Source organism: Strix uralensis, chromosome 3 (genome assembly GCF_047716275.1).
Source record: "Strix uralensis isolate ZFMK-TIS-50842 chromosome 3, bStrUra1, whole genome shotgun sequence".
NCBI classification, from domain to species: domain Eukaryota; kingdom Metazoa; phylum Chordata; class Aves; order Strigiformes; family Strigidae; genus Strix; species Strix uralensis.
The window spans coordinates 58,484,066-58,555,016 of NC_133974.1; the positions used below are offsets into that span (position 1 = coordinate 58,484,066).

Here is a 70,951-nt window from a genome sequence, read left to right on the forward strand (position 1 = left end):
TCTGAGATGCCAGGTGTTAACTTTTGTGTTTCCACTGAAACACAGCAATTAAGACAGAGAACTTGCAATATTCTTCACAAGGCAACATTTTAAGAGGAAAAAAGCAAAGACTGCTGATTTCAGGCCCAGGTTGGATTTTTTCAAGCTCCTGCGTAAAGGCACGTCCCAGAGGCCAGAAGTCTTCGGACAGACTCCTGCAGCTGCACCACAGCCTCTCCCTGTGCGGTGTAACAAAGCTTGTAGCCAAATGGGGTCACATATGGCTACGTCCAGGTGCCAACTTTTCGCATTGTTTTCACACCAGAATTTGTCAGACACTGGCTGTTTGCGTTGGGCAAGGAGCGGGAGGATGTCCTGTGTCATTTTGCTGGTGCAGTTTGAGGGACTGCAGACAAAAAAAAATGTGTAACACGAAGAACTGAGACTAAAAAGAGCAAGGCTCCGGGTAAGAGCTGTATTTTTCCCCCGCTATTTTTGAGTGACCGGGCACCGGCATCTGCTCCCCTCGCCGCCACCGGACAGCCCTGTGCCTCTGGGAGGGCCACGGGGGGACAGGGACCCTCGGGAGGGGCATGTCCGTCCCCGCTTGTTGGAGGTGTGGGGAGGGCCCGGCCAGGTCCCCTCTCCCGGCTGCAGAGGCAAGTGGGGGGTCGGGTGGGGGGCCAAGCTGGGCCGCCCCACACTCGGCGTTCTGGGGAGCGGTGCCCCGTGCCCGCGCCGGGGGTCAGCTCACGCAGACGGTCCGTCCCCTCCAGCCCCTCGGGGTGCCGCGCTGCGGCCCCCTCCCGCGCTCCGGGGGAGGCCCTGGCCGCGGCCCCCCCGCGCCGCTCCCTGCCGGGACGGGCGCGCCGGCGGGGGGGCGGTGCGGCCGCAGGGCGGGCACGGCAGCCCCGCCGCCTCCCGGCGCGGCCGCGGCTCCCGGCGCAGCGCGGGCCGAGGGCAGGGACCCGCCGGCCGCGGGAGCGGCACCTCCGGCGCCGGGTGAGTGCGGCGGCGGCGGGGGGGGACCAGGGGGGCGGCCGCGGGGCAAGTTGGATGTCGGGCGGAGGGGAGCGGCGCAGGGCGGCGACCCGCTCCCCTCCGCGTCGAGGCCGCCGGGGGTGGCTCGGCCGCCCGGCCCGGGTGCGGGCAGGGGGCACCCCCGCGGAAGCGGCGGCGGTGCCGGGGGCCCGGCGGAGCGTCCCCGGCCGGCCGACCCCCGGGCAGGCGGCGTGAGCGGGTACCGTGCGCGTCCCTGCCCGCCCCAGCCCCGGCCCCGCAGCGAGCCCGGCCCCCGCGGCCGCCGCCGCGTTCGGGCAGCCCTTGGACCGGCACCCGGGCTCCGGGGCGAGGGCCGGGGGGCAGTTACAGCAGAGGACGCGCACCCCGGTGCTGCGGAGAGGAGAGATGAAGTAGCTGCCGAGGGTGCTCCGGGGGACGTGGGGTCCAGTGTCCGACCGTGTCCCGGGTGTTCTGCGTGCCCGTGGATAAATCACGGATAATCTGCCTGTGCCTCCCCGTCCTAGATGCTTCCGTACGATTGAGCGACCAGGTTAAATGTTTATTAACGTTAGGTGTTATAAATAGACTGCCTCTCATCAGGAAGAAAACTAAAATGACTTTTTCTCCAGCAGAAAAGCAATCAGAAGTGCTCCAGGTGCAATTTTTATCTACAGCTCCTCTCTGAAATCGTGTTTGGTCAAATTAATCAGCGGTAAGAACATGAAGAGCAGAGAGTGAAAATACCAGCTTTATTTACAGAATGACACCGCTTAGTTATATTAAAATACATCTGAAAAATAACCGTTGTGCACAAAGTCCATAATTAAAGTTGCGTGGACAAGATAGTGTACAACTAACATGGAGTTTGTTGATGCAAAAGATGTTCCTAGAAAATCAGTTAAAATACGTCGTTGACTTTCATCTTTTTGTGATTGAAAAGAGTGTCCTTGTACTTTGATCACTCACAGGACAGGAATTTCTTTCTGATTGCAAAAAAACGTTGGCACTAAGAGAATTTTTTCTTAATTCAGTTATGAATGATGCTCCTCTGCATTTGTTAAAAGTTACTTGTGGTCTCTGAAGAGCAGGCAAGTGCTTTTAGCAAAGGAGGAAGTAAAAGAGTATTCAAAATATTCCTGAAGCAGTAGATAAAATTATCTACAGCATGCTGTTTGTCTCATTGGTACAGATACACCCAATTCTTAAAGATTTGAATTTGAAATGTAATGAGACTTTGGTCATTCTAAGAAAATCCTAGCCAGTTTTGGGGGCACTGTGGTTAGGATTGATAAATACGAAAATATATAGGGCATGTTGCCTTACCTAAGTATAAATTCATCACTTTTTGTAGCTAGAAAAAACAGTTTGGGTGAAATATTTGATCAGAACAGAGACCTTGAAAACAACTGAAGGAAAGCCCATGACACTTTGTTCTCCTTTCCTCCCTGAAGAACTCATGGCGATGAGAATGGTCTGGGCTGGTTTTTTTTTTTTGCTTCAATTGTTAATATTCTCTTTGAACCGATGAACTTGAATGTTTGTGCTGTGATGTTTATGAAATGTTACATTATGGTCGATTGATAAAAAATATTTATATGGAAGTAAGATAAATTGAAGCTTCACTAGAAATACCCAAAAAGCTTCTAAAAGCAAATACTTTATCACGAGAGTGACAGTTTAGTTCTGTACATTGGTTTTGAAATGCCCTCTGTTGGAATAGAGACCAGCCTACTTTATTTTGTCTTAGACGTGTCATGACAATAACAAATTTAAGCAAAGCAGCATAACACATCAGTATGCTATAAAAATACACACAAGCTTCAAAATCATGACAAATTTAAAAAATATTGATGCAAATCGTGAAATGCAGCAAGAGAAACTCAGGTCGTGTTGTTTATCTGTCTGAAGTGCAAAATTGTTCCCTTGTGTCCATTTATTGATCTATGCTGTTCAAATAATATTTTCTGTTAGTATAATGAGTGTTTTAGATGAATTATTCAGAATGTACCTACTTCCTTTCATTTCTAAAACCTGGGATGAAAATCTGTGAGGAATTATATGTGTAGTTTTCTCCATCAGCTGAAGATCACTCTTGTGGGAGCTTGTATGTTCCCTGAAGTCGTGCCGGGTTTTCTGTTGGACTTTATTGATTTCTCTTTCTGGTGAAGTTGCTCCAGGACCTTGCTCACTTCTCTGGGCATGGCTTTGGGGGAAAAGTAAGGGAAATTTCTGTTCTCTCTCCATATCTTGGCCAAAGAGCCTCTGCTCACTGCAACGTCTCCGTAGTGTGCTCCTTGTTCTCCCAAACAGTTTTGCGAGCAGTGAAACAGTGCAGGTGCAGGATTTCGGATCGATGGCTTGATTTGTTCCAATCTTTGGCATCCAGACTGGCCACTCAGACCCATGGGATCGCCACCAGTGCTGAAGGGAAAGAATTGCAAAAGTAAATCCAAACGATCTTGTCTGCTAGAAGTATTTGGACAGTCAAACATCTGTGTTAGAATGGATTAAGATTCTGGCATTTACTTTTTTACAAAGGGATCATCCAGATTTTCACTGCAGCCTAAGAGTATGGCTTAGCAGAAATCCTAGAAAGTCAGGAATGGTGATCTGTTTGTGAAAAACTCCAAAATCTGGCTTTCCTCACATGAAGGAATGTCTTCTGCACTTGACTTAATAATTACGGTTTTAGAAGTTTTTCCCATTAGAGATTTCTGTTTGTTATTCCTTCCCCTCTGTCCTGACTGTATTCTTTTCAACATGATTTCCTAACATGATTTTCCAGCTTCAGCTAAACTAATAATGCCATCTTGACTGATAGTCCCCCTCATTGCCCCAGAGTAATTTTTTGCCCCTGCGGATCAATTTCAACCAATATAAGTAGAAGAGTAGAGATTTCAGTGTGATAAAATTCTTAGAAACCTCAAGACTGCTGGTGACCGGGGAGATGAGAGAAATGGGATTGATGCCCCCACTGAGGGAAGAGCTGTAGCAAGCATTCAGCTTATCAGGCATGCGAAAATTTGTGTGGGTGCTCCATAGGATGCTGAGCTTCATTGCTGCTGCCACTTACAGGGTTGGTGATATATTTTTCAATTTCTCTGCTCCTTGAGAGTGCACAATCTTGGAAGTTTTGATCATGCCTTTTCCTCCTCCATAGTCCCCTCAAAATAAGCTCCATTTGTCTGAGATGTTTCTGGTAATGTGATACATATAGATGCTGTTGTTCCTCAACTTTATAAACCAACTTGTTGCTTTCCTAGCCCATAATTTAATACTTCTGGATACAGGGTTGATAGCCGGCAGTGCAGTAATTTTCTTTTGTTACCCTGACTCAGTGCAAACACTCGATTACTGTGGTCGCAATAAAACCTTCTTTCTTCCGCAATCAGTTTCTCCAAATTGCTTACAAGTTTTTGATTAGATTTGAATTTGCTTCTTACTGCCACTGGTGTTTTGTCTGGTTACGACTGCATCCAAGCATCCTTTTTGGCTTTATCTGCATAGTGGGATGCTGTAGCACTCTCCCAGTGTCATGACAGGAGAAGGATAATGGAGGAGAAATGTGAAAAGTGAGTTTATCTAGCAAGACCTTTGTAAATACATGATGCTTTAATTGACTTTTAAGTGGTGGTTATTGTTCTGATTATTTGTTCTGTTACATAACTAAAGTTAAGAGCAGTGTTTATAGGTAATTGCCCATTTTCTCCTTCCTTGTCTTACCACCATTAATACCATCACTATACTTGTCTTTCTTCCCTCTTTCATTGCCTCCCTGAAAAATTGCTTTGGATGTTTTGTTTTGTTTTGTTTTATTGTTTTTTAGAAATCCTTAATAGTATAGTAAGTTGACTTGCTAGTTTTTTTCCTATTGTAGAAATCATCAACTGGACTTGCTGTCTAGGCATGAATGTACATATATAAATGAAACCAATTTAGTAAAGTGCTTAGTGAATAATGTTAATTTCTTTTTAAATATTCATCTGCATTCAAGTTGCACTAAGCTCTCCTTTACATCTTTTAGAAATCGTTTATACATTATTAAAGTCTGTGCTAAAGAGAGAGCACCGTGCTTGTATAGCAATTACATTTGACTTTATTCTCCTGGTTTATATTAGCAAGCGGAGGAACGAGGCACACAAGAACCTCTTTTTCTTTGGGAACAAGCACATATGCTGTTGTAACATCTTGCCCTGCCTCGTCTTCTTGCACTTCATTGAAGCCAAACACCCTTCCTTCTCCTCCGCCAGGACGTAGGCCCTCCCGGCACCCCCCCTGCACAGGTCCTGCTGCACCCCGGGGAGCTGCCACCAGGCACCCCACCGGGCTGGGTGCCTCCCAGATGGTTTAAGAGACAACTCCCACTGTGGTTTCTCACCCCCCACCCCTCACCACCAGTTGCATTGCTCCCAGAAACACAGGGTGTAGCAGTGTATGTAGTAGGTAGGTGCTACCCAGTCTGTTTCAGTTAAGGTGTATTCAAGGGATCTTAAAACCCTGCCAGGGGAAGTGTTTAACGTGAACTGCTGTGACAGATTGGGTGGGGTGCGCAAGCCCGTGCGCCCTTACCTTGGCAGGTGGGAGAAGGGCAGGGACACCCTGCAGGGAGGGGAGCGTTGCCCCTGCCCAGGGTCCAGGGGGGTGGGCTGGGGTGGGAAAGCCAGCAGCAGGCCTGAGAGCAGGAGCCCTCCACGTGGCTCAGCTGTGGCCGAGGCAGCATGTCGGTCCACAGCCGAAAACACCAGTGTTGGCGAAGGGGGATGATGATCTTACCAGCTGGGTCAGGTTTGCGCTGCCCACAGGAAATCATGTACGCAAAGGGAGCAGCCTTTGAGCATGGAGCTGTGTCAGGTGCATCCAGGCTGAGGCATTTGGAGAGGAGGTGTTCAGCTGGCTGGCCACAGCACGGTAATATATGCAGCAGAAGCTTTTCTGCATGTGCTTGCTTTGGTACGTAGCACACACCTTTCTGTGCAGCCCCCACAGGTGGGGGCAGTTCTGGGCTAGGTTGTGCTGCACGGACACAGCTCTTCATTAAAAACCTTCCGTTTTCTGTGGTGTCCTTAGGAAGATCCCAGAGAAGCAATTGCAGATCAGGGAGTACGTCTTGCTTTTTGGTTCTTTAATCCAGATTAACCGCTATTTGCTGCATATGTAATGATGGCAACGCATTATTTTCCTCTCTGTTGGCTTTCCCCATCCTGTCCACATATTCCGTCTGACAGAGAGAGGTGAAGTGGGTTTGTAGTACACAGTACTGTTTATGTTTGCAGATCTAAACACCTGCAGATGCAGAACAGAGGAATAATTTATGCTGCTTTCCAGCCTTCATGGGCAAATGAACAGCCTTTTATTTTAGCCTTTTTCAATTACCTTTGAAACTGGTTTACGAAAATTCTGTGGGAAACCCCCACGTTTGTCCATAGGCTTCTGAGTAACCTGGAACTGTTTTAGTTTATTGTGCTTAGTAATGCAGCTGCAGAGTTGTTGAAATGCCCTTGGAAGACATGCTGCATTCAACACCTCTTGGGTAGGTACAGCTTCCTCCTCTGCAATCAAAATCCCTCCTTTGGAGTCAGTCTTGGATCAGATCCACATCCTGCAACTCTGTGTGCATAAACAGAAGCCAGCAGGTCAATAAAAACAACTATTAAAGTGAACATCACTGGAGTATGCAAGCCATTTTTACAAGACAGAGCCTTCAGATCTCTGGGTTTGGTCTTTGTGATAATTATTCCTGATGGAGCAGGCCTACTTGTTGAAGGGTAATGTCGCTAGGATACTCTTCACAGTATTTTGTGTTAGATACAAATACTAAACAGTTAGCAGTACCTGTGTGATTAGGCCTTAAAAGAAAAGGAACTACTAAAAATGAAAATGAGAACCAGGGAGGAAGGAAGTTTCAGTTTGCGTGCCCAGAGCTTTTAATAGTGCTACTTCTTCATACTTTCATGACAATATTGCATTAGAGCGTGTACTTTTTCCCTGTGACATAATATACTCTGATTAGGAAACATCTTGGAGTTATCCTGTATCCTAGGGAGTGTTTATGTGGAAGCTCTGTGGCTGTGTACACTACAGAAAACACCTGGAAGTGTGGTATTTCATGATTTCTGTATGTTGTCTAGTGACTGAGGCTAAGATACCAGACAGGCATTAATAAAATTCATGCAAGTACATGTTCTGTCTGGATAAAGTATTCCCTTTTGCTCAGGCTTGACACCTTCTTTAAGTTTTGTTTTGCCTAGTTTCGAGTCTTGTGTCATTTGTATCCTCTAGCTGAGCACCTCACCCATCCATACTTATAATTTCTTCATTACAAGGTATCTTGCTTTTGCTCAGACAGAAGCAGAAGCGTTGGCAGCTGTTACATGTTTCATACTAACAAATGAAAGTGTTCTGTGACATATCACTGCGTGATGCCAAAGAGATTGTCATTAAGGTGAGTCTCTGCCTCATCAAAAATAGCTTTAATTCTTGGGCAATATGGGGTATGCTTTGTTCATAAGCAATTTGTATCTACAAAGGTGGATTTTACAGTCCTTAATTAAGAGAGTTTTCATTAAATAGTGTGTGTCCTGTAAGTATTTATATGGAGACCTTGAAAGATCTCTTCTGTCTGTTGTGGATGGGGTTTGGTTAGGTAGGAGGACTAAAGGAAGCAGAAGACAGGAAAATGATGTCTAGAAATTCTGTCTCTGAGTGGACAAGCAGTTCTGAAAATAGTATCTGAAATGTAACCAGAATTTCCCCCATGGTACCAAGTAGAAGATGGCACTTCATCTTAATTTAAATCCAGGATATAGTGAGAGTGGTGGAGCTTTTCTGCTGCTGTATGAATGAAAATTTGGAGGATTGGCTTTATAAACTGTTCTGCAAAGCAGAGAAGCCACTCTGGAACTGAGGAGCAGAGCTGAGCTCTGTGTTTTTATTGCCACTTCTTCCATAGCACAAATGGGATGCTCTTACAGAGACAACTTGTAATTAAAGGACGAGACACTGGTTTAGCTGTAATCCTGCCTGTAGCAGAGCTGGGCTTGGACACAGCAACGCTGCCTCAGCCCTGACAGAAGGAGCCAGATGGTGCTGTGGAGTTGATAGGGGCTGTCAGCGTGATTCACCTTACCTGTTTCCCTGTAAAATAGGATGCACTTTCCTCCGGGGAAGAAGCCATTTTCTAGTGTATCAAGAGTGCAATGGTCATGTCTGGAGCAGTTGCCCCGTGAGGAGAGGCTGAGGGATGGGGCTGGCTCAGCCTGGGGGGAGATGGATTGCGGGGGCTTACAGCAGCCCCAGTACCTGCGGGGAGGTGGTGGAGAAGAGGGAGCCGGAGAGACAAGGGTCGTTGGCTGGACCAAGCAAGCGAGAGAGGTTCACGTGGGACCTGAGGAAAAGGCTTTCTTTCCCCTGGGGCCAGGGCGGGGCAGAGACACAGGCTGCCCAGGGAGGCTTGGGGGGTATCCAGCCCCGAGGTGACACAGCCCTGAGCAGCCCCCTCTGTGACCTCGGTGCTGAGCCTGCTGTGGCAGGGCTGAGCCAGGGACCTCTCGAGCTCCTGTCCAGCCTGGGCTGTTCTGTGACCCTATCATTCCAAGTTCAAAGCTGAACCTCTGGAAAGTTGCTGCGAAGTCCTTGTTACCATCTATGCATGAAAAATATAACAGGGAAGAGGGAACCTTATTTCCCAGACTGAAAGAAGGCCAGTGACAGTACCTTTAATAAGAAATAAGAAGTAGTTGCTTACAACAGCATAGTGGTTTGCAGTCCCTGCCTTAAATATCTTGCCAATATAATCTGTCTTAAATATGGTTAAGTTCAGTGTTGTAAAATAATTTCCAAGTGTGCTGCACGTACTCTGTTTCAGGCTCCAAGTCTAATTCAGTTTGCTGCTGCTTTTGTTCACCTAAGAAAAGCTTTCTTCAAGGCACAATATGGTACCATAAATATGCAGGGATTTCTGTAAACATGTTCTGCTGAAGTGTTAATGTGATATTTATGTTCTGTGTTCAAAAATGAAACGCCGATCCTATGGCTTTCTTGGAAGTAGGCATCATGTGCAATCATATTTTGATGTTTTAAAGGTCCCTCAGTGTGGATGGGGTTCTTCTAATACGTCTCGCTTGGTTTTCTTCTTGGGAAGCTCAGGTATTAGAAATTCTATACTACCCTTCTTATGTTTCCTCTAAATGTTTTCTTAGGAGAAGTGGAGTGCAGTGAAACCTTGTGATAAAGAAGTCTCCAGAGAAGACAGCCACTCACTAATCTGTTATTAAGACTGTGGGTTGCTTCTGTTTAACAAAAAAATGTGAAGGACAGAAAAGTAAAATGAAAGCAATTGCTTCTAAAATAGATAGTTTCACTTAAACAAACATCAAGCAAAAAGGTCCGCTCCATGTTGTCAAAAGCTGTTTCATAAGCAGTGATTGAACATGTGTTCCCTGAGTAGTATAAAAGAGTTTACATTAAGAAGCCAGCGGTGCTTCCAGCCACCTCCTCACTGTTACCCATCATTACTCAGAAACTGTCACTAAAAGTGCTTGCTGTTTACCTCAGAGAGCTTAAAAAAGCTCAGGAAGATGAACGTGTGAGGATTGGAGGAATATTTATTTTTTTTTCCCCTTGAACTTGCATTTGTTTGCTGGAAAAGCTAGAATTGAGGAAGGAACTCAACTGAATAAAAATAAATCTCAGCTGATTACTAATGGAAACATCCTGTTACTGATGTGGTTGGGAGCTCCTTGCTTGAACATGCAAGGTGTATAGCATAGAGCCAGAGCACAATGCCTGTAGGAAGAAGGCTTACTGAAAAGGCAATGCTAGTTTTTTTTCTGTTCTGAATTTGTAGCTTTATTGTTTACAGCTTGAAGAGAGTGTACATGCTGTCCATGCAGTTTCTTTTATTAATGGGCTAACGCATTTTATGTTCCTTCTCTCCTTCCAGGTTGTCGTTACTTAAAGGTAGCTGGAAGTAGCACTTCAAGGTGAAACAGAATAAACAGGATGGTGTGTTTCTCAAACAGATTTCCCAATAGAGTCAGTATATTGTTTCTGTTCTAGCAAGTTTTGAAAGTAAAAGAAATAATATTCATTCATGATACTAATTCATTTATCTTTACTGATTATTAAAATTCCAAATGGAAACTTACTTGCTATAATCACATTTAGGTAGAGGGAATTTCTTGTTTTGAGTGAACTGTAACAACTCATGCATCTTACCATGGAAATTGAATGTTATTACAGAATATCCTGCTTTCAGCTGGGATAGAGTTAATTGTCTTCCTAGTAGCTGGTACAGCACTGTGTTTTTGATTTAGTATGAGAATAATGTTGATAACACACTGATGTTTTTAGCTGTTGCTAAATAGTGTTTGTACTAAGTCAAGGATTTTTCAGCTTCTCATGCCCTGCCAGCAGGAAGGCTGGAGGGGCACAAGAATCTGGGAGGGGACACAGCCAGGACAGCTGACCCAAACTGGCCAAAGGGATATTCCATATCATATGACATCATGTCCAATATATAAACTGGGGGGAGTTGGCTGGAAGGGGTGGATTGCTGCTTGGGGACTAGCTGAGCATTGGTCAGCAGGTGGTGAGCAATTACATTGTGCATCATTTGTCTTTCCTAGGTTTTGTTTCACTGTCTTTTTATCTTTCTTTTCATTACTATTGATATTTTTTATTTAAATTATAAAACTGTTCTTACCTCAACCCATGAGTTTTACTTGTTTTCGGTTCTCCTCTCCATCCCACTGGGGCTGGGGCGGGGGGAGGAGTGAGTGAGCAGCTGCATGGTGCTTAGTTGCTGGCTGGGATTAAACCATGACACAGAAATTTAGCTATCTTGAATGGATATAACCAGACATTCAGCTGTATATTCACTGTGTTAATTAAGTGGCTGGCTAACAAGCCATCCTTTGTAGAGTTAAATTATGTCGTATAAAGAGAGAACAAACACATTTGGATGCTACTTTAGAAAGAAGTAGTAATTGGTGAAGCATCTAAAGAGCGTGGAAGAAAGCTGAACAAATTTACCCAGCTGACCTATTTTGCAAGTCCACGTGGAGTGATATCTGCCTCTTGATTCTGACTACCAAAAAAATCAATTAAAACTTCGCACCATAATGATCTTAAAAGTTGCTTGTTCTTTAGATTTCTGTAAAGCCTAGAACTTGAAGTTCTATTGCTTAAAATTAAATAAAGATTTATACTTTGGAAGAACTGAAAGATGAGAGTCAGAGGTGTACTTTTTTTAAAAAGGGAACTTTTTAAGTATACTTAATCGCTTGATCAGCTCTTACTATAAGTATGTTAACTATGTAAGTTTTCTAAGCATACATTTTGAAAGGAAATGGTAATTTATTTTTTTAAATCTGTATCTTGGCCTCATTTCTGTACCTTTTCAGAATTTAGGAAAATGTGTGTAAGATTAGAGGTGAATCAAAGTAGATTAAAAAAAGGTCAAGTTAAATTTTGGATGGCGCAGCCCTTCCCTACCACCACTCCTCCCTTCTCCCAGTGCTGTTCCATTTGATTAAAGCCACCAAAAAGCTGGAATTTCCAGGCCAGACCTTACTGTAGAGCTACAATTCGGGGCAGGATTGAATGCATTTGTTCCTGCTCTATTCCTGGTTGAGAACTGGGGAACAGAGATGACAGCCGGCACTGCCGTCTCTGGAGCGAAGGATGTTTTTCATAATCTCAGTTTCCTCATTAAGACTTTCCAATGTCAGTATTTCACAGAGGAAGAAAAGCAAGGCTGACAGCCCAAGCTACCGCCTGACGAGAGTCACATTTCATGTATAGATGGCAGCGGATTGGTTAGTTGTGTCTGTTGACAAGTGAGGCAGTCCAGCAGTTTAGACTTAGAAAACCGGGAGCCCATTGAAGGTGAGATGTAATTACCATTTGAAATTAAACTTTTCCCAAAATGGGGATATTTGTTCAGATGTCTTACCAGGTGCTGGCAGGGGGATCTGGCTCCACTCCTCCCATGCCAGTCGGAACTGTTTCAGAAGACAACAAGCCAATCTAGATGGCTGAACAAAATACGTGCAGGGTAAGACCTGGTTCTGATTTTTCTAGCGTCAGTGTTGACCTATCCTATGTTTTGGGGCAAAGGCCTGGATAGAAGCGTACATAGTGACATGCTCTTGATGGAGACCTTTTTAAGGCTTGATTTCATAAGACAGAGTGTAGGGTTCATAGGCATGAGGATAGATGGCTCATCACTAAATGGGATGTGATGAGGGGGAAGATGCTCAGCTTCAGGCAGCATGGGAGCTAAAAACAGCTCAGTGGTGTTGGAGCTGCGCTTGCATGGTGCCAGCACTGCCAGTACCTAACTTGGGAGAGGCTGGAGCTGTTCTGCAGTTTGTTCAGAGGGGCGAGTCCTTGGAGGGGAAAAAAACCTGAAGCTGAGGAAGAAATATTACGACATGGTCATGTCTGGTATCAGTATGAGAGTTTCAAAAATTGTTAAGAAAATAAGCATAGAGGCTGTATAAAAGGCACATACGCTTATTTTGAGTGAGGAACATAGCAGACACTCTGTTCTTCATTTTATATCTCTTCAGAAAGTGTCTTCGCACGTTTTCCTGTAGATTTGTGTGTCTCGAGGGAGGGAGGGTGAGGAGGAAGGGAATCTGAGGAGAGAGTGATGCTGGGATCTGACAGAGATTAGCACCAGTTGGTTTGCAAGTGGAAGCTGCAGAGGAGCTGCAGTGATGTGTTATATTGTTAATTATGTTTCAGTGGAAAAGCTGCCTCTCCAGAAAAAAAGGCGTTTCCAGTAACAGCTCTGGAGTTGTAGATCCTAGGAGAAATGCCACCCTGCATGAACATGGTGCTCAGCATTTTATGGTGAACTGTGACATCTGAAAGATACTTCTTTACGTAAAAATAGAGCTTAACTGTTCTAAACATTCAACAAACACTTATTGAGACTCCAATTTGAACGTTTAAACTGTGAACAAAATACTGGGAAAAACCGACCACTAATTCTGTGGCATCTGTTTTCTGGAGGAAATTGCACCCTCATTTTCTAAATTAGAGGAACAAAAATAACAGTTACTATTTTTTTTTTTTTTCCTTCGAATCATGCTGCAATTTGGTAATAAATTGCCAGGAAATAGCTTGTGAACTGTCTGTACTTCTTGTCTGGGGTGCTGAGTTTGCAGGATGTTTGCTTGAGAGCCTTGGGAAGGGCAGCCACCCGTGGGAGGGGGCAGGGTGAGGGTGGCAGGCTGGCGGCAGCTTGGGGAACAAGGTCTGCAGCATGTGGAAAGGAGTTGAGGACCCCTTGCTGCATGCTGTTAGGCCTTGGGGCTGGGCACCGTGGCTTTGACGTTGGGCATCAATGATACTGGGCAGAGGAGTAAGGTAAAAGGTCGGGATGATTTGGTTTTATAACCAAAGTGTGCAGGATGACTCCCAAGGAGACCTTGCAAATACTTTTTTAGTCTATTGAGGAGAACAGTGGCTGACTAAATGAATGTGCCTTGGCAACAGCAGTTGTATCCAGTTGTCATCTCATGTTTCGGGAGCTGTGGCAGGTGTCCCGATGTAGGCTACTGCCCTTCTCCAAGGTAGAGGACACTTTGAATAGTCTTTGAAATCTTGGATCTCCCCCGCTCCATTCATTAAAAAACAAATGGATGCTATAAAAATACCAAGGCTAGAACATTTCCTCTGGTCATAAATTTCCCCCAGAAAGACTGCTGTATATTCAACAATTTAATACTAGGACTGGTACTGACGCTTGGGTTTAATAAGTTTTATTAAAGTATCTTCACTATTCAGAAGAATAAAATTGTACTGGTGGTTTTGGTTTTGCACTATTTTGCACTGTATCTGCAGTACTGGATTGCACTGTGTGAGGCTTCTGTTTTGGTGGTAAAGACAATCTTATTCTTGTCTCCACAATTCAGGAAGAGCTCTGATGTTACAGTGTACCAGTGGATCTATATGACCAGAGAAGATACCAGTAATCAAACATGGAAATCTGTAGGATAGGTCATTTTACTTATCAGATGCATCTGCCCTTTTCACATCCACTAACTTGCTATTTTAATGGCTCTGGGGTGGCACAGATTTGTTACTAATCCTTGCTTTGAATCAGCACTTTGAATCAGATAATGTAGGAATTGTACAGAACTTTAGATTGATGGATGGTTCAGATAAGAAAAAAAAAACCCCAAAACCCCAAAAAACCAAGCAGATCAAATGAGCTTTTCTATTACATCACCAAATTGATTACTTCCAATTCAGAAATTCATTTGAACAACTTGATTTTGGAAAGGCATTTTTACCATGTAACCCTGATTTTTTTATTTTTGTTTTGTTTCTCTGGGATTGAGTAGTGAGGGTAGCTATCTAATTAATCCAGATGATGTGCAGCGCAGCAGTACCTCCCAGCAGAGTAGCAAGTACCTCCTCCACATCCAAGAGTGGGACATGGGGAAGGAGAGAAAGGTCTGCAGCTGTTTGCTGCCTGTCATATTGCATCTGTTGAGCATTCACACCGTTGGCTTCAGCTTCATTCCCCCCACTCAGATTGGTGGTTTTGTGGCCATTTGTGGCCCAAATTGCTGCACTGCTCTTCAGTCTTTTCTCCAGCCTGCTGCTGAACCACATGTGGCTGTCAGAGCTGATCTGTGCCAGGGTCTGGATTGTGGCACCCCACAGATCCCTCTATGCTGTGATTTGGTGGTGAGTCTCCTCCCAGTTGGTTATGGGGCATCCTGCATTGGAAGTGTTCCCCTGTGGCTGGAGGCCATCCTTCAGCTGGGGATTTGTGACGTGGGCGTGGATTTTCTCATGACTCCCCAGCTTGTCCTCACTAAAATGGGAAAATGTTACCTTCTGAGTGTGAGATGAAGCCTTCAAAACGCAGAACAGACAACAGTGTCATCAGGGAAGTTTCCTGAAAGACTGAGGAGTTTATAGTCTTCTAATGAGGCAAATGAGTGACATACTTTGGATTCAGTTGTGCCAAGCGGGTGATAATGGACATTAATTGTGGAAAAGTTTATTATCCCAGAAACATTTACTGGCACGTATGTAAAACATGTTGCGCAATGCAAGCGTTCTGCTATCTGCACCGACTGGGTACAGTTGTTTCACTCCATTTTTCTCTACAGCCACTGAACTACTCCAGTTCCATTGAACTATTTCAGGTCACTTAGTAAGCAATCTGAAACAACACTTTACAGCTTTCCTGGTTACGTACATTCAGCATATTTTCTTGCTGCATGAAATCTTAGAAAGGCTATTGGTATATCCTGACTTCGATTTTTCTTTTTATAGTCATATAGAGTTTCAAAGAAAATTTCCACTTGCACTGGTAAAGGACTTAGTGTGAACTTGCAGCTCATTCTCCTTTGACTAAGTTATTTTGTCTGTGTTAGTTTTTCAGCCTCCAATTCTGTAGTTGAAAGACCACAGTTCCAGGAGAGTACTTTGTAGATGTTCCTCCCTCTTTCTTCATCCAGATGTAATTTTCATATATATATTGAGTATTTTGACCATCAACTCCCAGATGTGTTCAAAATGCACATCTCTGAATAATCAAATATTAGCCCATGAAATTCAGTGAGCATGAAAACTTGAGAGGACAGTGTAGGACTGGCTGACTGATGCATCCTAAGAACATGTTGGTAGGAAGAGCCTGGGTATTATGCACAAACCCCTGACCAATGGTATTTGTGGTAGGGTAGGTTTTGTGCTTTTAACAGACATGATACTACTGCTAAATACGTGCTGTCTCCTCTCCGTCATGCTGCCCTGAGGATTCTCTGAAGAAGCAAAAAATTACTAAGGACAAATAGTGAGAGAAAGCTCAAGAGCATTGTATGAGCAGTTGGCTGTACAGTGTGTTGGATGTTGGACATCCTTTAGTGGGAATGGGCATGCTTGAATTGTTATGCATGAATATTTTTCTGATGTTAAATAAAACCCTGAAAGGAACTTGGCTGAATACATGAAATCTTGACGTCTATGCCATGGTCTCTTCATTTCTGTAAGATGTAGCCTACCCTATTTCTATATCTGTTGGGGTTTTACGCATTTCTTTGGAAGCAGTACATCTTTAGAAGAACTTTTAGTAGCTCTTTCAAGAACAGTTTCCTGCTTCGAGGTACTTTTAGCCAGCTTAGACCCACAGCTCATCAAGGCCTAAGGAATGGACCACCCAGGCCTTGAAGGGTGGGTAGAGTCTTGTATTGGTGCCTGTCTGCCTTGTTGAGCTTGAGGGTCAATGAAGGCGAATTTGATTTCTGACATAATTCAGAGTATCTGTTATAAATCGTGCCTGCTACATTAACCTCTCAGATGGATCTCTGCAGCACAGTGGTACACTGGCTCTGCTTTTTCTTTGGTGATGTTCTCCATACCAAAGGCAATTAAAAAATCTGTAGATCTGCCTGCTTGTCACTGTAAGTAAAGCTGGATGGTTGATTGATGAGTGGCCAGAACATATCCTTATGTAGAGCATTGACATGTGAACTGTGGTCGGAATAAGCCAGCGCATTTGTCCTTTTCCTCAGTATGGGTAAAGGGAAGATTTAATTCCTGGAATGAACAGAGGGAATGCTGTTGCTGTGCATACCTGAGAGAGAGATGGATCAGGAATAATACCAGGTGAATTAACATCAGGATTACGTTCACTCACGGGCTGCTAAAAGCTGTGTAATACCATCATTTAAGTGGTATACATAGCAGAGAGAAGAGCAAGAACAGCACCAGATTGTCTGAGGTTTGGTATCACAGCACGCTGAATCCGAAGGTGACCTTCAGTTATCATCAACGTGATATTCTTGGGTACACAGTGTGCCAAGGCTTCCTTCCGTTGTTTTATTCCAGGTTTGATCTCAGTGATAGCAGACATGGATAACGTGTGGTCAGTCACAGCCGGTTAACGTTAAAAGAAACGTTAGCAAATGCGATTATGGAGCCTGCATGATGAAGACCCATGTGGCAACAAAGACAATAGTTGTGCAGAATGTTTTGGGGTAGGGGAGAAGGGAGGAGAAAGCGTAGTGATAAAGTGTGTTGTGGAATGTGGCAAAGCGGCGATACATGAAGGTGCTGACCACACTTGAGCCTGACAGCAGCAGCGGGTGGTGATAATGGGGTAAAGATTGTGAGGCTATAATAGCACAGGCATGTGTATAAGTCATAGAGGCTGTTAATATGTTTTGGAGGGTTTTAAGGACTTGGTTTAGCTGCTTAAAAGTAGTTCTTCATGATAAAGCAGAACTCAAAGCTTGCATAATGTTTTTGCTTAACATTGACCTATAAGAAGAATAAGAAGATTTGGAAAGCCCCAGAACCAGTTTGAGCCAGGAAAAGCAGACATGGTAACCACTAGCCTAAAAAACAAGAAAGAGAAAGAAGGCACCTAGAGATGAGAAAAAGGATTGAGTGAGAGAGAAGAGCGGGAATATTACTATTTACCAGTCTATGGTGTGAGGAGCAGGAACTGAGATTGTAAGGATATAATTGCCCAGGGATTTTGGTGTTTGGGGTCCCTCTCCAGAGGCACCTAGCTTGAGCCGTCTAAATTTGTGCACCATAGATAGAATAAATTACGCTTTTTATTTTGAAGGCCTTGATTGGAGATTCTGCTTTGGGGAACCTAGGGTAGAGCTTGAGGGAAGAAGACGTGCCTGAGGGTGAGTGTGTGTGTGAGGAGTCGGAAAGGGCACCTGTTGGTGGTGCCCTGGAGTCACCTGCTGTGAAGGGACCCTGGTCCTCGCAGTTGAAAGTCTTGGGTGGTGTGTCTGTGTGACTCCTTGATGGGTGTGCGAATGCTCGGACAGCGGCTTCTCCCTTAACAGTGACATGAAATTGGGGAGGGGAAAATGAGTGGTGGATTCAGAAGTGAATCTGGATGTAGGACAGTAGTTTTCAAACACATGTGTTTCTCTTCGGGTTTATCATCAAGCCTTCAGGCATATCATCCTTCTGCCATTGACATCAGTTATGCTTTTTTAAAAATTTTGTTTGCTACATGCAAATACTAATACTGTGTTTTCATGATGCGTAAAATTGCATTCCCCTACTGATAGCAACAAGGAGTCTTGTGGGGGGGATTGCAAAGCACTTGTAAAAATCCTGTTTGATGGATGAAGCTATAATGGAGAGGTTAGGGCTGGGGTTTAATGATTCCCACTTTTCCTCTCCTGCTCTTTGCAGAGATGCTCTTGTTCCAGGGAGAGCTAAGAGGTGCAGTCCTAACCCTCAGGGAACCCCTTGGGCTGCAGCTGTGTCTGGCCTGCACAGTGCAAGAACAAAGACTGAACAAAACCCTTTTCCACTTCTGCTGTCCCTCTCCACCTCTTTAGGGATCAGATATGATTTACTGTCTTCCCTGGGACCGCCTTCCCCTCACCTCCAAATGCTGTTCAACCTTTGGCAAGCCCTGGTGTGCCAGCAGATTGCTTCAGCTGAACATTGGCAGGTGACCACAACCTGCAGCTGGAGTGTGTCTCGGCTTCTGACATCCTTTTCCTTCTAATCGTAGGTTTTAAAGAGGGATTTAGCGTTGAAACTGCTGACTTCAGCTCTCACATCTATGCTGATGGCTTTATTTACAGCAGATACAGCACATAGATTGTCATCTCCTGACTGCCCAATGTCAGGGATGTCTCTGTAGGCAGGAGAGCAGGTGTTGATTCTTTGGGGTGTTTGACTTTTAAATTTCCTCTGCACCACCTTGCTTTAAAGAGCAGCACTTCAGGGATTGATTGTTCCTGTTGCTGCCCTTTCAGAAGGGCAACCTGCAACACTGCAGGGCTGCCTCTGCAGCCATCAGTGGAGAGTTGCTGGGCTTCAGGGGTGATCAATATGGAAAAACCTGTGTGTTCATCTCTATGCACTGTGAAACTTCCCATTTTACCATTCAAGCAGAGTTCAGCACAAGTGGAGGGGTCACAGAGTTTTGATAGGAAGACAAAATTGGTAATCTGACGTTCTTTTCTGATTGAGCTCTTTCAATCTTCAGAGTGCTTTTTCATTGTCTAATACTTCTTTGAAATAAAAGAATTAAACCGAATGAACAGTTAATAGGATCCTTCCCCATCTTCATCGGAAAGCTGTAATGTCTTATTAGCCCAAAATACCCATGTAATTTTCCACTTTCAGATTCTGCTTTCTGCCTCCCCAAAATCAGCAGCCACATTTGACTTCTCCTTGCCATAGGAGGGACTAGTTCTTCCCCTCTGCAGGGAATTGCTGTGGGGCTAGTTGAAGGTGGTCATCTCACACACCAGCTTCTGGGGGTGGAAATCAAAACTGAAAATCTTTTTTGTGGTCTTCTCTTCATTTAGAAACTTGGATGTTCTGCCTTGCCACAGCACCAGACAGTAAACACCAGACTAGAAACCTTGGTGTGCTGTGCTGTTCCACTGCTTGGGTGTCCAGAAAGGCATGGGTTTTCTTAAATCAGTGTTGACTAAATGACTTGGACAGCTTTTGGTATGGAAGGGGAGGGAAGTTTCCCATTTGCTTTGAACTGACATAATGGGGATTTAATTTGTGGGTGTTTTATTTTTATATTTTCCTCCAGAGCATAAGAACGGTTGAACTGGTTTAGATCAAATGGCTATCTAGTGCATAGTGTCTTGCTGCTGAGAGAGGTCAAAAGTATGTACCTAGGAAAAACGCTATGAACACGTGAAAGTAGTTCACCCTGTGTATTCTCCATGTGTCCAGTGCTCAGCAGCTCACAGGTTACTTGAGACAGATGTAGTATCTTTATGTTTAATTGCTGTTGATAGATTTTGCTTTCTTCAGTTTTTTTAATGACCTTCTCAACATTATTAATTACCTTGTGGACCTCTCTCTCAATCATCTCTTTAGATTGAACCTGGTTTTCAGATCCAGGATAGATTTGCCACAGACATCCAGAAATTGCTCCCCGAAGCCACCTGCGTGACATCAAGCAAGTTCTGTCTTGGAAACAATTGAGATTTGTTGCCCGTTGATTCTGTAGACATTTGAAATGCCAAGATCATGTGTTATGGAAAGCAAACCATAAATCCGTGAAGGTGTGGGAATTTGCAGAGTGCTGGTTTCTGACAGAGATTCTGCCCAAGGGACAGGACATCCAGAATGATAGCCACAGTCTTCTCAAAGCCAAGCCTCATTGCTGCCATAATTCATCTTTCTTTTGGATGTCACTGCTACCTCCTCATTGCCCTCTGCCAGCTGGTGTAATTGTCTCCTTGTCCCTACCCCAGCTGTAGCCATTGCTTTCTTGTCCCCTTTAGGTATATAGGGATGTTGCCAGTGCTTTGCAGGGTGAGCAGTTTTGAAGGCAGAAGCATTGCTCATGTGCCTTCTCAGCACACAAAAGAATACTGAGGTGAGAAAGGGTGTTCTGTGCAGTGAACACCCTTCAGATCATCTACCTACTCTTGCTTTCAGAAGGTATACACTGAGATGTCCCAGGAGAATGAAACAGGAACTAGGCACAGCTCTGGAAGAAACAGAAACAGTCCTGGTGATTTTTAAAATCCTGTTGAAAAGGATAGAAGAGCTTCTTAATATTGTATTTGAAGATCTGAGGAAAGTATATGTTAACAAAACATCTGAACTTGTGTAATTAAAACTGAAGCCTAATTACAGTAAGATGATTATTACACTGCATCATTTAACTTAAGTTCTTAGAGATCCCACATAAAAAGTGCATTCAGCCATTCTGCAAATCAGTAAGTAATTCAATAGGTACTTACAGCCAGGACTGTTAAGGGAAGGATGCTTAATTAGGCCTCATTAATACAGACAAACTTGTTTTTGAAAAATTGTTTTTCTGTTGCTGAAAACAGCCTTCTTTGGGGTGCTCATTCCTGAATGTTTAGAACAGATTTTGAGTTTGAAATGCTTATCAGTAAGTATTAACAGCACTGGGTATGGAAAAGTTTTCTCTCTGCATCTGTGAAGTTTCTTTTGAAAGTAGTAGAATGCCCTCGCTTATGCAAGTTACTGGTAAAGAACTACACCTGAAAGTGGATGTGGCTTAAGCATAAGATTAACCTACTGATCAGCTATAGACATTTTTAAAACTTGATAACAGAACTCATGAAATGTCATTTTTTTTTTACATATTTCACTGCAGATAATGCTCACGACGTTGTGTAGCTTAACAGTTTACAACATGGGATCAGAAATTAAATTGACCTCCTTTATCTGTTTAGATGCAGAGCCCACATATCTCTGTGTCTGGGAATGGTAAAAATGTGCAAATTGATAAGCTCCATCCATTTTTTAAAGATAAACTCCTCAAATATGAGTTTATGATGTGGATATTATGCCCGCAATATCCTTCATGTTCAGCATAGGCTGTATGAGGAGGATTAAATCATTGTGCATCCTCTCAGGGTTCAGAGATTCTTCCGGAAGGCAGAATTCCTCACTGCTAGTCCAAGTCTATACAAAACCCTCCTCTTTGAGCCCTGTCCTGCATCTAAGATCCTGCAAATGCTCCCCAACTTCAGCATGAATTGAATCAAGTGTTCAATCCATGTTAGCGTCACATCTTTATTTCTTTAATATAGACAACTTCTTTTGCTTCAAAGCCTCCAAGGATTGTATAGGCACCACACTGAAGTGGGGAACAGTTACCCAGGTCAATGGAATTATACTGGACCCAGGAGGAATTGTGATAAAGGATTTTCTCATTGTAGCAACCGCATCTAAATATCTCACAAAAAGGATGTGGAATCTCTAAAGCTGCTCAGTGTGCACGTTGAAGATGTCCTCTAAAAGCACTGCAGTCTAAACTGATGCCATATTTACGTATTTCAGAAGAAAGAGCAAGTTGGCCTCTTACGGCCAAAGCGATACTGTAATTGCAGTTATGGGAATAGATAGGAAGCCTAAGGAGAATGGTTTGTCCGTAGGCTGAAGTTCTGGTCCCTCCCCTGCGGTAGAGCTGTACTAGCCAGTAAGCCTGTGCATTTCAATAGTTGGCATAAAATGCCTTTCAGTAGAGGTCAGCACTTTGGAGGCTGCTCCTAGCAAAGATGCAAACTCACCTGAAGGCAGAATGAGGCAACTGGTTAAGTATGTCAAGAGCCTAATTGTGAGGGTCTCCATGTATAAAAAACACTTCTTTAGCAGTGTCTGTAGGCTGCCTCTTTCTGTGTATGATGGGACAGAGCTGTCTCCTCTGGGTTACCTTTCTCCAGTCCATGGTATGGATAAAGAACAGATGCACTTGGGTGGTAAGTGTGTGGAGGTGCCTTCACCCTTCATTCCAAAACAAGTGGGAGTTAGGAGGGGTTATGCCTTCATTGGAAACAGAATGTGAACAAAAATCAAAAGAGTAGCTGTAAGAGGCCATTTCTTTCTTCTCTGTTGACATGCCAGTTGCCTTTTACATCTTTATCTTGAGAATGATTGGGAAAGGCATAGCTACCTTGGGAAAACAGTGGCAGGTGAGCATCTGGAGAATGCAGTGGTATTTGCCATGACTTTCTATGGTGCATAAAGCAGACATCAGGGTCCTTAAGGCAGTGCTTAAAAGTATTTGTCATTTAACAGTTCTAGGTAAAAATCACATTCAAATCCCCCTGAAGTTTCATTTTACTCCGAATAGGTCAAATTATTTGAGCACAGACAGAAGGGAGGATGGGGTGCGGAGGTGGACTCCTAAACTGTGTGCCTCAAAGATCTAAAGAAAGCCTCAGGCCTTATAAGAAGAGATGCCCCCAGCCCAGGGTGGGCCCAACATCCCCCTTGTTTCACTGGCCAGCTAGCCAGAGGCTTCTGCCCAATGCTCCTGTTTCTGTGTTTCACAGGTGGGGAACAACCACGGGTGAGGGTAAGGCCTCATAGTCTTGGGGACAAAGGGAGCTTTGTATGTGGGCTGTCAGGGAGTGTCCTCTCCTGTGACTTGCCCCTCTCCTGTTCACTGGGGGAGGTGGCTCTTGCCAGGAATGTGTGGCTGAAATCCTTCCCTGATGCAGCTGGAGGAGAGGAGCGCTGAGCTGCAGCAGGTAGTAATTCCTTTTACATTTCACAGCTAGAAACTAGTGGTCGTTCAGTCTGAATTCTGAGTAAATGAATACCATAAATCCTCTCCTAGGAGACAGACCTCTGTCTTCAAATGTTTTCGAGCCTATTCAAGCAACTTCAGGCTATGCTACCTACAGCAATGGGCTAAATCGGTGCCCTTCTTCCTCACTGCTTCAGAGGGATGCTGTTGTTTTTGACGTTTTCAAGTTTAAATTCAGTAAAGGGTCAGCCTCATCAATCACAGTATGAAGACAAACCCTGTCAGAGAATCCAGGTTTTATCTTTGCTTTTTACTCTTCTCCAAGACACAAAAAGAGGAGGGGAAAAAAGCTGTCAAATGCTTCTAGGTGATAGTACTGAGACTCAGAAATTAAAACTGGACTAAGGCAAAAAAATCTTCACCATAGCTGCCAGGGATGAAGTCTGAATCTGTGAGGGGAACTCAGAAGGCAGACTTTCTGACTTGTGCTTGCTAGTTCTGCTGTTCTGATGCCGTTTGCTTTTTATGGACCAAATTTTTATCATGCTGATTTTATTTCACTATTTCACGCTAGTACAAAAGGAAAATATAAAATCTAGTTGTTTTCTGTTTGCACTTGTATAAATAATTCTTTATCAAGCTATTTATTAATTGTTTCTACTGTACAGCATCAGGGAATAAAAAAGAGTCACAGTGTAGATGTGCTTACATAAAGATTGTATTTCTAAGGGAGCACTAAAAAAACCCCCAAAAAACGTTTAAAAGGCACATGGCATGTCCATAGTCTGGTATTTGGTATTTGACTACACGTAGAGACAGTAGTAAAAGAAGACAACCTTAACAGAAAGCATCAGTTTAGCATACCTTTCAAAACTTGCAGTAGTGACAACTTCTACAGCATTGCTGAGTCAGCTGCATCAGGGTGAAAGATTTGTGATCTTACTGTCAGCAAAAGCATATGAAGACCTACTAGAGAAGGTAATGAAAATATTCATGAAGTTTTTGACCCTCACTGCTTTTTCTTTTTTTTTTTTGATGACCCTCCATTTATAAGTGGATATGGCAAACAAATGAATCATCATTTTCTGGTGGCAAGTATAACGTGATATTTTGTTCCTCAACTGGGTTTTTCCTGGGTGCCTGTGTCCGAATGCCTTCCAGGCTGAACTGTGTGGTTAATTAGTTATTTATGACAAAGCTCTTTCAGGACGAAGGTAGACTGCTTTTGTGTGTTTCACTGCATGGATTATGTTGTTGTCTTTAAACTAAGGATTTGGGAAGGGTGGCTTTTGAGTTCTTTCCTACAGGCTGATAAAGCAGAGGAGGCCACAGGCAGCTTTCTCAATTGCTGTAACAAATCACTTGCACTTTCCTGATCTTCTCTTGCCACTTACCGTTACAAAAAATACTGGATATAGTCGAAGTATGGTCTCTGATCCTCACCAAAATCAATGGGTCTCTTCTGCTATCGATTCTGATGCAGTTTCAAAACCATAATTGGGTCCTGGCATAGCTTAAAACTCAATAAACTGTTACTGACTTCTTCATTTTGATTTTGGAATGTTATATTTCTGTCATTGGGGTCTGTTGCCCTGTCAAACAACAACGCCATTTACTGTGAGACACACATCAGAACCACAGCTGAATAAATGTAACTGACACACTATGAAAGCAGATCTAAAGCCCAACTTCTGTGTGTGTAATAAGGCTCCATGGCTGCTAGCACTGACTTCTAAGGCGTTCCAGACAGTACAAATACCTCATACAGCTGGTAGGAGGTGTCTGTATTGCATGACAACACATTGAGTGCAGAAAACAACTGCCACAACTGTTCACATATCATCCATTCCCTTTATTTTTCTAGCTTCAGAGCAACATGCACCTTAGTTCTATCTCTGCTTCTTGTTTTTCTCCTAGAACACATCTGTAGGATAGAGGCTGATAGTACACTAAAATTAGAGGCAACAGGATTTTTTTCCTACCTAAGCAAAACAAGTGCAATTTGACATTTCAGTTGTGATACAGGTGAAGTGACATATATATATTGTCACCACCCAATCACTGCACTTCCTTTATTACAAAATCTTGATAGCACTCTTCTCGAACAGCAATAGTTACAACTTTTTTCTGAGTGGTCATCTAATGATTTAAGTAGTTAGTCCTGGGTATGACTGTCTCTCTGGGAATGAGTTGTGGGAGCATTTTCCTAATCAGTTTTAGTGTACAGTGACCCAGATGAGCTCAGACAACCTGTGGTAGCAGTTCATGTGCAACCTGTTCTGGTGGGTCAGCAATGAGGGCATGGCAAAGGAGAGCAAGTTCTAGTGACTTCCATAAGCTTAGTAAAGGATGTCTCGTTACCACCATAGACTCATACAATGTCTACTCCTGTTGTTTTTATACCTATCATCTCTAGGATGCTGAAATAATTTCTAAGGAAATTTGCTGCCAGCATTATGGCAGTTAGATATGCAACTTCTGTCAGTTAATGGCATTTACAAATTCAGTGACTCTCCTGTTCTGAAATCACATTGAATAAAGGAGAAGCACTGTCAGAATAAAAGATTATAGCTGTGACTTATTTGAAAAATAAAATATAGATGGAATGGAATATGACAAAGATGGAAGCCATCTGAACAGAAGCAGTCTTTTTCAAAGGAAAATTAAGAAGCACTAGACTTTAAAATAATGAAAGTAGTGATAGTTTGGGATAGAATCAAATAGGAAATATCAAGACTATCTTGGAAATACTGCTGAGGCTGGTTGAACTTTGTGCATGTGTTATTTGCTGGGTTTATTTTCATCAACCCATAGCAGTGTCCTTAGGCTGTTGAAACAGGTAGAGGAGCAGGCACAGCACAGAGAGCACAGGGGCTGCTAGGGTGAAGCTGAGCTGTAAAAAAAGAGCAACCCACCAAAAACCCCAGAGACATCAGCAACATAACTCTTTGGCTGCTAGGATGTGTCTGGAGTGCTGGTGGCAGAATGCACTTAAAAAAGCCATGGTGCCAAGTTAAATCATTTCTTTAAACGTGCTCTTCTTTTACCCACATAGAGGAACACGACTCTAATCAACTAAATTCAGTTACAGACTGGGAAAGCAAAAAGGGAGAAAGAAGCTGATGAAATTTCATTTTTTTTAACATTTGAGGGAAAATCAGATGTCTTGGGAAGGTGGAAAGACACTATGGTGTGCACATTTATGTTTTGTTTCAGCAACCAGAGCATGGCTGTATTCTCAGAAGTCATAGTTAACTCTCTGGGGAAAAAATGCAATGTATCATTTACATGCCAGCTGTACTTCGTTGCTTGTCACTCTTTTCAGCACAGAACCATTGCCCTTTTTTATTTTCTATCACTTTTATAAACTGATGGAGAATGGGATTATATGGAGGGAGAGTAAAATGAGAAAATTATAAGGTAAAATTTCCCTTTTTGTTATAAGAGAGCATCTTCTTAGTCTCCACAAGAAACCTCCATCTGCAGTTTTCCAGGAATCTGTTTCTTTAAAAAGATGTTTTCAAGATTGATTGGTATCAGGTGTGCAGTGCCATGTGATTCAGGCGTTGCTATGGTGACCACTCTTTTAGATAGGATGTCAGAAACTATAATTGTGCTTAAAAAATCCCGTGCACAGTATGATAACCTGCACGGAAATAAGCTGTAGCCTCACTCAGACCTAGGTCGGTCTGTGTGAATTTGCTGATTTATGATTGCAAGCCACCGAAGATTGCATACTGATGTTTGGGGAAGATTTCTCTCCCCTCTCCCTTTCTGTGTGACAAACACGAAGGATTGGCTTTACAGTATAAGAGGAAAGACTAAATCCTTTTGACCACCATCCCTCCCCAGCCCCTTTTGAGTCTATGGCTCTTTCTGAGTCTCAGTCTAGCAGATATGCCTGGCTGATGTCCTTGTAGCTTCCCTTGTGTCCACCTTGTGCTAGGGCATGTGAAAAAAAGGTGTTTTGCTGCCATACTTGCATCTGCATGGTTGTACTGTGGACAGTGGTAAGCCTAAAAACACCTTCTCTGCCTTTGGCAAATCTCTGACCAGTAATTAAATTACCCTTCAAAATGCTGCTTGCTCACCCTTTGTATTTCATGGGTCCCAACACTGCAACCACACATTTGCCTTTTCACAGTGCAGCTGGCAGTAACGTTACACTTGTTCATTAACTTCTGCAGGGTTAGGGGCACAGGTTAATTGGCCTCTTTGTCCATACACGGCTTATGTCTGTACAAAGGTAGTTTGACCTTTTGGCTACTACAGCCTGTAAATTCCTGGGTTTCTGCTTCAAGCCAAGTTGTAGTTGACATGAAAAGTAATAAGCTTGCAAAGCTTATTAGCTTGAATTCTGCATCAGTAAGATGGGAGAAAAAGAGAGAAGTTGTTAAGGAGTGAGGAAACTGTAACATGGGTTCAAGGTCAAGAGGCAAGGGCTGAAGGAGCAGTAATGTGCCTTCCTGCCCCAGTTCTTCTATCCCAGCTACCGCTTCTCAGCAGGAGGAAGGAGCTCCAGGCTCAACCTCCTATGGTTGACCTTAGGCAGGATGGTATGAGCAGCAAAGGGAATCCTGTTTTTGATCACTTGCTATGTCTTTGATCTGTTGATCTCCTCAGAGGACCTGGGCTCAAGGCCACGGCAGAGCAATAAACCTACAAGAATGTGTGTCAGTGTATCAGACTGTTACAGGAGATCGGATGTCAAGGAGAGGTCTGCTGTTAGAAAAGAAAATTTCCCTGATGAAAGAAACCTTTCTGATGAAGTCTTGCACATTCCTGCAATTTTAATAGGGCTTGATCCTTTAAGTTGCTAAATAACTTCAGCTCTCCCCAGTATCTGTAGAAGTCAACAATACTCAGCGCTCTTCAGAGTCAAGACTAGAAAGTTGAATATTTGGACCTGTTGTGTCCTGGTGGTCTCTCTTAAGCCTGCAACTGCTATTTTGAAAGATGAAATTAAAAAATAAGATAAAATAAGCGATTATGGCCCCAGCTGTATGGAGTGCTTAAGTAGGTGTTTTTTAAGCATGCAGCTATGAAAATTAAACACTTGATTGAGTGCTCCTATGTACTGGAGCTATGCAGTACAAGGTTGTATAGTGCTACAACTTGGACTTAAAGTGGCATTTGATTGTATATTGGACTTCAGTTTATTGATTTGACATTATCCCCTTTTGTATTTGAGTTGTCTTTTGCTAGGTAGTAAGTGGGCTCCAATGGAATAAATAAATGGAACATAGTCAAATAGTTAAAGGTGAGTGTAGTTAGCAGTCCTTTAAGTCAACTTTGTCATGTCCCCACTGTATTAAGTGTGTGCCCTTCAGCTGTGCTGGGGGTCTTTTAGAACCCCGAGTTACTCCAGGGGTCAAATTCTTAAACTGAATTTTCCCATTGACTTTTAATGATAGTCATGAATGATCAAGGAGCTATAAGGAACATTTCCAAATATGGAAATAACTAAACCAGACCCTAATGTGGCATCAAGCAGTTTGAAAAATTAAGTACCAAAAGCAGATAAAGAGCAAAAGAAGTCATTCTTTCTATAGCATAGAGCACAAGTACTAATACGGAGACTGACTGAAATCTGAGGGGATGGTAAACAAGAGCATCTGTCCTTTCAAAGACCATGTTTGTTAATAAAGAAATAACAAGCATGTTAATTGGCTGCTTTGCATCTAACTGTATAAATAAGACTGGAAATTGCCAGTCAAAGCTACTACAGACAGGAGAGTCAAACACTGAATTGTTTGGCATAAAAGTAAGAGCTTCCACAGCTGGTTCCTTACTTGAGAAAACTGTGACACGGAAGTGACTTAACTTACTAATTATTGCCTTATTCTTCACGTTTTTACTTCTGTTTCCCTGATTTCTTGCTTTTCTGTGGGGAAGGGCTTTCCCTTCTGATTTTGCTGTGTTCCTCTAAGCAACAGAAACACAAAACAGAAAACCATCTGGAAACCAGACTCAGTGCCAGCCCTATTCAGAATAAAAAAGCTGATTTTTGATGCCTGGTTTGGAGTACCACATGCTTTGCTCTACATGTCTCACAGCCGAACTGGAAATCTGTCACCATGCCCATTTTCCAAAAGATGGAGGCTCTTAGAATATAAAATTCTGCTGGATCAGTTGATAGTTCCCCATCTTTTGCACACCTGTTGGGGTGAGCTGCTTAACCTGAAAACTCTTGGTAACTGTGACCATCTTACCCTGCTTTGTGGATTGCCTGCAAGAAGCTAAACATTGGTCACCAAGGAAGGCGTAATGACATACTGAGCTGCGCTCATCAGACTGTGTATAGAAGACTGTCCAGTTTTGCTCCTGCCTTACCAAAAGGGTGTTGATAAACTGGAGCAGGAAACCACCAAGTTGGTCACAGTAGGAACACTCGCCCTGTGAGGAGAGGCTGAGGGACTGGGGCTTGTTCAACTTGGAGAAGATTTTGGGGGGACCTAAGAGCAGCCTTCCCATACCTATAAGGTGTTACTGAGAAGATGGAGCCAGGCTCTTTACAGAGTTGCACAGCAGGAGAACAAGAGACTGTGATCATGAACTAGAACAGGGCAGATTTGGACCTGAAGTAAGGAAAAGCCTTCATGAGGACAGTCAAGCAGTGGCACAGGTTGCCCAGAGAGGTTGTGGAGTCTCCATCCTTGAAGATATTCAAAAGCTGACTAGACAAATCCCTGAGTAGTGTGGTATGAATTAATTATTGACCCTGCTTTGAGCAGGAAGTTGGAGTAGATGACCTCCTGAGGTCACTTCCAACCTGAATTATTCTGTGTATTTATATGACCGAGTTTTCAGCCTTGCTTTATCTTCTACTTCAGGCTCTGTCCCAGACACCTCCTCCTGGCTGCATAGCCTGTCCCACTCTCAGAGGCCTACAAGTACTGCAGGGTATCACTGCTGTTCTCCATGAAGTGGAGCCCTGACATGATGAAAAGTGTGCTGGTTTTGAGATGTTGACAAAACCCTTCTTTGTCTTCGTAAGGGAATTGCTTAGCCAGGACTTGTAGGCAACTGTCCCAGCAGGAAAATGCTTTCCTTTCATGCTGCCATCTATTTTATTTAGAATGATGTTCTGTTGTCTTTAGCATTGCTGCTCATCTGGAAGCTAGTATTTAACTTCTCAAAATGATGCCTGGCAAGAAGCCATAGCAATAATTAGCAGGAAGGCAGAACTGCATTCCAACAAACACTTAGCTGAGGTAGTTTAGTATAACAAAAATGAAGTTTCATTTCTGCTTCAGCAAATGAAGAAATAATGCTGTCTAGTGTTCTAGCCTCAAATAAGTTCAAAGAACTTGTATTCAGGGTCCAAAATAAAGTGGAGCAATTTCTGGGAGCAAGAGCAGGAAGTGAGCCAAAGACAGTGGATACATGTTCATTTAGGCAAAAAGACAGATGGAAAAAAAAGAAAATTAAGCCCCATACAGCAAAACAGTAGTCATGGCAAGAGACTGAGTGACTTGCTGCGTTCGGGAAGTGTAAAACATGTTTTACACCCAGTCATCACCTTGACTGACTCTGTACCAAACCTATGCCAGTCTATCCCTGTGGCCTTGTAAATCTGCTTGGTAAGGAAGATGGTTCTGAACAATGCTAGCAGTGTAAGTTACTGATTTCCATCTGACTGCCTCATCCATTTATTGCCATCTGAACAGAAGAACTTTGCTTTGTTAACTTGTTTTCACTGTGAAAGAGATGATTGCTCCTTTTTTTCAGGAGATAGACATTTTAGACTATCCCTGATTTTATTTGTGTTTGATATTCTGAAGCAAGCATCAGCAGACTGTGGCCTCTGAGAAGCCACCAGGGTCTGCTTCCCCCCAGACCTATCTTCATGTCTCGTGCACCCCATCTGTTCATAAAGTATTCAGCAAAGTCAAGTAGGATTCCTTGCTGTGATTTAATTAGGTTTTGTAGTTGTCCCAGAAGCAGTGACCCTAATTAATTTTCATACGCAGAACTCTTTTTTAGAAGACTAAACAGAATAAAGTTGAACCAGTTTGTACTCTTCCTAATTATGTTACTTGTTCCCATCCCCTCCTCAGCTGACTTTGAGAAAAACTCAGAAAGCTCATGCTTTTCTTCAGCAGCAGTGTCAGAATCCATACAGAATGCACAGATACAAAGACATCAACTAAAATGTGCCCATGAATAGTCTGAAATAATGACTTCATAATAAATACAAAATAAAGTTAGGAAAGTTGCAGAATTTATTTTCTTTCCTAAAATTAAAGTGACTCAAAGGTAAGATTTCTAATGTGGATTAGTGACATGTAAAATTTCTAAAATTGTGATCATGTAAAGTATATAACAAGGACACTTTCTTTTTGGGCCACTGTTGAATGTTTGGTATTGCATCTTTCCCCCAAAAATGTTACTTTTGGAGCTGAAATTTGGCTGACAATAGGAGAGCAAAGGGTTTCTCCCAGAAGACACAGGGCCCTGGGTTGACAGCGAGGTAGGATCATCAGTTTGTCTATCAAAAAGCACTTCATCTAGTTATGCTGCCTTGACAGCTGGTCATCACTCTTTTCTTAGCAGCTGCTAAGAGTTCACCAACTTGAAATTTGATGAATAACTTGGGATGTGCCTGAGAACTACTCCAGAAAAGCAGTGTGAACAAGCCTTTGCAGAACTTAGGAAAACAGGCTTTTGATTTGGTGAGAGGATTTGTGCCTTTTCTGATGTATGTACATATTTACATCAGTTCAGACTTCCCTGTGTGATGATCCAGCTCTTGAACTCAGTGTGGCTTGTCAGTGTTCGGTGATTGAGGTGGTAGGAGACACACAGGTGATGTAGAAATGATAAACACAGAAATTGATGCTCAGAGTTTCCAAAATAATTACATAGTTATCTTCTATTTATTTTGGACATGTTATTGGTCCGTTTTTCTCAAGTACTGTGCGTCTAACAGCTTACACTGACCTCCTTTACTTTTTTCAGGACTCTTTAACTTCAGTATTCCTGAAAATCTAATGTATGCCATGCATTTAAACTTCACCAAAGGCTGGCAAGAAGCATAATTTTTTTCCTGAGTGTAGTTGTATTAAAACTGTCTAAAAAGTTTCCAGAATAAATAATCACTCTTTGAGTTTGGTACATGCAAATAATGCATATAATTGAAAACTGACTCTTCAACTTTCTTTTAATCCTGTTCCTTTCTTTGTAGTGTGGTAGCTCCTCACTGGCAGGGACAAATTCTAATAACCATTCCCCTAGGGAGATAAGAAAAGTCAAACTATTAGTTGCAGTGAGTCAACATAGCATGTAGCAACAGAGGCAATTACAATTGTCCTATCATCAGATTAGCAGGTCTGTGTTGTGACTGATCTCATTTACTTTCAGTTACAAAAAGCATGTAAAAGTCCTAAGATATTTTGCAACTGTTGCCTCCAAGAGAAAAGCATCTTGTTGGGGTCCTTTTCAGTACTTTGTCAGTATTTTGCTAATGTAATTTTGGCAATGCAAGGAGAATATTCTTTCAGAGAAGTACTCAGCAGTTCCTTGCAGCATGGTCAATGTTTTTAGTGTCAAGACTTAAATAAATATATGGTGTTTCGGCTTAATGTTGTTTTGGTTTTACTCATGTTTGGTTTAACCCCTTTTTAATAGCTCAGTGCTGCAGACACTTTTTATCCAGCCAGTTGGGAGCTAATTAGAGAAAAGGACAGGTAAGAACTCATCGTTTGTGAGGACAAAATGAGCACAGTCATTACAGTACTAGCTGGAAATGTGGAAGTTATGAATGTTGGACTGACTCCAAGGCCTCTTTCTTCTTGTATAAGAAAGTCACTGCATAAATTACAGAAGCAGGCTTTAGGTTTCAAGCATACTATTTTTCCTCTGTGTTTCAAGTGGTGTCCTGACCCCGAAATTCTGTGCCACACTTTTCCCCCCCTCAAATAAAGCATTGTATTAGAGGCTAAAGTGTAAAGACTAGGCCAAAACATCAAAAAGAGCAGAATTTCAGTTACAATACTTCTGCACAGTGGAAAGTGCTATTGCTCAACTTAATCTCTTTCCTAGAGATCAAAGCATTCACATAGGAGACAGAAGCCCAAGACAGTTTTTCTTCAAATCACTAGGTATTATCCTCTGGGCATGTTTTCAAAACGAGGAATGAACCTGCATGGTGATTTGAAGGAGTCTTTGCAGAGGTGATGCTTGCTTTGTCAGCTGAAGTGAGTGGTGAGTAGATGCAGGTGCTTCCTGGCAACCCAGAGCAAGGCAAAATCTCTGATGGGTAGGATCCTAGACATGCCCTTCTCCCAGGTATTACCTATTGGTTAGTTGCAGGTGGCTCTTCTTTCAAATATGAAATTTGTAGGTTTTAAGCAGTTTTCTGAAGCATCCAACTTGGTAGAGGAAACTTTGGCATCTAGTTCTGCAGTTCGGCTTCTTTGTACTTTGCAGGTCTGGTACCTCAAGCAAAGGTGTCATGACACCTGTCTCATACATACACATGCTCTTGGCTGAAGAATGAACTAAAATCCACTCCCAAATGCTATGAAGAACTGTGGTGTGTGGAATAAGAAAAGCAAGATGAGGTCCAGGGACAATAGTAGGCCTTAATCATGACAGCACACAAAAAGCTTCACTTTGTGTATGGCTGCTTGCAGTAGGCTTGACTCCACCTTTATACACTTCAGAGAAAAGTGGGGTTTTAACAGCTGTACTATGACCCTGAACAGTTCCATATCCAGTGAAATTTAGAGAAGTTTCTTTTAATACGTAGTCATCTCACCTTAATGGCTATGGCAAGAGCATTTAGAGAGAAAAGAATTGGGATGGCATGTGTCCTCAGACATCAGTGTAGAAGATGTGGAGGTATCTATACCTAATAATCCAAAATAAATGCAATTTACAAATAACCTGAAAGCCTTTATATGCATCTTATAAACCTAAGACCATTCTGGACATCAATCTAATAATATATCTCATGGTCTAATTTTAATTTCTTTAAAAACTTCATACAAGATACCTTGGTCTATAAAAGGACTTGACTGAGCTTCTCAAATGCACTAAACTCGAGAAGACTTTCTTCATCTGTTAAAAAATGAATAAATAGAAATTCTTACTGTATAAAAAGTCAGCAAGTAAAGGTCTCAGCAATATTATTTGGAAAATAAATTTCTTGAAATGAAAAGTGCAAAAGTGGTTTCTTAATGAATGCTGGCATGCCAGAATAGCATTTCCAACGCAAACATTATGTTGTTTGGGAGAGTATGAATGCTCTCAGTGCTGCAAGACCAACAAAGTTTATCTGAGTTTACAGCAAATAATCTGTCCTTACACATGTAATGGGCAAACTTTAATTAAAGCATCCTGCTGCATATTAGGAAGCTCTTAGATCATTAGTTTATCTGGCACCAAGCCACTTGCCAAACTTCTATGTGTGAAAGTGTGGCTGCTGAGTCACAGTTCTGGAGGCTGCAGTAACAGTCCAGAAAAATCTATCCTTTAGCTGGTGGAAACCCTGGAGAGCTGCAAAGATGTGTAATATATATGCTTTTGAACTTTAAAATAGAAAAGAGAGAACCGATCAACAGACCTTTTGTAGGTGCATGTTGTTTTCTTCCTCCTCAGTACTTAGGTAACTATAAAGCAGCTAAAATCAACACATAAAATGTCAGGTTTGAAAGGGCATGTGTGCAAAGAAAGCATTTCAGGCTAAGGATGTGGTTCAGAACAGTGACTGTACCAGCAGTTTGTCCAGTAATTTATAAGCTGAAGTAGAACCACGGTTTTTGGTCTTCAGGTGAGCAACAGATTTGGAACAAGAGAGCATTTTAACTTGAAATAACGTTCACAGTTTTGTGCTTCCTTGCTGATACTAGGCATGATTTATTGAAGGGAAGGGGAATAGAAAGGAGAAGAGTAGGTTGGAAAGGGTGCTAATGGGGCTCTACCCATTGCATTACCCCAGCTGGTTTGTGTGTGTGTGCATCAGCATGGTGACAACCACATACTTCCTTTCTGCTATGGCAGCGCTGGTAGGTGTGACCCTGATAACATTTTCTGTCTCCCATTATTCATGTTAGTCTCTTTAGATCCTGGTTCTTAAGTAGAAAACTTGGTTTGCCTTGCCAGCTATGCTTGTAAAATAAATGAAGCATATCTCATAACTAGTGGCCCAGGACAGTTACATTATTGAGTTTCTTCTGGATAGTCTTAATTAATTAAGCAAAACCAATAAAATAGGCATTATCGACAGACACAAGAAGAAAACTGAATTTACAGAGTGCTAAAAGCTTCAATGGAAAATTGCAGTTTTTCCTATAAATTTATGCTCTCTTTATGGTATCAGCTACTGTTGCAGAAACATTGAGGTGGAGGTTGAGAAGTGGTATGATTTATTTTACAGTATTTTGGAATCCATTAATCTCTCCATGATGAACCCCTAACTACTTCAAAATGCTGAGCTTTGTATTATTATTCTAGTAACTTTCAGGAGTGTAATTTTTTATAACTAGTACCTGTGGAACAGGCAGATGTTCACTGAGCCCTTTGCAAAGTTTTTACTGGGTTTCATGAAGTATTATCACTTAATATGAAAGTGCAGAGGGAAGAATGTTCATCCAAGAGAGAATATGGGGAAGAAAAGGCTATACTTGGCAAGTGCTGAATTGTTGAATAGATCGGTTTAGACTTTAGTGTGGTTTCCTACTGTACCCAAATAAATACATAAGTGATTTGAAGGCTAACTTAATATAACCATTTAAACAAATTGCTTCCTTTTTTATCTTCTTTTTATGTCTAGGTTAAACATTTGAAATAGAGATGATGCTGTACAAAAAAGGGATATGTATCTAGGCAAATTAATTTCTATTTCTGCTACCTGACTTGATGATCCCACTGACATCCACTGAAATGTCCCTTTTTCACTTTAGTTAGTAACTAAGTAATTGGCTGATGTGAAGAGTTTTTGTGGCAAGACCCCTATCTCGGTTGCCCCAGTGTACATCCAGAGGAACATAACTTCTGTGGGGATTGCTCTAGATTTATGGCAGTTGAGTTTTACTCAACTTGGGTCCTCTGTGTTGGAAGAAACCTATCCAGTGTTAAATAAAACTCCACCTTCCCCTCAGTGCCCCCCACCTGTGGGTGATTGACCCTTGAAAAATATCAGGTGGAGACCATCGTGACTTTGTACAAAATGTTGAGTCATTTCCTCAACTGAGAAGTTAATTTTTCTTCAGTGTTCCTTTCCTTTTTTTCCTGTGCTGACGTACTCAGCACACAAGAAGCTTTTTTATTTATATAGCTTCAAATTGTTTCAGCCTTTTTGATTTTTAAAAGCAGGGAGGCTTTTCCAGTGGTGATTTGCTTCTCTGGTAGTTGTGCGATGGCAGGTTATTTTTGAGGAGACGGTGGAACCAGAGCTGCTGGCACTTCCCTGGACGTTCCTCTCTGTGATTGCCCACAGCTCAAGTGGTCACTTTCTTCTGTAGCTCAAGCCCAGCCCCACTTCAAGAAAGACTGTGTGCTATGGGGCTGAAGGCATGCCTGAACCATGAACTTTAAGGTACTTGGTATTTTGGGGTGTGGAATTGGGCAGATTGCCAAGAAACCATGCTAGATGACCCTCTTCCCTTCAGGCTGGTCAGTTCTCCATGCAAATCAGTTGACAGCTAATGCAAAATTAAGCAATATGGTTATTTCCAGGTAGCTTTCTTGTCTGCTGTGAAATTCTCTGTGTGTAGATGCTGGAATGTTAACTCTGTTGTAGACATTTGCTGAAAATGCAGTGGGAAAGTATTATTTATCTTCTAGCAGTTGTTATGCCATAATTACGTGTTACCACTTCAGATAGCAGAATGCTATTGAATAGACACGACTTGCTTTCTTGCACGGTGTCCAGGCAGCAGTTGCCACCTTTGAGGTGAATGTAGGAACACTGCTGGTGCAGAGAGATTCGCCCTCCTTTACTGGAGGATGGAGAATTCGTTTTATGACATGGTTGTTAAGGAGTTATTTTTGTACCAGAAATGCCCTGACTGTAAAGGCTGAAGTCTAGAAGTCTACCCGTAAGGTATGTGCTCCTGTATGTGACTTTGTAGTCTGTTTATTTATGTTAAATGTATTCAAGTTTTGTTTCCCTCTTGGCACCAGTTCAGCTTTCCCTTGGCATTTTGCTGTAGTCAGCTGAAAGCCAGACATTGAGATCACATTCTAGTTGTTTCTGGGTGTCTCTGGTATTCATCAACCCCTTTTTGCTGTCCTGTAAGTAGCTTTTTTCTTATGTATTTTACCATTTGTGTTCTGTACCTCTTTTAGGCTGTTTTTCAAATATTTTAACAGGATTTCGTAAGTATCCTATTCCTAATGAACTTTAACTAAAGACCTGTGCTTGTCTCCATACCAACTTGAACAAACTAGGCAAACAGAGAAGTTCCCCTTTATTTAAATATTCATAGCTTTGCCGATGTTCTCCTGCTTGCTGGCCTTTACACACTGTGAAAGTCGGCTTTGTCTTTCCAGACTCTCCTTTGACACACTAGAGTAAGCATCTTGTTTGGTATAATAAATGTGGTTAGATTAAAAACCAAAAAGACTCTAGATTATATGTTCAAATTTTGTTCTTTGGCTGTGACTGTCAGTGCTTTAGGGAGTTCCCTGCTGAGAAGTACAGATAGGGGTTCCGTTTCTCTGTGGGTGCATCTCTTCCTTCTTCAGAGGGGAAGAGGGATTCATCAGGCAAAACTGTTCATGTGGGTCTTCAAATGCAGTTTGTCAAATCAGTCCTGTAGAGACACCCATGTCACGGCCAGGTTTCAGGAGCTCTCTGTGACCAGGAGGAGGCTGAGATGGAGCACTGGACACGAACAGCTCTGAAGTGAGCACAAATAGCTGCTTGTGCTTGGACCTGGCCATCACACATCCTCACAAATTTGAGTCACTCTCTACAGTTTAGGGAGGAGTTGTAAAACTTCTAAGGCAGGAACAAATCTCACTCTTTCTTTTCTCCTACCAGAATAAATGAGCAAGGCTTTTGTGAAGGGATGTCTACAGATACTTATTTTCTGTCAGTTCTCCCCCAAACCTCTGTTTCATTGAAGAAATTTGTAGTGGTTTGGTTGATGTTATAAGGAACAGAATGTGTGTGGCCCATAGTTTCAAAATGAGTGTAGCATACAGGTCTGTTTGGTGAAACGTCATGCCTCTTCACCTGCAATCAAGAAAATTAGAATTATTTCTGCATTTTTTTGAGAAAAAACACAAGATAAAATATGCAACTGCTTATTTTAGTGAGTCGTAAAAATGTAGCAGAGAAAACCAGAGAAAAATGCTTCCCATGGGGCCTGTAGTCTTTTGTAGCTCTTCAAGAAGAAGAGGTCATCTGCAGAAAAAAAAGAGTCCCCTGAAATCACACCATCTGCAGTTCTCCACCTAGATTCATGCAAGACTCTAGGGAGGAGGTGTAGGCTCTACTCATCTCCAGTGTTGCGTGGAGTTTAGAAAAAGGGAATCTACCATCTCTAAGGATATGTGCTCATCAGGAGAGCATGGCAAGCATGCTTCTTATTTTTGACCTTTTGAAGATAATAGGTCTTAATACAGAAGTAAATGCCAGTACATAAAACAAGGAGTAAATGTTTTGAGTAGTACAACATCAGCATAACCCCCCCAAAGATCGGTACTTTACACTCAGTATCACTTCCAGGTTTTTGTTTTGAAAAGCTCAGCTCCATGCTTACACAAACAAAACTCCTGTGGAGTTACCATTAAGCAATGAATTAGGTCTGTGTGTTTCTGGGAAAGATGCATCTTTGTAGAATGTATCCCCCAAAACGGTCTTGGTGTTGACTTCAGTCTGCCTAGAAGCAGAACTATCAGTTTGTAAAAAGATTCTCTCAGTGATTAATGCCTATCTGTTTTTCTCCTTCTCTCCCTTTCCGTGCTTAATAAGACAAAATGGGGAAAAAAATCCACTTCTGAGCAATTTGCATGGGGAAAAAAAAAAGATTAATTTACACTGCCAGGTGTCAGGCTGTAATATGATTATGCTGGCAGAGCTAAAAAAGGAAATGTTCAGAGCTCATAGACATTTTAGAAGAGGTCATTAGCTTAGCAGATGGGAAATTTTTTTTCTGAGCATTCAGCAGTTCCTGAACTCACACAACATACTACACAGGTATGTATACACACTGGCCAAATGCTGTGGAGGCTGCAAAATCCTAAGAGGAGCTTGCAAAGGGTGGTATTTCCAACTGAACATAAAATCTGAAGGCTGTAAAATGTCAGCACTGTACAGTAGTTTTTAACTGGAAGTGGGTTCTTTCAGGTGCCTCATTTTTCAGAGTGCCTTCAGTGAGCGAGTGAAATGGCAGATGGGATTAACTCCCCCTCTCCGGGTTGCATTGCTCATTCTTCTGTCTTTCTGCAGGGTGGTTCACGTCTGGTGCTGCCTGGGGAAGAGCCTCTGCAGGGATGGTGAAGGCTCTTGCTGTGGTCCTCCTGCGGGACAGGGTGGGAGAGGCTGGATGGAGAGGGGGGCACTGACACTTTCTGCATGGAGTGAGAGTGTCCTAGGGGTAGTGTGTGAATTTTCTGCTGTAGAAGGCCAGAGAAAGAGGAAAGAAGGCATTTGCTGCCATGGGAGGGTAGGAAGAGAGGAGGCAGGGCTGGTGCTGCATCTTTCAGGGTAAGGGAGGGAGGAGTTGAGGTGGAAGATGCCCCATCTCCTACATGGCCTGTGTGGCTGCCAGGGTTTGATCATCTTGGTCTTGGGGCCAGATGAGAGCGCAAAGGAACCACCTTCCTCTGATAAAGCTGAGAAAGGTCTGGGCTTTCCTGGCCTCCTAACATTTTACGAAATTACCTGTACCACTGTGACTGTACACAGGCACTTTCCAGGGTGAGGAAACCCGGTGAGGGTTTGTGTGCTTGCAGGGATGAAACCAGCAAGTGAGGACTTCAGAGATAATGAAGAGCCTAGCGATTAAAGCACTCGCCTAATCCATAGTAACTCAAGATGACTGTCCTCCCACCCTGTGCCAGCACCTGACTACAGGCAAACAGCTCTTTGGCAGCAGTCGGTGAGCTCTCTCTTGCCTGGACCTAGTAAAAAAGTTATATTAAAATTGATGTGATTCAGGAATGGCATGATTCCAACAGACCCCTGTGCAGTGGAAGTGCAAATACCTTTACAATGGAAAACAGTTTTCAGTAGGAAAATCCCACCCAATTCTGCTTCAAAGGAAAGCAAAGTAAAAACATTTGCTCAGACAGATCTTGCTTGTTGCTTTTGCTGCTTCTTGTGGAAGAATGGTTCTGGTCTGACATGTCAAAATTAAACTGACCTCTCAGAATATAACAGACTAAATGTTAAAAATAATAAGGACAAGGAAAAAGAAAGTTGATTGTTAGGTTCCTAAAACCGAAAGATTCAGTGTGTGGACCTCCCAACTAATGTTTGTATGACAAATAGGAACAAGACTTGATAGCTTCCTTATATTTTGGTTTCCATCCCTTCACTTTTCCTTAAGTGGCAATGGCCCATGTAGATTAAGAAAGTTATATAAAAGTGTTATGCCTAGTGGCATTCCAGCTAAAATAGCTTAAGGGTCCGGCCATACTGCATTTAAGTAATTTATAAAGAGCACATTTTAACTTTCTACTTTGTCATTTTTTAAATGGTCCTATATATATACTGGTTGTTTTCACAGCTGCCTTATCATTTAGGATATAAATACACTTTTTTTCATCCTTATTTGAAGCACTTTATCCAGGTGTTTTGATATCAGGGCATGTTTACTGAAGGATCATTTACCCAAATGGAAAAGACTCTTTTAAAACCATCTGCCTTAATTAGAGATAATTTTAGTTGAATTAATTTAAAATACATTAATTCAACTGTGTTGAAATTAGCTGACTGCCAGTCCAGTACATGCCTTGGAAATGACTGTTTGGTGTTTGTTCTTGAACAGCAGATAGGCTGTAATATTTGGAGGTAGGGGTTTGCTTCTAGGGCTTACTTTTCTGAGAGACAATAATTTTCCTCAATTGCCGAGTAAGCTCAGGGAGACCATAAAATAATTTCCTTAGTATATTTTACTAGAATTTTGATCAAAATATGTCTATTTTACCAAACTGGTCTATAACTGTGAAGGTCTAAGACAGGAAGGCTGTTTTAATGTCCTAGAATGTCCTAGCCTAAGGGCATTGGAGGGTAATAGAGATGATTCATACTTTCATAAAATAGAAGTATATTGAAAGGCTAAAGAAATTAAACCAAATGAATCCCAGGTGTAATTCTACTGACTAGTTTAGGCTTATAACTAGTATGAATTTCACCTATTAGGCCTATTCTCATAGGAAGAAGAGACACTCTGAAATAGCATGAAAGTCAGGGAGGTTTATAAATCGCTGTGAAGAATGATACCCTTTCAGCAGAGACACAGAGGAAACAAATGGAGTCATCTAAAAATAGGAAGGCAGGAGCAAGTGTAGTACTGCAGATAAACCCTTGACCTGAAGTGTAAAATTAATCCAAAATAAGTTGCAAGGAGAAGGGTCTTAGTGCGTACTGTGGCTAATCATATAGCCTATTTGTTTCCATCATTAGTCCTCAAGAGATTGTGTGTTCAGGGTTATTTTTTTCATTTATTTGAAATTCTGTTTCATCGGTGCTAATCAGTGGAGCAGGGTGTAGCTGGCTCATTCCCAGAAAATTTAAGGACAAGATGCTCTCAGATATTTGTGCCCCAACGTTCCCTATTCTGTGGAAAATTCTGGTAAGCTTTTCCCGCAATCTAAAAATTTTCTGGCAGAGGAGTAAATCTGAGAGTTGCCTTGTTTTGATTGTGCCTCTGCATGCATGTAAATATTCTGCAGTCTCTGTCTGTTAAGTTGCAGTCACAGAATTTCTGGTGCAGACAAATAACCAGGGACTGTATTGACAGGTGTCTGATCCACTGGAGACAATTCTTATCTCCAAATCTGAGTGGGAGAAATCTGACCCAGTGATGTGCTGCTCCTGAATGTTAAAGAGCGCATTCCTAGTGCTGTCTCCTGTCTGTATTATCAAATTTCAATGGAAGCAACAGAAGCCTTGCAATTAGATAAAGTTAAGTGCATGCATAACTGCAGGATCAAACTGTAAAGCCTATACTATCTGAATAAGTTTCAGTGAATTGTAATTGATTTAGTTTTTTTTTTTTTTATTTGTAAGTTAAAAGTCTGTTGTAAATATAATTGGGAAGTCTTGTGAGTCAAGGTCATTATTTAACTGAAATTATAAGCCTAAAGGAAGACACATTTCTTGAATCTCAGTCTGCTTTCTTGGTGAGTCACCATGAGATGGGGCAGATTTTTCTACCTGTAATTTCATTAAAATCAGTAAACAGGACTGCTACCAAGATTGAACAGGTGTGCTCTAGAGGATATGACCTGAGTGGAATTGTATTAGAGTAAGCATGATGTATGTCAGAGAATGAAATTAAAATGAAAAATTATTCATTTAATATTGAAGAAATATTGTAACTGAAGTAAAAATATATGCTAAAGCATAAATAAAATACAAATGGAACATACAGAGCAGGGAACTGAGGGTCCAGATTTAAAATGCAATTTTAGAAGACAGTGCAGAAAAGTTATATAACTTCTCAAAATGTAACCGTATGTCCTATTGATTTTTCATCTTTGTGAATGTTAAAGTCACTGACATGTCGAGCACGGCAGTAGGAAGCTTCAGTAACTCATTAAAGGGTGACTTGCAGTTGGGAGTTAGTTCCATTTTGTTTGTATTAGACTTCACATGCCAAATGGCTGTTTTCTGCCCAGGCTCAGGCCAAACTGAACCAAAATGATTTTGTATAATTTTCCAGCACCTGTGGTGGCCTAAGGACATGGTCAAGACAAAGTTTTTAAGGAGAGAAAATATCTTTTATTAGTTATAAAAATGTCATTGGAAAAACTTACAGGTAGACCAGCTCTCCTTTAAGCTGAGATGGCTTTATAGAATTACTGTGCAGCAGTTCACTTATATTTGCAAAAACAAAGACCTTTTGCTACACTTGAACCAAATTAATAAAATAATATTTTATTAACTAACTAAATATTTTTGAGTTGAGCAAACACAATTTTCTTTCCAACATCCTATCCAGTGAAGAATGCCAAATGAAGTAGTTTGGATTGGATTTCCAGAAGCATTCATGGATGAGACGGAAGAATAGTTCAGGAAACCCAGATCATGTGTGGAGTAGAAGAAGCAACTGAAGCAAGAGACAGAATAAATAATAATGGAGGGAGATAGTTATGCAGAGCTTCATGATGAACGCTGAGACCCCGAGAATCATGTTTGAGTGAAGTGTTGGGGCGATGTCTACAACATATCTTTGTGGCTCTCAGACTGGTGTTTGCTTTTTGTGAATAGAGTGGAAGAGATTCTCTCATCAACAATAAACGCTAGTGAAATAGTTGAAGTTGTCAATTGCTTTACCTTTCAGGCTGGTGCATAAGAAAGCGTAGAATAATAGAAAGTTGGAGTGTTAGATTTACACTCACTCATGACAAAGACAAGCTTTGTTGCAGCTTGCCATCCTAAAGAAAATAAAATTAGCTTGTAGTAGTACGTTAGTACTTTGCTCAATAAAGAGTTGAGGGTTAAGCTGACTTTGCTTTAAATGCTATATCCAGACTTCTGTGAGTAAGTAGTAATTAATTGCTAAGTTTCACTTGAATTTTTGGTGATTTGGTTTGGGTTGTGTTGTTTTTTGTTGTTTTGTTGTGTTTTTTTTTTTTTTTAAATTGAAACAGACTGCTATGAGTAATTCTTCATCTGTAAATAGTGACTTCTCCTTGTGTGTGTTTGGCACTATGAAACCAGAATGCAGAAATGAAAAAATTAAAAGAGGAAGGTTTTACTCTGACTTAAGGAGAAAAATGGTGCTTGGATTTGATCAGACATGAACTACATCATTACAAGACAGAGACTATCCTCTCCTATCTTCAGGCAAAGAAGCACTAAGGGGAGAGACTGCAAAACTGGCTAAACACAAGTATTTCCACATCAGTGAGGTGCGACTGAAGCTAATGAGGGAAGAAGTCCATGGATAGGGTAGGATGCTCTCCAGGTCTGATCCAGGCCATGTAAAATATAGCTCATAGGTTTGAAGGAGGAAGAATCATAGAAATAAGACATGATTGATCTGGTTTTATATATAATTACGGAGTGTTATCTGGTCATGACAAAGATAATAAAATCAAAAGTCAGCTTTCATTTGCATAACTGAAACAATAAAGTGCTTCAGAGAGCTTGTCCTTGCTTTTTAATGGAAATAATCCCATGCTTTGAAGGTTTAGGGATTTAGCAAGGTGCCTGCTGCTGTTCACATGGAATTCCTACTCACCGCCAGACTGTTGCCACGATCAGCTAGATGGAGAGAAGCACTGGCTTGCATCCTTTCTGAGTTTGATAATGGCAAGCCCAAACCCACTTCTGCCTTCAGGGGACCCTCTAGAAGTTTGAATATGAAATAAACAGGGACTTTTCTTCCTGGAAGGGAGCTGCTGGCAGGGCAAAAGAGAGACCTGTCTGTGTAGAAGCTCATGTTGCAGCTGCTTGTTCTTTTGAGGACTCCAAACAACATCAGTCTGTAAGGGTCCTCACAAGTACTACATATTCAGTTAACAAGACGTTGTGGCACATGTCTTGTTAACAAAATAGTTTATTCCCCTAAAAAAAAAGGAAGAAATTCCTTAGTGTAGTAAACTGTCCTTGTATTTCTTGTGCGGACTCTTCAGGTTTCTTCCATGTGGGCATATTGGGATAATTACATACAAATTCTTTTAAGCAAAAAAAAAGCACCTGTTTTACTTCTACCTAGCTAGTTTGCTGCTTGTCCATAGGTTCTTTGCTGTGCTCGTCTGTCTCTGCACATCCTCCAGCACAGCTGGTATCCTGAAATGCTCCCCAGACTTTACTTAAGCCTCTCTTCCTTCCTGCCTCCAACCTGCTTGCCCTCCAAACAAGCTCCTCATTACTGATTTCATTCCTCTTCCTCAGTAAGGCTCCAGAGCTCTTCTTTCTTCCTGTGTCCCTTTAGCTTGCCATGTCATTTCTTTATCTCACATAGACCCTCAATTAATCTCTCCTATGTACAAGCACAGTTACAGGCTCCCCATGCCTCTTCTCTGTCATCCTTGTGCTCCTGATTTTCAGCCCTTTGTGCGCACATGTTGCTACCAGCCAACTCGTCCTCTTTCTCTGTAACTCCTTCTCTTCTGTAAGCACTTCCACAAGGATCTCCATTCGTGGGAGCCTCTTGTACATACCGGTACACCCTGATGCACTCTGAGCTGGATGGAAACATTCCTCATTCATGTCAGATCTCAAGAAGACTTGAGCCTTCTCCAGTAAGAGAATTTGGGTACACACGTGTATTAGTTATGTGCATAGGATTATCCGATTCTCATATATCTGCCAAATTGTAAACTAATCTTTTTCTCAATTGCATTTTATATTGCTAATCTATTGCTAATTGCTTTACTAGAATGCATTGTGTAAGTGGACTCCAGTATGCCACAAGCTGTTTGCTGCCTTAGCCTTTCCCAGTGGTTTTTGTCAGAATAGTTTTCTTCCACAGAGCTGGCAAGCAGAAAACCAAATCCCTCACTGCTTCTAATAAAGAATACAGTTCTGACATACATGTATGCTGTCTAACATAGCTGTTGACTTGTCTGTGTTGCAGGAAGCGTTTGTGGGATGCTGGGGTAGCAGGTATCAAAGTAGAGGGAAAAAGTCCTTTGATTCTTCCCTAAAGAATTCCCAGTTCAAACACTGAGGAACAAGTTGATTGGAGAGGTTGGAGGATACTCATTTCCTTGTGTGCCTTTGGCAATGCGAAAAATCATAAATACAAGTTAACTGCAATGTTGTAGTTGCAGGGCCTCTGCAAAATCAGCCTTAAAAATGACTTCTAAATAATTCCTAAATCACTCTTCAGGTATGTTCCTGTGGGTGGGCAAACTTCTCTTGGATTTCAGGCCAGATGCAAATCTTAAGGAAGGATTTGGAATGTTGAGCTCTGTGGCTGAACTCAGAAAGTGAGCGTGGGACAGGGGATATTTATACATTTTGCAATAGGAAATGAAAACTCTGTGAGGATGAATGGCCAAAATATAAGAGGAAGAATTAGTCTGGTTGGTTTGTTTCCATGGAGCTTCATTTCTTATTCCATAGTAGGGGATGCCTTTCATTTCTTTCCAGCATAGCTGGTGCATTAAAGTTTCTTCCCTGTTGAATTGTGTTTCCCATGAAGTCGACTGAAGCTTATGTCTGTCATTGCTTTTGGTCACTCAGAGACATTTGGAAAGTGACTTGCTCGCTTGCCTGGTATTGACTGCCTTCAGCTAATGTCACTTCATTTATTACTTGCTGCAGATAACTTCTGATTCAGTTGTCAGTATCATGACCCCTTCTCCTCTCTTCCTTATTTTCTTTCACAGCAGCAAAATTGTACCATTACTTAGAACTGCTATTAGTTTTGTAATGTGTTTTTCCGTGCATCAGAGCACTGTGTGTACTGAGGGTCAAACACAGCTCACAGTAAAGCTGTTCTACTCTGTACGGGGTTGTAGAGGGTGAACCACACCATGGTATCTGTGTGTTCTCCAGAAACATAAAAGCAGGATGACTAATAAGTTACATGGCTTTTTTTCCTCTTGTCTTTTCCATGAGTATAATACTGGCTTTATGGAAGTGCTAAGAAAATTCAACTGAAAGTTTTGAAGTACCCGTCTGAGGAAGAAAAAAGTCCATCCCATTTCATTTGTATAGAAGGTGGTTTCATGCCATAGCTACCTTGTAACGCTGTGATGGCATACTGGTTTATACCAGTCCTTTCAGCTGGAGTGTCTATACAAGTGCACATAATATGCTTTTTAGGTACTATACAGGAGGCAGCAAATGTTAAGATATATGTTACATTTCGAGCTGAAGATTGGTGAGGTTTGTGATGGTCCTTAATAAAATTAATTCCCCATCTTCAGCCATTCCTCATGAAAGCATAAACAAGATTTATCTAGAAATTCGACTTACCAAGGGGCAAAATTTGTAAGCTCCTGTCTTTATCCTACAGCTTTGGCCCAGGTTTTCAGGTTCTGTGCCCCAAACTGATGAGCATCAGAACAACATGATCAAGATCTTGGACCTTCATTCAGTGCTTCTGAGAGCATGAGGCAGGAAATGAAGGAATGGTGTAATCTTGGTATCCCAGACTGACCAGTTTGGGACTAGGAAAATCATGTCTGGAAGCCATTTTTGCACATTATCGGTAAGGACGTTCCCCCAGGTACAAGAGTAAGTCATGTATCCAGAGCAGAACACACGACATTTGTGTCAAATGTCTGTCCGACTCTGTATGCTGAAAAGAACCAAAAGTGACTATCTGATATACAATATACCAAACTTTCAAATATCATACCAAAAATAGCATGTTATATGGGCTGTAACATCCAGACCGAGAAAGAATATGTAGAAGGACTCAGACATGCATCTGCACTGTAGATTTACTGAGATGGGATATAATTTAGTTTCCCTATATGGGAAAACAACTTATGAATTTTTCAGAGAACATGCACTAGAGACGCCATCTCCACTGGTACAGGAAACCTAAATCATCTTTCTAACATGAAATAATAATAGGAACTCTTGTTTCAACTTTAGTGATGTATTAAAAAACTGGAAAGCTAACAAATTTACTTTTTTTCCTGAGTGATTCACTTCTGACTTTTGTATAGTTAGCTATATTGCTTCTGTGTATTAAGAAATGTGTGGTCTCTTGTCTGAAGCCCCAAACAGAATCGAGACTCCTGTGTTTGATATAGATATTGTAAAGACCGCTTGCTTAATTTTTCTGTGTGCTTCCCAGGACTAGGCTTACAAGTGTGTTACAAATGTTATTGATGTGAAAAAACACACAGAAATTTTTTTCACAAAAATTGTTACACAAGTGCCCAGGTTACTGTTAGTTACCATCATAATCTCTGGACTGTCTTCTTTAAAAGCATGAATGTTCCTGGCTTTTTTCCTTTTCTGTGGTCCAGTAATGCTTCAGGATAAAGCATAAGGATTACATGAGCACGTATAATGAGACTGTTCTGAGATCTTTGGGAAGAGGAGGCAAAGCCATCAGGATGCAGCTGCTGCAGAAGAGGATGTGAAAGCGGTGGCAACTGCGTAGCAAGGAGATGTAGTTTTCATCTCAGTTGCAGAGTGGGAAGCACTTAATTCAGTAAGTTTTCTGTTGTCCTTACTTAGAAACTTCTGTACCTACAGGCTTTTGGGGTGAAGGTGCTTGGAGAACACTCATTGCTTACAAGTAAATAAAAATCAACTAAACACAACTAAAAGGTCTGAAGTTCTTTCTGAACAAAGTAAGATGCTGAAATGCATCTTACAGTAAGAGACCATCAAGACACAAAATCAGTCAATCTGGCTCTAGAAGTCCTACTTGGCTATTGTACTTTTCAGGTGTTTGTGAGACGATTTCATGCTTTCCAGTTTGTTCCTGCTAAGGGGCATTCAGAAGGAACAGTGGAAAGTGTAGCCTTCTCTTGATAGTGCAGACAGAGACTATTTGTAAGACCTAAAGAAAAGTTTTTGAGAGGAGTGCCTGAGTGGCAAGGAGTGATGTGTTTGGTCTTTCAGTCTCCTGCGTGGAGTTGCAACAATATCAATGTCAGGAATCTTTTGACATTTCCTGAGGAATAGTTTGTCCTTACAAACAGAACAAAATCAGTATTTTGTCTCTGTATAAGACAGTAAAAAGATCAGAAGAAAAAAGAGCTTTCACAAATACATAAGGTGGTGATTTATCTACTTCCTAACAGATAGGGTGAGGAAGAGACAGCACTGACATTTAATGTGGACAATGGCACCTGCTACAACTGAGCACCGTAAAGCATTTTTTCCCTTGATCCTCAACACAAGTTGTTTCAGGAGACTTACTTGTTCTTTCCTTTGTCATTTATTTAAATCTCACCAGCTTCTGTGACTCATTTCCCCCCAGGGGTCTGGCTCTGCTGTCAACAAAAAAAGATTTATAGGTTAACAAACTAGCTGTCTCACTTGGAGAAAATCTCGCTGGTAGTTTACCTGCCGTTGCTTTGTCTGAGGACACTTGAATGTCCGATAGATCCACTAATTGACTTTTACTTTTGGTTGTAGTCAGTTTTCACAAGCAGAGCATTTCCTTCCCTGTTGCATACCTGAGTGGTGTGTTGTGCATTCTGGGTGGTCCTGCAGGGATTTCAGAGGCGTATATGAGAATATTAACCTAGTATTCCCCAAAACTCCTTAGTGTTATGTCATAGCCCAGTAATGGGCCGCAAGGTTAGTCTGGTGCCATGGAGTACTGATGGAGTACTACTTGGGATGACAGTCAAAGCCTTTGGTCTCTAATTTTAGTAGGTGAGCTTTTCTGGGAGGTCCACCTGCCTTCCTGCTGTTGACCCTCTGCAGACAGCCTGCATCCCTGCTCAAATCTGTTTTCCACCAGTCCCCTTCTGCTTTTGGGTGGCCTTGTTTTTGCTATGGAAAAAAGGGAGCTGGGGAAGTACAGAACCTTCTGCTCTGGAAATCTGTCACTGTTCTTTTAGAGATGCGCACCATTAGTCTGGTGAGCAGTGACATGGGAGAAAAATGACAACAGTAATTTGGAAGCCGAGAGAAGCAACTGCATGCCGGCACTGGCAAGATGTAAGTATCTTTTAACTTGGATAAGGCTACAGCAAAATGAGTTCAGTGAAGCTGAAGGAGATGTTGCCAGTGGGAGGAGGAGTGGAATTGAGAAAATAGGTGCTGTGCACACTGTGGTTAGTATTTACTCTCTGAGGAACCATGAAAAATACTACACATAACAGATGCAAGAGGATGCCAAGATAGTTATTTCCTGATGGTTATGTTAAAAAAATTAAAGGTAGAAACAGATGAAGAGTGGAGAAACTCCACATCCTTACTTGGATATAGGCCTCAGAAAATACTATTATAAGAGAGCATGAGAATGAAATTGAAGAGTTCCTTAGAACATTAAAGAATGAAATGCCATTTATCTAAAGTACAGCAGCAAGCTATTTTGAGTATGGTCTGTCATATATTTGGAGGTAGACTTAAGTTTCGATTTATATGGACCTAAATGAACTTAAGTTTTGATTTTTAATGTCAGTTCTAAGCCTGCTGGGGTAGTCCCTCATCTTTCAAATATACTTAGAGAATATCCTGTGCTAGCACAGTAGGTAGCCCTGAACTTCTGAACTCAGTCTTCTCCTCAGCCTCTAATATGTTAAGTGCAGTATAGAAAAACCAAAGGTGAAAACGTAATGGTAACTGCTACATATATAAGGGATGGTGTACTTTTATTATTTTTAGATAGCTACATTTGAGTTATGGCCACCGGACTGATGGATAATGATCAGCACATTTTCTGTCTGACAGATGTTCTAGATTTGTCTCTGCATACTTTTTTAATGAAGTGCATAAATCAAAATTCACGTACGTGAAAGTGTGTGGGACTGTGTCCTCCATCATCTTCCTGAGTTGTCTAGTATAATGCAATGAAGGGAGATTACATCAGAGGAGGAGATGGGCTGGAGAGGAAAGGGAGGGATTTGAAACAAGTGCACACGGTAGGTAAAATGAAACTGTACTGCAGAAGAGAGTAGTTTCATATAGCATGAGTTATAGAGCAGATTTTCTCCATGTAAAAAGTAACCATTTAGGAGAGAAAAGAGAAAAAAAACAAGTCGACATGGCAGGTTTGAGGAATTTTTTGGGTGTTTTGATGTTAATGTCTTTCTGTAGATCTTTATGTGAACAGCAGTCAGCTCACAACAGTATTATTGTCTCACCAATTAAATGGCTGAAATGAAAGGGGCAGAAACACTGGTATTTTGTCATTGGGAACAAATTTTAACAGCTTTACCAAGCAAAAGGAGATCCTGAGTATTTTCTGTTCTGAAGTGTAATTTACAGTCTCTACTTGCTCTGGTGAGCATGTGGAGAAATATATTTAGGACACCTACAGTTAAGAAAATGTGAACACCCACAGAAACCCATGAGACTGTGTGTGTAAATATGGATTCATTCTTGTTATTTTGATATTTCTTGTCAAGTGCAGCCCTCACCTGTTTTCATGAATACATAGTATAATGCTAACCGAGAATGTTGATACACATAATTTGTATATTTTCTTGAAGTTGCATTCTTGAATGTCCATGTATAGTTTTTTTAATTTTTGCTACTTATGGAAAAGATTTATTTGGACTTGACCTGACTTTTCATGCAAGATGGGAACTTTCTGCTAAATCTCCAGGTCAGAATGTTCAGTTACTGACTCTGGTTAAAGAAAGTGGTTTATTTGCATGCAAGTCGTCTTTCAGACTTGCATATTTTACTCATGCCTTTGTTTCTTGCCACGAAGGATTCATGTCTTTTATTACAAAGTATTTAGAGATATAAAGACGATTAAGAATATTTATTCTTGTTGTTGAAGTGACACAGCTGAAGGGCACTTTGAGGGAGAAAAGGAAAATGATCTTTGTGGTGGAAACACCAGGTCAGCATCAGTAATCAAATTTCTGCCCCTCCCTTCGTGCACATCAGCAAATCATGTTTGATCTCTATTTGCCTCGGTTTTTCTATCCTTGAAATGCGAGTACTGGTATTTCCCAACCTTAGCAGAATTTTAGAAATGGGACTATGGTGCTTTGCTTCCTATATGAACAACGCTAGAATGATTGAGACTTTCCTTATCCAATTCTTATTCTAAATACAGCCAGTTGTCAACCGAAAGCTTACAGCCTCCCACCAGGTTAGTCCCCAGCCCCATCTGTATCCCTTCCCACACAAAGCACTGACCATCTTTACACAAAGAGACAATATTCCTGTTCCCACATTGCACACAGAACTGCATTCATATAAGGCAAGCAAATATTATTTTTAATTGAACCATTTATGCCTAACTATTAGAAATTACTCAGTTACTTATCAGAAATTATTGTGTACAATGCTGGTATAATAGTCTTTTGTGATTCTTAATAATATAGTTGCTAATAGCAGTTTTCACGGACTATCTGTGTGTGCCACTTGCAGCAAAATACCACCTCCTCCTGCTTCCAGGTGTTCTCACTTAAGCTGGTGCCCCTGGCTGTGGTCCTGCAAACCCCTCTGTGCCTGATCCAAAGCCCATTTTGGTCAGCAGGAGTTTTCCCATGCAATTCAATGGGCTTTGAGACAGGGATCGAGGGAGCAGAGCGCTGTTAGTTCTATTGTTTCCAGGATTCAGTTATTTATTAGATAAAAATCACATGCACAAGCTGAGGTTAAACCATGCTAACAAGGAACAGAGGAAAACAAATGGTTTGATATCTGCAGGGTAAAGAAATTTTATGAAGAGTTTTAGTTTGGTTTTTGAGAGGTATTTTTTGTATAATATGCTTCTCTGTGAAAGGAGTTTGTTCTAACAAGATTCTGAATAAGAATCTAAACAAGATTCATAATAAACATGCTTTGCTTCATAGAGACAGTATGACAAAGTAGAGTTTCAGTTCCCTTCCGAGTAGTTGAATGACAAAACCACTTAAAAAGGCATCAGGTCATAAAAAACCATACAAGTGGCTGGCAGAAAGGGCTGTCGATGACCCCATCCAAAGGTTCCTTGTAGGTACAGAGCTCTTCACTGTGCTAGTCTGATGTGCAAATGGCAACGTAAGGAAATGCAGAGATTCTTTTTATCTTCTTCTGGGGCACAAATAAAGCTTAAGCACTCAGTATTGAAATATATAGCTTTTAGTAACAAAAGACCTGTTGGGCAAAGCCTGTTGCTGTTGTATTGTTGAGCAGGTGATTAACATCCATCCTGGGCTACAGCTGTTTTCTTCTTCTGTTTGTTTCATGTGCAGATGTTGCTATGAGGAAAGGAGTCAGCAATGACTGATGTGGAGCCTGTGGTCACAGATTTTGCAGCATCAGGACGGGCAGGCCGCCGGAACGCTTTACCAGATATTCTGGGCTCTCCTGCTGGCGCTGGGACTTCAGACCTGCCACACAAACTGGCTGAGCTCTCCGTTTCGGAAGGTAATGGCTGCACATTCAAGAAACGGACATATTTATGCAGTTGTCCTTTGCTTTCTCCTTAAGACTTCTGCCACCATGCAGTTTTGATGTCAATACTAATATTTCTTTCTTCATTTAGGATTAAATTCAACCTTCCAAAGCAGTTACCACTTCTACCGCCTGATGAGACAAGTTAATTTTAACCCAGACTAAGTCTGCCATATCCACCCACAGATTCAGTGTTCAGCAGCCTGGGGAAAGGTGCTGGGAACTGAACTTCAGTTCCCCTGAGGAAGAGCAAACACAGTTGCATTGCTGGGCAGCTTGGAAAACCATCACTCCAGCTATAAATTAGGGTCTACTTCTGCACTGAGATAATTTAGCACAAGACAGCAAGCTGCGCTCTTAATCCAATTACAGCTATCCTAATTTGGGCATATACATTAAGAGTAGGGTTTACAGTGATTTACTCCTGCTAGTAGGCTTTCAGCTTTGCTGAGACCAGTGTCCTATTTTGCCATGTCCTTTAATTTGATAAGGTGCTCTGTTGATTTAGTACAGGTCTAATCAACACCAGCTTTACATCAGAAATAGCGTGGCCAGCAGGGACAGGGAAGTGATCTTACCCCTGTACTCGGCACTGGTGAGGCCACACCTCAATTACTGTGTTTGGTTTTGGGCCCCCCACTACAAAAAGGATATTGAATTACTCGAGCGTGTCCAAAGAAGGGCAACGAAGCTGGTGAAGGGTCTGGAGCACAGGTCTTATGAGGAGCGGCTGAGGGAACTGGGGTTGTTTAGTCTGGAGAAGAGGAGGCTGAGGGGAGACCTCATCGCCCTCTACAACTACCTGAAAGGAGGTTGCAGAGAGCTGGGGATGAGTCTCTTTAACCAAGTAACAAGCGATAGGACAAGAAGTAATGGCCTCAAGTTGCACCAGGGAATGTTTAGACTGGATATTAGGAAACATTTCTTTACAGAACGGGTTGTTAGGCATTGGAATGGGCTGCCCAGGGAGGTGGTGGAGTCCCCATCCCTGGAGGTGTTTAAGAGGCAGGTTGACATAGCGCTGAGGGATATGGTGTCGTTGGGAACTGTCAGTGCTAGTTTAACAGTTGGACTAGATGATCTTCAAGGTCCTTTCCAACCTAGATGATTCTGTGATTCTGTGATTTGAGTTCTTTTTACTTTCAGGGGGATTTCAGGGGGATTTTCAGATTCAGGAAAATCAGGTTTCTAGTGCCTATGAAGTGAAAATTATAGGTTGGTCTTGAGCATGGGTTGCCCCTACTTTTTTAGGTTCCCATTTGGAAGTAACTTTTTCTTCTCATGCCCATCACTGTTGGTGCTGTGACAAATGCCACCCCAGCTGCTGGCCCCCCATCCAGGAGCAGCGATGGTGTGGGTGCAGCACAGTGGGAGGCAGGCCTGTGCTGAGGAGTGGAGGGTCCATGAATCCCACCTGAAGTAGATTATAGGAGGGATTCCCAGGCTCTGGGGAATAATGTTCTGCTTGTACGTTGCCTGAAGCAATTGCAGGATGTTGAGTTTACAGCCTCCTAAAGCACCATGAAGGTTTGGGGGGGGGGGGCGGTTCTGTTGATTACAAGTTGTTGTTGCTTTGGTGATATAATTTATTCATTTGGGGTTCCATAATCTAAACCCAGAGTGGGCCCGTGGAAGGACTGCTGGGCAGGTAGAAAGAAGATTTTCAGGAGGAGTGAGAAGGGACCAAATGACCACATCATGGCTTGAACCTGGGGAAGAGAGGGAAATAAGAATCTGAATGGGTGCTGGAAGGAGGCATTACTTTTGCAAAAGGAAAGCACAAAGTTATGAAGGAGAGAGGGTGGACATGAAAAAAAGGGAAAGTCAACAAGGTCAGATAGCCTCAGGCTGCAGGGCAGTAGTGGGGGGAATGGGGAGATTCTGGAAGAGCAGGTGGGAAGGACAGTGGGCACTGTGTCAAAGTACATTCAAAGTAAAGCTGGGAGCCCCGTGAGTCCAGTTAAAACTCATTTGTTTCAAGGAGAGATTTTTCCCTAGGAATATGAAAAGTATGTCCCTACAGGTTTTATCCTTCTGGTGTGTGTGACTGAAGCACTGGAAATCCATTCCAAAGTGCAGTCACTTAACATTTAATGCTTTGGTTTTCAAATACTATGGGTTTTTTTTACTCCAAATAGCATTTTGTCTGGCACGGTCAGGCTGCAGCAGGAGAGAACTGTTTCCCTTATCAAAAGGGAGGCAGATGGGAATTATATTGTTATTAGCGCCAGGAGCTGTAAAAGTGAAGTGACCGGTCCAACCCACTGAAATATTCATTGCTACATTATGTGTAACTAACCTTCATATTGTTTAGAGCAGTGACCCTTGAGGGAGATGCACCATGTTAACCATGTTTAACAAAGCACAAAAGAATACAACAGCTGTACATAAGTTCCTCATCTTTGTTTCCTTTTGGCCTCTGGAAAGTTTAGTAGTTAGAAAGAACATACTTTTTAAAGCATGCAAAATTTTCTCTTCGATCTTTTTTTTTCCCTCTGGATAAAAATAAACATGAAAGAGTGAAAGTCTTGTTAAAAGAAATGTTACAGCACAGCATAAAATAAGTACTTAGCCCTCCAGACAGAATAATCTTCTCCTGGTGCCCATCCAATGCATTAAGAAGAAGAAATGAAACACAGCTACAGTAGTTTTAGCAAAATGTACTGATGCTTACAAATACAAGGACCGGCACTGCCAGGATTTGAAGAACAATTAAGAGCATGGGATTATCCTTTGCTTTTGTCATTGACATGCAGCTGTGCCAGAGCGGGCCTGGAAGGAGCAGTTTCTGTTATCAGCAGTTTGCAGTAATGATAATAGGAAATGAATACAGGGTACAGTTAGGTCCATTCTGACTGCTTGGCTGCGTTTTGGGGTTGGGAATTCCACCAAGTATCAGATGTGAATTACAGCCTCATTGTGTTGTAAGTTAAACTTCTGATGAGACAGCAAGCAAATCGAGGTGAATTCATCAAAATGGAAAGAAAGTTTGGAAGTTCAAATGCTGTGACAGGGAAACAGTTTGTTAGTGAAATGTTTGGGGCTCTAACAGGCATTTCTTTTTGCCTGTTTCTGGCTTTAACAATAAATTGTTAAAAAAATGAAAGCCATTTCCAGCTCAGAACAAAGAAGCTGGATAAATGAGAAAAGTGGAGAAGACGGAACATGTGGCTATATAAAGTATGTCCTATTTTTTTTCTATTCTGAAAGATTCAGTGAAGATTATGGAAAATGGTGAGATAACTGTCTCCATCTTGCTTCAAATTTAGCTAATGCTCATTGGATCATACATTTCCTCTCTTTCTAAAATACTGTCAGCTGCTGTCATAGTGAAAGGTCAGGAACAGGATGTGCTAATACCTTTTGTCTGGCTTAGAAGAGAAAAAGAGACTTTGCTTTATTCTTTATGAATATACAAGGATCATAGCTGTGTGATACAAATTTCCATGTACTCTGCAAGCTGCACCAAATTAATATTCTCGTGAGATGGACAGGAGAGATTTTGGCACCAGCTGTTTATCTCAGAGCCTAACTCTGAAATAAAGACCATCTGTATCCTGTCTGATGGTGTGTAAGTTTTGGAGGGCTGAGACTTTCCACTGGTGGTCCAGTGGGAGGCCTTACTGGAACCATGTTAAACAGTTGGTTGGTGCCACTGGTGATCCAAAGGCTGAAGAGGAGTCTGCAAGAAGTTTGAGAGAAAAGAGGCTATACTGGTCTCCCACATTCACTAATCTGTGTTAGGGCACCATTCTGCCAATAACCTTTATCGTTCGCTAAATTTTTTCTAGGTGACTTTGTATAACTATCTTGATACACTCAGCAGCTTAGCACCTAAAGCACACCTAAGTGCTACCAACTAAGATTAGGTTTTTTCTAACAGTTTTCTTCTACCCTGTCTGCAAGACTCCACTAATATTAGACATCCAACCCCACACAGAAACAGCCAATAGAGGAGATTGCTGTCTCCCTTCCCTCAATGCTGCTGTGCTCCATGATGCTGAATGGTGTCAAATAACTCAGTTGTTAATTTACCACTATAAAACTCCAAAGCCTCCAAACCTCTGAGCAGACTTAGAACATCAAGCAATTTCTGCCAAGAGCTTTAGCTGATGAATTGTGTACAGTATTATATATTTGCTGTGATATGTAGAGACCAAGATATATAACTCTTTTGGCTGTTTGTGATATTTTATGGCAAGTCTCCAGGGCAAATAGGTGAAAATATACCCCTTAGATTACGACTATTACAGTGGAAGACAGTATAGCCACATATGCCGAGCAGACCTCTCCTTTCCCCCACAGACTATGGGCTGTGTTAGATTTGGGTATACAAACTGTTCTGTTAGCACTGGTAATGCCATGTGGGACTTGAAGGTAGTGTGAAAATGATTATGCTTTGCAAGGAAATCGAGGCAAGAGGAGTTCCAGTTTCTCTGTGAGAGAATTTGAGCATCAGAAGCGACAGCGTGGAACTCTTCATCTAATGACCCTGCACGCTGGGGAGCTTTTTATTAGTCATGTAAGCATTCGACTCTAACCTATGGAAGAGTGAACTTCCAAATCAGAGTAACAAAAAATCCCCTCATCTTGTGAAGACAGGGTGAATTCTCCTAGGTATTTCTTGGCAAAGAAGGTCAGACAGATAACTGGCATGTTCATAAACTGTAATGTTATCTACCCGAAACCACACGATGCTGAGAGGAATGCAATATTCTAACTTGGCTTTGGAAATTACTCAGGAAAAAGAATAACAATAATAAGTTATCTCCAATCTGTTTCTTACAACCAAATGCACATTGATCAGCATGTGCAAGGAGCAGGCAAATTGACACCAATAGGCAATTGCTTTTGGAAAATGCCTCTGCAAGTTCTTTATCTTTTAGAGTTAATCTCTCCTTCTAAAGCGCCCATGAGTGTGGTAATAAAAAGCCAATCTAAACAGAGAGGATCCGTGATCCCAAATATTTGGCTTCATTAAAAAAGCTGTGAAAATGTGTGTGGTATAAATGTTTAATTCTGTCTTTTTTTCAGATGAAGGAGCAGAGGGTGGAGAATTGCCATCATCCAAAGCCTTGCTGGAAGGTCAAGAGGCGGAAGGAAAAAGCAATGGTTCCTAACACCTAAGGACTGCTGGATTAATGAAACCCATCGACAGACTTTCCAGTTTCCCTGTGTCACCCTTTCTGAAGTGTGGTAGCAACTTTAGCAGCACAAACAAGATTTTGCAACACACTTGTACCTAGATGACATTAACGTGGAACTACTGTTTTTTCTACTGTCGTCATTCAAAACCAGTGTTCTACACATCCAAATGGGAAGAGAACTAAAGAATGTATCTCTTGGTTTGGGTTTTCTCATGCTTATGGTATTCATCCTAACTAATCTTCCTTGACAGTTTCAATTAATACACCTAGCAGATGTACCACCAACTAATGATTGCTTCAAAATAAAAATCCTGTTTCTTAATTTCCCAAAACAGCTTCTTTCTGACACAGAGGTGTATTCACTCTCCCCACCTTAAGATGATATTAAGTATACATTAGATTACAGACATCTGTAATTTATCTCATGAGACTTTTTTCTCATTAGGCATATGTAGATGAGTGTGAGAAATAAAAAAAGAAGCAATTTTTTCCTCTCCTCCTCCTGTCTCCAAAAGGTTTTGTAAACTACTTAAACACCAGTGTTTGTTTTCAAACTCTCTTTAAACTCTTGACTATGGCAGATCATCTCAGTTCTCACACTCTTAGCAGTCTTGCCACTTCTGTCATTTCTGTTTTCAGGCTGAGTATTGTAGCTGTTCATGTGTGTCTAAAATAAAGTAGCCATGTTTGTAAGTGATTAAATTTGTTTAATCTCACTGTGGAAATTAAATAGCTATCATCTTTTCTGGCTTCTGTTGATTTCTTGATGTTTCTCTTGTATGACAAGACTTAAAACCCCATAATACATATTTCTTTTATTTCATCTGGTGTTTGCTAACGATGAAGATGTTTCAGTCATTGTGATTTTTACAAAGATTTTTAAGCAAAGGTTTTTCTCTGCTGAAAGAAATAGTTTTGTTATGGAGGTCATGCTCCTGAAAATACTTAGCATTAATTCCCTTACCATAGGAGACCTTATTATAGGTACAGACATTCACCTTTACTGCAGCCTGGGGCAACAGACATTTACGTACTTCTTGAAACCTAACCAACACTGACAATCGAATGCTTCTGTTTGCCTACACAATCTCTCTGCTGGGCTGTAGGCAGACAGAGGAAGCATCTGTGATGGGTACATTCCACATTTGACCGGTATTCCATCTCTAAAGTATTTGTGTATTTTATAGCTGGCAGAGAGCTTGTAAGAGGCCTCTCTGCACACCTACCCTTCCTACTGATCATTTACTCACACACTGTCTTTTAGGGACTATTCAGTAAAGGATTCAGTTTCATCCAGCTGAACTGACACTTAGTTCCCTCCTCTTACTTGTATTCATTTAACAAGTGCAACATCCCAGAATTACTTTCAGGGTTGGAAAGGGTAAAATAATTTACTCCACTGGAGCAAAACAGGTGGCTTAAGAAAGGCTGAGTGACTGAACTGGCTGACACTAGAGGACCAGAGTTGAAAACCACATTGGAGAGGGATTTGGAGCTAACTATATTTGTGGTACACACTCTTGTTCTGGTTTGCAGTCCCATTCTCATATATCAGCCTTCTTCATAGCATCACAGTGCATTAAACTGTTCAATTTTAAGAAGTTAAAATAATCCCGTGGAAATCAAGTAGCTGAAACAGAATTCCTTATATGCTTTAAGTGGAGCATATGCTGAAGTGCTCTTCTAGGTCATGGCCTATATTGAATTCTCCTCTTCTTTCACAGTTGCAGTACTGGATATATTTAGATTCTTCTCTTACAGAATACAGACACTGAAATTTGGGTTATAGGAATAGATACTTAAGTATTTTGTTAGCCTAAGATGCTTTGAAGTTTTTTACTATTAAAACACCAGTTATGAACCAGCTGAATTTAGCAAATTATTCATGTGATAAACTCTGTATAAAAACCATTCCACAGCTATATGCACACATGGAATTAACTGCTCACAGACATACAGCTTAGAACTAGTCAGAGTGCTCAACACTGGAAAATTGGTGCTTACTTTGTCCTTCAGCTGTATGAACCTGTCAGTGAGAAAATGCTGCGTAGAAAGAAGAATATTAACAGAAAATTAGAAAAACTGCATAAGAAGACTAACAGGAAGATTTAAAATGCAATGCAGTTAAAAGCAAGATGACCATTTTTGATCTATACTATGTGGGTCACATATTATGCAGTCCTTATTTCCCTGTGTATTATCTAGTTGCAGATTAACCAAGTTACAGATGCAGAAATACTTCTTTGCCACAAGCAAGTTTGTGTCTATAAACAATTACTAGTCTAGGCTGCATGAGAGAGCTCTTTTGTAGTTAGTTCAGATATGCAAGAGGAATATCTAGTTATGTCCTGGATTTTGTCAAATAAACCTTTCCAGTTCTGAGCCAGCTGCATATTTCTGACCAATATAAACAGAACCACAAACAGTGGTTGGTGTGGTAGACATTGTGCCATATAAACTTTGGCCCAGAAGAATTTATTAGCTGTGTATTACACTTAACTCAACCAGGCAGGAGCTAGCCCCTTTAGAGCTGTCTGGGGGTCTCTATGCTATGCTGTCCAGTAGTCTGGGGTTTTGGCAGGGTTACTATCTTAAGCACAGATAAAATTGGGAAAACTGTGGTTCATTTTATTGTTAGTATCTTGAAGATAGGTGATAGTCCTACTAAACTTTGGCTGAGGCTTTAAAGAGCAAACGAAGTGCTTCTGAATATGTTTCTCACTGAGCCAGTCTAGTTTGTCCAGTTCCAATCATTATCCAGGTGATACCACCCTCGCATTAGCTCAGCTAATGGGTAATTGATGACAGTGCATTCTCTTAATCCACAGGGTTACCCTGAATCAGCAGACTATTTTAAAACATGCTTAACTTTAAATGCAGACTAGTCTTACAGAAGTCAATAAAACTACTTAGTGCCTAAAATTAGGTACATACCTAATTACCTTGATAAATTACGGCAGCAAATTTCTATTAAGGCTAATCTGGTATTATAATGCATTAATCCCAATTTCCATTCCAGCAAGTGTGACACAGGTAATAGCATCTTTTTCATCAGTTTACAGCACTATCCTGGACTTTTATAGAGCAAAGAAATTCATTTTAGTACCAAGCAAAAGGTAACTTTTTTGTCTCCAAAGTTTAGAACTTAATGAAGCAATTATTCTTAGCAACTCTGCATATTAAAAAAAAAAAAAAAAAAAGCAGCAAATACCCTTGTAACTTCATTGTGCATATATAAAATAATGTAGGTACTTTGAATATACAGAAAATTGGCCTCAATCTTTTCCAGATGTCATTAAGAAGGTACTTTTTTTTGGGTCAGCCCTTCATCAGAAGCTTCATGTAAGAGGTGGATGAACATGCTGGGGAGCATCTTTTGTTGCTATAAAACAGGAAAGTTAAATTTGTTATCTGGAAGGCAATAAAGGGCTAAATAGGTTTTAAGATAGGGGACTGATTATTAGAATGTTCTAATTTAGAGAGTTTAAGAGAAGTAATTAAGCATTTTTTAAAACGAAGCTTAGTTGCTATGATTCCTCATACAGCTATCTCCACCTGTGCCATATACCATCATTCTGGTATAATATTGCATAGGCTGAGCTTGGATGGATGAAATGAGTGCCAAAGCAGTCACAAAGTGGTATATTTTAAAAGAAACTTCCAAATCATTGATAGTAAAGCAATGTACAAGACAGATCTAGTTGTCACTGAAGACAGAGATCAGTTTTATGCGAACTACAGTGTGAATTATATCTAACTTTAGTTTTAAGTCATGAATTACTAATCATACAGAAAATTTCTCCCAACTCAGAAAGTCCATGAACACAAACGCTTGGAGGCAAGAAGGCTAGTCAGTGGAAACATCATGTAATTTTGCACTGTCCAAGACATTGTATTAGTTATATGAACCAATGGTCTGACCCACAGTGGTCACTTCTCTGTTGTGCTGCTTTCATACAACGGTGATCATACAAAATAATATAACTGCACTTGGATTAGTTAAAAATGACAATAGAGCAGTGGCTAGAAGAGGTTTAAATTACATTTTACCATCAGTATTCCAAGTATCCTTTATGTATCACACATACAGAGAGGAATACTTCAAGATTTAACAAATCACTTGGGACTAGTTTGTATTCTCTTTTGTCTGCGGATGCTCTAAGTGTGATAAAGCCCATGAAAAGGAATTGAACAGAGGTTTCTGCATGGATTTCTCCACTGGTTTGGCACAGGTTATATTTGCTGCGCTCAGCAATCATAAGCCCCTCAAGCCCCAAACCCACCACCATGGTGCATGTGGGCTCCCCAGGGTCCACACGGCACAAGCCAGTGGGACTGAACCCACTGGGGTACCAGGGCACTTGTTCTGAAGTGGTTTGGGTGGAAAAACCAAGGGTTTAAACTGTCCTGCCATCTAGTGGGATCCTTAGCCTGACAGGTAGTTTGTACAAGTAAGTGGAGGAAGACTAAGACACCTCAAAATGAGCTGGGAGGCAGCTGCCTAAGAGCGAAAGTGCAAAGAGGGTGCGACCCGGCCTGGTGAGGTGAGATGTAGTCTGTCTCCGGCTAATCTGAGACTTTCACTTCAAGGTTTTCACTAAGGGTCCACTACTTTGGTGTCTCTGTGTATTCAGAAAGTTGGGCGATCACAGACACTTGGAGCACTGCTCCAATGGCTTATGTAAGCTTGAGAAAATAATGCCAGCTGAAGCTTCCCTGCTCCACAGGGCTGCTGTTCCGGGATGTGCGGTGCTCCTTCCTGCTGCCCCTTGCAGCTTACTGCCTCGCCCAGTCAGCAGGAGCGCATCACCTCTGATTTGGAGGCCCAAGACCTCTCAGTGGAAACTCTCACGCTGCCCGGGCAAAGGAAAAATTGCCAGGCTTGGGCACCAAGGGGTGAACTAGCCAAAAGCGTTTTCAACCTGTAAACTCTGTCATAAAACAGGTGTCTAAGTCTGGCTTGCAGCCTACCCAGCTTTAAATGCCTGCTCTGCGGTTTGGGCTTGGGGTGCCAATACCACCATAGATGACTGATTTTGACCTTTTTTAGGGAGAACTCTGTTTCATCTTACTCACCTGAAGCTGTTCTACTTTGGATAGTAATTAGCAATAAATGCTGAGAGCTGTTATTTTATTTTATTATTTTTATTTGTTTCCCTGTTCAGCCCAGTGGGGATGAGTTCATATCCCAAGATGGCCTGGAGCAATAGGAGGCCTGAAGGCCCTCACTCCACCCTCCCTGTGCCTCATCCTGATGCCAGATCTCTAGATTTTAATATAATATTTATGATTGATGGAAAATGGTTTTTTTGGATGTTGATACAAAGCCTGGGTGCTGTGGGCTTTTCTGGATTAAACATATATTCAGTAATTGCCTGCAACATAAAGAGCCCTAATGTGAGGATTTAGACAATCCTTACCAGTGCTTTATTCCTGGGACTCTGCCGTGCAGTGACTGATGCTGTAAATCCACTGCTCATCATACAATGTACAGAAAAGCTAATCTGTGAGAGACTGGTTTAATCTTCCTATATATTTTACTTTTTTCCAGACCCCTTGGGCACGTTTGTAAATGATACATCAGCAGGGTACACAAAAAGAAGGAGCATGTAAACTCGTAGCAGTATTCCAGAAGTAATTTTCTAGCAATGCACCTAGTTTCCTAAGGAGACAGGAGCACCTTTTGCCCGAGGGCTCGGCGGGCGGCAGCCGGGCACTTCCCGCCCGGCGGACACAAGATGGCGCCCGAGCCCGCGGCAGGCACAAGGCCGAGCCTCCGCCTTCCTCACAGCCTCGCCCCTCTCCGCCCCGCCCCCGGCTCGCACCGCCTCGGAGGTGGCTGAGTTTGGGCCTTCTTCGGTGTCAGCCGTAACGTGAAAAAGAGGAGGAGCGGTGACAACGCCTCGGCCGCCCGGCGCCGGTGGGACGAAGGAAAGACGGAGCTCCCCCGCGGCGCCGGGCGGTGCCGGCAGAGGGCGCCGCCGCCCTGGGCAGGCCTCGGCCTCGGCGTCCAGGGTCGCCCGGGCGGCCGCTGCCCTTTGCGCTGCCCCGGCCGCTCATCCTCCAAAGGGCTCGTAGACGCCAGAAGTCCCCGCGTCTTCAAAAGCACGGGGAAAATGGGTTCGAAATGTGCCGCCCTTTTCCCCCACCACACCCCGTCGGGCAGGTCCCGCTGAGCTGCAGCCGCCGGCGGAGGGCAAGGTGAGCTCCCCTCAGAGGCGCCGTCCACACGGGCCACAGCGGTATCCATCTGGTCAACCAAATAAGCAGTTTATTCACAGTAACGTTATTTCTTGCTCCCCAGCATAGCTGTCGCTCCTGAACACCCCCCGTTCCCCAGCAGCACCTCCACGGCCTAGCAGCCACCCGCACACAGCGCTGCGGTGGGCCGGGCTTGCCCCGGCAGCCACCTAGGCCACCTCCAGCAGACAGCAGGGGCTGAGCCATGGTATCCTGTGCACCATGGAAGAAAAACGCCCTTTGAGGGAAAAACAGGAAAACTGCCATACCTGCATTCGCAGGAGAGCTACAGGTTTTGAACCTGCTTGTTCCTCCCACCAATTTTGTACCCATCTTCTACTTGAATTGCTCAACAATCCCATCCCATTCCTTCCATCCCTCTGAATTCCTCATCTAACTCTGTTCAGAGCTCATATCCATCTACTCCTTTCTTCAGTGCTCACCCCTTGCTTCTCTTACTTATACCCCCTTATGCCCAACATCAACTGTTAGTGCTCTGGATCACTGAGGGAGGGAAAGCCACTCTAGAAAAAAAAAATAGCATGTGATTATGCAAATAGAGACAGTGTTGCAATATAACAAAGTGCTGAAATAAGTTTCTTTCGGGCATGTTCTTTCAGACAGCCTTTGAACTCTTGACTCTGCTTTTTTTTTTTTTTTTTTTTAAGGTGGGCAGTTACAAGTGGAAATGTCTAGGTAAATTTACACAGGATAAAATTAAATGCTGACATGTAACAAGGAGTATGTTTAAAGGTGGGGAAGACATGGAGTTAAAGGCATGAAAGTTGTGCGGTGTTTCCTCTCCATAGCCCTTCTTTTATCAGAACACCTGAGCCAGTCATGGTGTGAGCGAGTCAGCCTGCTCCTGCACCCTCCACTGGCTCTGGACTCTGGATGTTCTGAGCTCTGTCTGCAGCACTGATCAGCTGCTCAAGAAAGTTTCAAAGGTCTGAAGGAAGATGCTATTAGAAGCCTTTTTAACTATTACAAGGTTAGTTAAGGATTTTGTGATACATAGAGGGTCTGGGTTATGTTTACCACTGCCACACTGAGGGGGAAATCTTTTGAAACATGTACACATGGATGTATAGAAAGTAAAGGAATAGTGGATTTATCTATACTTCCCCACTGGCATTTGCTGCAGTACAGTCCAGAAAGTGAGTCCTGTGACTATCCAGGCAGGGACTACATGCCTATGTTCCTTTCTGTGCATATCTTTCCCATAGCAGACTCTGGATTTAGCAAACTACTAACCCACACTCAGCAAGTGGGATGTGTTTTTAAGTTTCCTGGTTTAGATTTGCCCATTGTGACCATCTCATGTGATTTCTTGCATAATCCAGGATATGGGACTTCTCTGAATTACTTCCTGCATCATGTCTAATAGCTGTGGTTGTTAGAACAGTTTACAACTTGCAGGGATGAAAAGTCTAGTAGTAAGGCTGTTTGAAAGTTGGTCAAGGGGTTAAGTCTCCTCACAGCTAACATGCATTTAATTTTTCATATCAGTCTCTCTCGGCTTAACTTCCAGTGACTGGAGTTTTGTATACCAGACTGAAGAGACCACTCTTATTTCTGTTTCTCTGGGGTTGTCTCCAAACAGCTGGGATGATCGAAGTTTTCCCCCAGTTTGTCTTGGTACTAGTCCCCATTTAAAGCTAGTAATGAGCTATCTTAACCCTGCAATGTTTCAAGTTGATCTAGAATTTTGTGTTCCAGGAAGTTTACATATTTAGACTCATGAAAACTCAGAAATGACTCAGTGCTTAGTCACAAACCAATATGTAAAGCAGGGATATAGTTGCACTCTTGAATGAATCAAGTTAGGTGCGTGATTCTGTCTGGGTCACCCAGCATGAGATTTAATTTTGAAAGCATCTTTGCCTGATCTGTGTCAGGCATTTTTTCATCAATGACAGGCCCATAAATTGATAAGCTAATTAAATTATTTATCAAGATTGTGGAATTCAGACATTTCTTGGGGGTGCATTAACATTCCCTGTAACCCTCTGCTAGTTTAGAACTTCTGAGGAAAGAGCTTTCTCCAGGTGAGAGGGGACAGACCCAGAGGACTGTGGCTCCAGCTGCATCTGAGGGACCACTTCTGGCCCCAGCAGGTTGTGACTGTCCTGTCAGTCCATAGCTGAGGGGAACAGAGGAGGACCCTGGGAATATCCAAATGCAGGTAGTTAATGCACTGAGTTATTACTTTGCATCTGTTTTCCAAATTCAGTAGTTATTTTCTTAAATTTGTAATTCAGTCAGATAAAACTGATTTTACTTTTTGTCTAAATCTCAGCTAGTACTGAGCGTGATTTCAGGATATCACAGCAAATGGAGTGCTTCAGTATAGACAAACAAACAAAGGTATATTGAGCTATTCCAAAAGTTTCTTAAATCCAGCTGCGCAGACTGCAAAGTTGTCTTTTGTTATGCTGCAAGGATTTAGCTTGAGATCAATTACACTGAACAGTTGCACTTATTAAGTATTAGACAGCCTCCATAGCATATACGAGGGCTACAGAAAGAGAATATGCCATTTAGAGATCACCGGTACCTTTAATACTGTAAAAATTGTATTCATGATGGTAAAAATCATTCCCTACCTTTGTTATAATATGGAATCCTTGGACCTTAATACAGAGTGCATTTCTGCTCCACTAATATTCTCACTGGGTGGCTCTGAACACCAAATCTACACAAATCTTCCAGAATCAGTTGCAACAAGTCAAACACAAGTCATCTAATCTCCTTAAACCTATGTGCCATTTTTCCATTTATGCACGTAAGGATTATTTTAATTTAGTGCGTTCAACTTATTCATCCGCATTCTAAATTTCTCTGAGTCATTATTACCTCTGAAATAGTCAGTTGCTTATTTGTAAGACTGTCTTTTTTTTCTTCAGTGTATATGACCTTACATTTGGCCATGCTGAAACTGTAAGTCTGGAAAGCTGATTTCTTGTATTGATTTTACAGTAACTAGACAGCTATTGTGACACCCAGTATCAGACATTTCTGTTCACTTTAGAGGCTTTAAAATAGTTTTTATACCCTTAAACACAAAAGAAAGCAAAGACATATTAAAATAACCAAAGGCCTAATGGTACAAAGTTAAAATAACTGCATTACTGCGTAAAGAGAACTGGGAGCCAGGGAGGTGGTTGGCTTTAGCGCAGGCTAATTCTTTAAGGAGAGCTTCTGACTTGAGTCCTCTAAATGGTACGTATAGTAATATTAGACAACAGATAACAATGCCCCAAACACCTTTAAGAAGCAGAGAAGACCCTGGAGATATTTAGTAGTATTTGCTTCCTTCTTTAAACCATTGTAGACCAGCTGTCCTCTCAGCTTAAAGCAATCCGAATAAATGTCTAATAGTTCATAATGAGGTATTAGCAGCTATTTACTTTCCAGGACTCTCCTAATCTCATGTCACACCACTTTGTAACCCTAAGAGAGAGTCTACAAGAATGAAATGCATGATCACAGACCACTTCGTTTTCACCAATTAGCAAGAAATACCAGAATTAGACCTTAACATGACTTGTGCTCTAATGTTAGCCTGTCCTGGCAGTATTTTGGTTGAGCTTTTACAGTGGCAGGGAGCCTGCTGGACATGGTCCTAAACTTTGCCTAAGATATGCCGTGCTCTTAGAAGGGATACAGTATAAACACATCTTCCCTGCTCCTGCCTGCATTACCTTGCACCTTGCCTGTCATCTGGTCCGCAGTTCCAGCAAAGACCTTCCCATGGAGTTTATGCAGCACAAGACTGGATTCATACAGCTGCTTTGTACCTGGGGCCATTCTGTGACCACTTGCTTGTGCAGCTGCATAATTGGGCGTCTTCTCCATAAGGCATTTATCTCTTTTGTTTAAACTGGGATTTCTAAAGAGCTGCCCATCAATAGAGTAAACCCAGTGATTTTCTGTGACTCACTGACAGCACCAAGATAGTTTATTTTTATTATGGGGATCAGCAAATCTCTTAGCTAGAGGACACATGAGATGATTTTAGTTAAGGACATTCTACTGCCCTGTTTGACATTAGGTTTTTCTGCAGCACCAAAACCCAATCACGCTCAGCCCTGAAGCAACATCATCCCATTTTACACAATAGCTACTAAAATCTGGTCATTTCTGTATTACACTGAGATCAAAGTTGCAAAGAGATTCACAGCAGGGCTTCACACAAGGTTAAAATGTGCTGAGAATACCCTAGTCTGTTGTCCGTAAATAGAGGAAATCTCTCCTACTTTCAGCTGCACATTATTCTCAATTTCCTTAATTCAAAAGTAGCCCCCTGTATGTTTCAGAATGCTGAGAGATTGCCAAAATGCCCAAGTGAGTTAGGACCCTGAATCATGTTGGCTTTCAATGGGATTCGATACCTAAAAGGCTTTTGAGTGCCTACATCTGCTTCGTACCAGGAGAGTTAGGCCCTGGTGTCACCTGGTTGCACCTTTGTTGCACACATGGGTACAAGATGCTCTGCAGTTCCAGGGTCTTTGTTGCCCTGGACACAGAAATGTTTGCATAATGCAGTCATCACTAAATTATCTAAAGGTCTTGTAACATAGTATCTCCCTAACTACTGATTAAAACTCTACGGAGTAATACATTATTCCTGGCTATCCTACTGCAAGGATGGTGAAAGGGTAGGTTTAATTGAATTGGTGTAGCAAGAGTGCCCCTCCTGTGTAAGATCCACAGAGGGACACAGCAGAAGGATAGATAAACCTAACTTCAAACATTAGCTGCACCAATTTCACAGCATTTCCATAACCAGGGTACTAAGCCCTTAGCGACTGGCTGCAGTGATTAGATGCTCAGCAGTTCTTGACACTGATTATGAGGAATCCACATATGAGAAAACCTCTTTGTCAGACTTTTCTACCACAGAAGCCTGGTGGCCATCCTGTGGTGCCCTTTTTTTTTTTTTCCTGAACAAATGAATTATTTTTTTCAAGAACTGAATGAAGGCTGAAGGAGGCTGACAGCCTCATTCTTTGAATGCCCAAGGCATGTGAAGCAGGGATATAATGGGGGGAAAAGGTAGCCAAAAGCAGTTTTTTGTGTCCTGTATTCAAAGGCTGAAGGTTACAGTAGTCCCACATTCACCCTGGATGGCCTTCGGAAGCAAGGATTACTTATTACACAGGGATGTCTTGCCACAGCATTTTCATCTTTCAAGCAGGCCTTGCACAGAGGATGTAAATGTGCCTACTTACACTCCTCAGGTGGCATAAAGAGTTTAGTGTAAACGAGAATGAGTCCCTGGGTGTCCAGAGAGGAATCTCCAGAGACATCTTTCGTCACACAGGCTTCTTACAGGGGAGTACACAGTCTGTTAAAACCTTCAAACTCTCCTGTCAGCGTAAAAGAAACTTCAGTCTGGTCTCTTGTGCAGCAACCTAAAATGCACACCAGGTCAGTGTATTTCACACTGCTACCTCCGTTCCAGCTGTAGCAAAGCATTTATATAGATAGGGTGACTTGTACTAGCTGTTGACATTAACACAACTCTCACAAAAGGATTCACAAGCAAATATAGGGCATAAGATGCCATGGAAAATATTTTTGGCTGTGGCTTGTCACCCCACAAAAGTGTCAATAATGTAACATTTCCTACTGTTGATTTATCCTGCTCCCAAATCATCACTAACACAGACAGGTGGGATCTCACCATCATAAAACCTGGTGTGATGACTTTGGCAATCTATCTAAGCAGCAGAAGGAATGTGAACATTTTAGCAGACCCTGTTTTACATCCAAAGCATGGTGCAAAGTGTTAAAGAATATATTTTTCCTGAGACTAGATACTTGTCTTAGCTAAGTATGTTGAAAAATCCCGGCAGAACTGAGCCATCAGTGTAGGTATGATTGCTTAAGTTATGAAGGATCCTGAAGTGGCTACCTCCCAAGGGCCAGCTGCAGAGCCATGTCTGGAAGAAGGTGCAAGGCAGAAGTGTCCTTGAGGACCGGCAGTGGCACTGAATCACTTTGAGGAGTTCTATATCACACCAAGTCTGTGAGGCTGGTTCTACATAACAAGCCCCAATGAGCTTGGAGAGCACAGAACTCTCCCAGGCCTCTGTGCACACCCCTGCACCAGACGGATCAGCAGAGGCTCCAGGGCTTCTGCAATCAGAATCTGCACAAGCAGATAACTCTGCCTTGTCAGTACTGGGAGAGGAGACCCCGTCATGTCGGTAAAACCATTTAGGGTTATACATGATGCGTCTCAGATGAAGTAGGTGAGTGGCGAGGTCAGTTTGCCTGTACTTGTGTATCAGCTGCGTCGGTGCCGGCAATGAAGCTCTGTGAGACCATGGCTGCAGAGTTTGTCTGCGAGTGGTGAACACTACTAACTACTTGATAATGTTACTGTATTGAGGAAACAATTCCCGAACGGAACTGGAGTCACGGGTAATACCCATGCCCAATACCAACCCCGTG

General features: G+C 42.0%; 1 protein-coding gene across 7 annotated transcripts; it reads left to right on the forward strand.

Moving 5' to 3' along the window:
• Positions 1-325: 325 nt before the first annotated feature.
• Positions 326-58,993, forward strand: PKIB (cAMP-dependent protein kinase inhibitor beta). 7 transcript variants are annotated; one of them, XM_074862405.1, is made up of 4 exons: positions 884-981; positions 48,047-48,234; positions 52,901-53,075; positions 58,137-58,993. In XM_074862405.1, exons 3-4 carry the CDS (start codon positions 52,928-52,930, stop codon positions 58,220-58,222), a joined length of 234 nt encoding a protein of 77 aa, XP_074718506.1. In that variant the 5' UTR covers positions 884-981; positions 48,047-48,234; positions 52,901-52,927; the 3' UTR covers positions 58,223-58,993. The 7 variants fall into 7 exon arrangements, with proteins under 7 accessions (XP_074718505.1, XP_074718508.1, XP_074718502.1 ...); XM_074862402.1 differs by lacking the exon at positions 48,047-48,234 and adding an exon at positions 1,614-1,693 and having other exon boundaries at positions 901-981; XM_074862406.1 differs by lacking the exon at positions 48,047-48,234 and adding an exon at positions 9,923-9,962 and having other exon boundaries at positions 922-981.
• Positions 58,994-70,951: the final 11,958 nt, after the last annotated feature.

Excerpts from the sequence above, each read along its gene's own strand:
- PKIB (XM_074862404.1), top strand. The coding sequence starts at position 52,928 with ATGACTGATGTGGAGCCTGTGGTCACAGATTTTGCAGCATCAGGACGG. Across the intron at positions 53,076-58,136 it reads TGAGCTCTCCGTTTCGGAAG|ATGAAGGAGCAGAGGGTGGA; the intron begins GTAATGGCTGCA and ends TCTTTTTTTCAG.